Source organism: Lepidothrix coronata, unplaced genomic scaffold, assembly GCF_001604755.1.
Source record: "Lepidothrix coronata isolate B3197 unplaced genomic scaffold, Lepidothrix_coronata-1.0 Scaffold161, whole genome shotgun sequence".
In the NCBI taxonomy this organism is placed as follows: domain Eukaryota; kingdom Metazoa; phylum Chordata; class Aves; order Passeriformes; family Pipridae; genus Lepidothrix; species Lepidothrix coronata.
Window position 1 is genome coordinate 83,627 of NW_016690341.1, and position 72,089 is coordinate 155,715.

Here is a 72,089-nt window from a genome sequence, read left to right on the forward strand (position 1 = left end):
CATCAGGGAGAGGACTGAGGACTTGAGAGAAGGCAGAAAGGACTGTTAAATTAGCTCACATAATTATTCTTATTGGAAATCTTGTATATTATGTCTTCATAGGTTTCATGATGCAACTTGGGCACCCAAGTCTTCCAGACTTTGATTTCTTGTGTAGTAGTCATCTAGAAAGCCAGAGAGGCCCTGGCCATGTGTCTCACAGGCAAGACTAACAGACATATGGCAAAATTAATATTTCTAAATTTTAGAGATATGCAGTGGCTCAGAGGAATGAAAGAGGAACTTCTGTGCATGATTCACCCTAAAATAGATGTCTGAAGTATATTAGATGATTCACACTCTTTCCATCTTTGTGAAACGGAACCTAGATTGACTAGCACAGACGTAGGATAAAACCTAAAATCAAGCAAGTTTTATCTCGTCCATAATTACATCAGCAACGGCTATGGACATTAAATTAGCAATGAGTGCTGGTTATGTACTTGTATTATTTGGGAATAAAAATTGCTGATCACAACAAACAATAAGGTCTTTCAAACTTTTTTGAATCAGATGATGGGTAAGTGTGAAATTAAATGGGCCATAAATGGCAAATTTTTCTCTAAGTGTAAATTATATAATCTCTGCTGTGTAACCCTCGAATTTGAGACTGGAGGAAAGTTTGGTTTAAGAGCCAGGCCCTTCACCATAGAGTGGGATGTGAATACTTTTGATTTCAATAAATATAATAAAAAGACACTGCAGAGAGACTGTAGTGATCTGTGACTCATTTCTGCTTGGAATTAGGAAATAATTTCAGTTGATTTTATCTTTTTCCTTTGAGGAGAGGGAATGGAATAACAGTTGTACCCAGGATGTCAGCATTTGTCCCTTTAATTTAAGGCTGGTTTCTAATCTCAAAAAAGAAAATGTGTGTGTGTGAGCTTTAATGAAAATGGCTCTCACCTCTACACACAACATTCTGAATGCCTCAGACACTAGCAGGAAAAATAATCTCTGCCAGTAATCACCTTAATAATGATTTTTATTAATCCTTGTTCAGAGCCATTCTCTTTGATTGAGATGAAGAGGAACAGTAGGCAGTGTAAATTCAGAGCAGTGCCAGGTACATTCAGAAGATACTCTAAGGCTTTGCATTATAAAAGCCACTTCTGATCTGCTATGTGTACAGAGAAATTGGCATGGTCCCTCTTAATAAGAGAGTAACACAAAGAGCTTTTATCAGAATAAAGGCTATGTTCTTATTAGATATTGAAGCATGGCTTCCCTTACTATGAATTTTTTCCCTTTTAATTTTCCTTCTGAGTTTAGTGTTCCTGCAAGGTATAGGAAGAAAATACTCATGAACTGCATGACAGTTTTACCGGGATTTGAACTTCTGACTGCTTGAACATAAAGCCAGATACTTTCCACTGCTTTAGCGAGACCGTGAGACTAATGCTGCTGAAGAGGGAAGCCCAAGAACTTCAATCCGAAAAGGCAAGACCAGGGAGCTGAGGGCTAAGAGGGCTTGTTCTTTGCCTTTATGTCTGCTGGATTCTCTACCCCGATTTGGAATAAAGGCAACTCTTATTATAGGCACTGTGTGCTCAAGGTGTTCATCAGTTAGAAGAGGAGATCAAAACCACAGCTTTCAATCCAATTCATTCACCTCTCAGTAAAACTAAAGACAATCCCTGGGATGTGCGATTAGACAGTGCTTCTGGTTTCTAAACAGATGGCTGGTGCTTAATAATAATGGCCATACTATCGTAGATTAGACCCAAGCCATGCTAAACAAAATCTGTACAAAGTAAAGTTCAGTCGCATTTATATATTTGACCTTCCATAGTTTAATTTCCTTACATTGGCTAAAGCTAGCCAACAGGAAACACTGGGAGAAGCCCAGAAATACCAATGACATAAGCCTGCATATTCATTTTGTTTTTCTAATTTTTTTCCTTAAGACTTGAAGTCTTGTATTCATTCTGAAACTATATATAATACTCTCCCTCTCTTTTGTAGTTCAGGAGCCAGAATTCACATGATTCTCTTTAATGTCAGGTTGCAAAGGTGACATCCAAACTGCATTTGCCATTTTGCTTCAGGCTTTTCAGGAACTGTAATCTTACAACTATGGCCCGAAACAGCCACCATGGTAGTACCTTCTGGGCCCTGTCACCTGCTATTTATTCTGATGTAGTACAGAAAATAGAGAGGAAGTTGGTAATTACTATGCTGTGACACTGCTATCACTACTTGTGTTTATACCAGTAAATTAAACTTTGACAGAAAACATTCCTGTGCTCTGTAACTTAGGTTCCCACTATTAAACACCAAGACAGTTCTCAACATATTTTTGGCCTGCAGTAACTCATGTTAACTAGGGATATTGTTTGGAAAAATCAGCTTCTAAAGTCCATTTCCAAGAGGGAGTCCACACACAGATGTCCAGATTTGTAGGATAAGAAGATGGGCATAAACCAATTTATGCCAGTGAATTTCAGGACCAAGCGTATTTAATTTATTAGTATAGTTCTTTTTGTTCATCATTTTTTCCCTAACTGACTGTACTCCAAGTTATTATTTTTAATTATCTGTATTTTATTTGAAAAAGGTGCTTTCATCAGAACAAATAATTACTTGGTAGATCTATTAATTTCTAAAGAAAATTTAATTTATTAAGATTCATGCTTACATTTTTAGTACCTCCAGTTACCTAGTAATTACTATGAAATTAATTTTATCTATTCTTAAGCCATATTTGTTCTTCTTGTACATCTCCTTGCTATTATTTTATGTACTGTTTAGGTGAGTATGTATTTGCGTTAAGAAATGCAGTGCTGTATAAAAATATTACAAAACATCCTGGAAAATCCTGGAAGACCTTGAAGGCAATGTCAGCAACACATCTGTTCTTCTTGACAGATGTTTATCTGGCATGTGTTTGAGACCTTCAGTGATGGGGTCTTTTCAGTCTCCCCAAAGAAGTCTTTCTTGGGCTCTATGTACTTTACCTTTACAAAAGTTTTTTGCAGGTCTGACCTAGATCTCTCTGGTGGCTTAAAGCTGCTGCTTTCTGTCTCATCACAGCCCTAATACTTACTGTCTTTCCTCACAGATTAAGCAAGACCTCTGGTCCTTCCCATTGCTCTTTCTGATCATTCTCCATTTAAACCTCTTTGTTTCTTTTGATTGACTGAATTCTGTTGTTTTATGTTGTCCACTGTACCATCAGTCATGTGTGCTTAAAAATGTGTTGAACCTTTGTCACTCACCTTCATGAAACTGTCCACACAGATAAAATGTGACATAGCTCTCTGTAACTTGAATTATGGAGCTGTATGTTTCTGTGACACTATGCCTTCTTCCTTTACCGTATGACTGAGCTGAGCTAAGGAAATCAATGGCAAAACTCATGTGGTTTTCAAGAGGCCAAAGATGTCTTCTGTAAACTCTGAGGTACACAACAGTGAGTGAGTGAGTGAGTGAGTGAAAAAAACAAAGTGATTTGGATCGTTTTTTTGCACCATCCTGAAAGGCAGATACAGGTGTTGCCATTACCAAGAAAATACATATTCCATTGAATGTATGAGTCTGAGTAAGATAGATCAATATAACCAAGAAAACAAGCTGCAAGTACAACTTTAATGGTAAATTTCTCTGCAATGAAGATGTTTCTGCTCGGTCTTCTGATATTAGTCTGCTTCTGTGGGTGTCCTGTCTTTACCACTGTTTCAAGAGATAAAAAAATGTAAGTCTTAAATAATATTTCCAAACTAATATGTGGGAAAATCAATGTAATAAAGGAAAATCTTCTAAAAGTTTGTTTAATATTATTTCTTCATTTATATGCACCTATTGTTTTGTATTCATAAAGTATCTATCAGACTCCTGCAGAACAACCCCACTGCTGTGTACATTCTATGCCTTGACTTCCATCCTTTTAAACATTAATTACAATGATATTCTGAATGTGTCAGTCCTGTGAGGATGTGTCTCTGCTTGTATTATGCCAGTTAGCTATTTTAGTTTTGCAACTTTAAGATAAAACATTAGTCATTTAATTTCTTTGCCATACAATCAAACACATAAAGGCTTATCTGAAGTCCTGCTAATTGGCCCCTGTTAATTCATAAAAAGGTAAGTTTGATAACAGCTAGCATAAAGGCGAGAGAGTAAACTTTGAAGCTGTGACTCAAAACTCTTCTGCACTAAATGGCTCCTCAGATTAGGTGGTGTGTGCATGCAAGTGGAACCAGCTATACAGGAAATGGGATCAAAGATTTTACCCCTTTAGAAAATAACATAGTGGATAAACATATAACTCTGTGGACACTCTTCTACCCCTGAATATGAAAAATATTGTGGTCAACTGTGAGCACAGACTGTGCATTTGATCTTATGGAAATAAGGGATTTAGGATCAGAATATGAGCCTAAAACACAGCCACCTGTTTGAAAAGTACCTATACTGAACAGTGAAATAGATCTTTGTTTTACCAAAGTCCATCAAATTCTGCAGTTATTTTTTTCTACAGTTATGAGTAGAATTTCTCAAATCACACTGATCACTTCTGGGTTTTACAATTATTTTTTTCCTTGCCAATTTTCAGCACTTTGCAAGCACTGGCTGAAAATCAGTCCTCTTTTAAGCTATAATCCAGCACTTTGGCTGGTCCTCTTAAAACCATTGCCCTTGATTGCTTTCCATTAGGAGAAGAACATTAAGGTACAGCCAGTGACAGCCACCCATTAGAGATGAACCTACAGAAAATGCAACCTCTGAGCTGTGAGGAAGATACAGTTTAGATAGACAATATTGTGTCCTGAAGGTTATGCAAACTGCTGCCTGCTCTGCTTTCTCTGCAGCTAACAGAAACCATGAAAACATTACTGGGACTTGAGATTACTCACATTTTACTGAAGTGTAAGAAAAGTTAATAAGGGAAGCATTGTTTCCCCGGCTAAGTAAATGATGAGTATTTGTAAAGTGCAGCCTGAGCTGAGAATAGTATTCTAAAATATTATTCTTCAATTGGAACCACATGCAGCAGCAATTTATTAAACACTGTGCAAGCCACACACCAGCTTTTGAACAGGTTAAATGTAGCACGGCAGGTATAACATTAAGTATGTCAATTAAAACACCTCTGCATCCTATTCCTGATAAAAAAATGACTGTCACTATATATATACACAGCTGCCATTGATGTTTCTGCCCTTTAACTTGTAGTTTGCTATGTATGATGTCCTTCCAATCAAGTACAATTACACTTATGTTCCCTCATTTGGCGAGCTTTCTAATTTATGGTTTAGTAGATGGGGACAGGGTGGGGAATTGGACCACATTCCTCCTACTGATGAGGCTCTCAGGAAAAAAATGCCATGTGAAACAGATACATCTAGGCAAGTTCCTTAAGACAACAAGGGATGAATAGGAAAAATTCCAATATTTTTAGTAAAGTAAAGTGGGTCTTTCCCCCTCACATTTATAGAGGTCTTTTCAAATGCTTCTATCAAAGTTTTGCAAAATTTCAGGACATCCATGGGGCAAGAATTGTGAAAACACACCACCAGGACACAGAAAGGATAGGATGCTCTTAGCCTCATGTTTGTCTGTCTTTGATATCTCAATGTCAGGAGGGCAGGTATCCATTTTAAATTGAAGAGATTTACTTTTTCAATACTTTTAAAATAAACTAAATATATTTAAATATACTTCTTTGAATTTCCTTCGATAAATGCTCTTTTAGCCACACAGAAAACTGAGTATGGTGGATCATGTTAAAGGAGAAAGAAGAGTGGTTGTGAGACCCAGGGGAGGAATTGATAGCTCAAGTGTGAGGAAGAGGAGGAGGAAGGTGGCTTCTTCTGTGGAAGATGTGCAGGGCAAAGAAAAGCAGATGCTAATAATAATATAATAATGGCCAGTCTTCGCGAGCGAAGATTTGGGAAAGGTCATTAACCCTTCGAACCTGCGCAGTGGATTTTTTAGGTGAGACACAGCGTGCGCTGAACTGAGCCCACCCTTTAATCCTGAGGTTCATCTGCTGGGGCCAAGCAAGCTTGTACAGTGGCAGTGAGGGTCTCAGAACGTAGGTTTGTTTAGAGCGACCTTCTCTTAGATGGATGGCCTCACAGGGCTAACGAGCTCCATCTGCCCGGGGGGCTGGGAATCGAACCCGGGTCGCAGCGGTGAGAGTCCTGCACCCTAACCACTAGACCACTAGAGGCCCCAAAGCAGATGCTAATATGAGGATAAAGTGCTATTTTATGGTAGGATGATACTAAACATACATGTCTGTAATCTCCAGCAAACATATCACACACACTTCTGTGTGTGTAATCTCCAGCAGCAAGAGTCTCAAGGTCCAAATGTACCTGTTACAGGTGCCAAAACTGCCTCGTCTCAATGGCTAGGCAAGATTGTTTCAGAGAAGTTCTGACTTCCAAATCCTTTTAGGACACCAAAATATGTATGCTGCCTCAACCCAGTGATTTGCAGTGGGATGCATCTCACTTCACCTTAGGACATTATGTAACCCTCAGATCCCTGTATGAGTCTGAGAGTAGAACACTCTCCAGCTCTCTAGAGTCTGCAGCAGCCACCTAGAAAAGCTCATGTGTGTTCTGATTCATGAGTCCTTGCTTCCCTTTATTGAACTGAGAGGGGACTAAAGAGGACGTGTCTACTTGCTTGGATAGGTGAGGTGAATCCCTTTGTTAAGATCCAGTCTTGCTCTCCCAACATAGCATACCAGGAATAGCTCTATTTGAAATCTAAGGGTGCAATTCTAAGTATGATCAGTCAGGGCTGTTTTTCTTCAGGAACCTGTTTCACCAGATGGGCGATGATAAATAGGTTATCTTCCTTTACAAAGGTGTTTGGAAGGTATAAATACCTAGGGAGTTTTATCATATCTTCAAGTCTTATTTTAGTAATCCCCCAATTTTTTCTGCTTTTGACTGTTTTCAGGATTAAAGTTCTGCTTCTGTTGATGTTTCCAGGCTTGAAATCCCAAGCCTGAAAATCGCTGACTGCTTATCTCTTGTCCCTGCAACCAATAACTCAGCTTCTGCTATCCCTAGTAACACTTGCAGGGAAATGCCAAACAGGCTGTGCTACCGTAAGAAAAAAAAAGGGAAAAAATCCAGTTAAACTTGGGTCCTGGTGCTATAAACATCAAAACTTTTTCTGTTACAAGTTAAGGCCACAAATACGTGTTGGCAGGACGGATATCTTAGTCATAATATTTTTTTTATTATGAGAGCTTCTGTCAGCTGTAGTTTTTGTGTTATCAACATCTGTCACTGAGGGCTGGGATGTAATCTATAAGTGTTTCAAGCAAAAGGAAACAGATTTTCCTTCTAAAAATCAGAAACTGCCAAGCTGCTTTTTGGGGCAAACCCCTACATTTAAAGCAATCTTCTCCTGACGATTCAAGAGAGGTTTTTATTTTCTGCGTGTTTTTCTTAATTCCAAGCATCACCTGCAGTCTATCTGATAACCATTGTCTTGTCTGATAACCATGATTTCCTTCATGTCAGTCACTAGGACGTCAATACTGAGTATTAGGATCATATTAATTTTCTTTCCCAGAGTATAAAGTTTAGCATTGTCTGAGCATACAGTATTTTTTTTTAATGCATTGTAATATTTACTGCTTTGTATAACTAATGACTTGAAGAAAGAGCAGTACAGACTTACACCTTCCCTTTCCTTTGAGGAGCTGCTATATTATGCATGGTGGCACTGTATCTTACTTTCCAAGAAAGAAGCAATCAGTAGATCTGATGTCCAAAACAGTGAACACATTGTACCTGACAAACTCCTGAGCTGCCATTATCCTCCCCTGTTGGAAAAAATGTTATGGTTATTCAGCAGCCCACTCTGTTTCTGAAGAATCTGGGGGAAAGAATCCAGTTAATTGGAGTTAACAGCAGCATCAGGAGGAGGTTGATCCTCTTGGAGGTTTCTTGTTGGCACTTCTTATTTCTTTTCCTTTCAAATATTCTTTTAACTTCCACAGGTCATGTATAAACATTAATCATAATGATGGCTTGGGTCTGGCAGAATTGTTCAGATGCTATCTCTGTCTGCCAAGGGCTTACACTCCAGAAACTTCCAGAATGCATCTAAATCCTCACTTAGTTATTGTCATACTTCCAGGGGTATATTTACCTGGGGAACAGCCTAAGTGCACAGAGACAGATTCGTCATCAGAGCAGACTCTGAGAAAAATCAGAGTATGTGTTCATGAAGCCCACAGCTTCCATTTAAATAGGAATCTAAAAACTAGGAATTAAGGACAAATTGTATTTCCTTCACAGGATGCACCAGAACTTCCTATCAACAGATGATTCCTTTAGATAAAATGTGAAGGAAATTTTCTTAAATTTCTACTCATTCTTTCACTGCAAAGTCTTCAATAACACATGGAAATTATTAATTTGTTGGATCACTGAAATGAAACCGTAAGAAACAGTTCGTAATAAGAGTACAATGGTAGAAAAAAAAAGAAGGAAAAAATGACTGTCCTGAGGGTTTGTTTCAACTGAGACAAGATATGCTTCAGTTGCCTGAATAGCTGCAAGTGAATGACTAGAGCACTTTTTCTCCATGTTACCAACTGATGTGACATCAAGCAGCTCTCGTTTAGATGTGGTATAACAATGGTGCTTATTAATTCATACTCAGTGTCATGCTAATCCAAGATGATTAATGTTCAGTTTGTGCCTTTTTATTCCTGTATACCAAGACTGTTGTGCATGCATTACATAGTTTCTACCTTATATACTGACATTTCTCACATTAGGAGAGTATATGGTATTTACTGATCAATTAACACTCTCAATGTGCAGGTTCTATATGCATAACCTTAATTTGTTAGTTATTATATGAGAAAATATAAACAATGGATTTGTACAGACAGCAGCAGAGCAGAAATCCTATAATTTCAGTGATATTTATATATGCAGCTGTTATAAAGAATGGAAGACTATACTTGGAAGTCTACAATAAATTCAAATTTCCATGCAAATATACCCCTTCTCAGAGCATATAACAGCCAAGTAGGTGTTTTTGATAAAGGACAAGAGATGGAGTGCAAGAGCACTAAATTTGGGTGTAAGACCAACTTCTGGCCTGCGGCTACCTCCAAGAACACATAGAACTTGGGGCCCTAAACCACTCATCTCTCAGGCTTGACAGGGATTACGGTTGTCTGACTTCAGGAGTCTAAAAGTAAGGCATCTGTTCTGAACTAGCTGTCTCATTTCCCTTTATGATCAATGGGGATAGATCAGCAAGGTGATGATTCATTCCTCTTATCTTGGGCTGATATGAATCATTCTTTCTACTTCTCCTTATAAATTATTTTCTCTATACTATGCGTACATTCTGTTCTTTCAATTGCAAAACACTTCCAGCTCTTATTCTCCAAGCCAGGAAAAAGTCAGGGATTGCTACCAATGAAGAAATCATGAATTTATACAAAGCCCTCACTCTGCTGCAGGTGCAGCTTCATATGCTTTATTGAGAAGGCAGAGAGGGCTGTCCCCGCACGATGCTGTGCCTGATACAATGTGGTGCCACACAGAGGTCTAGATGAAGGTGACTCAAAATGGATGTTCAGTGAGGAGTAGACATCAAGGCTTCACCTACTTCCAGAGAAAGCTGTAAGATTAGGGCACTTGACACAGTAATTTGTAAATGAAAGGCAATTAGAAAAGGAAAAGAAGTGGTTAAGTCTACAATCTGTGCCCTGCTTTTGGGTCTTCCTTCGGACCTTCCAGATAAGTCAGAAAGAGATTTCTATACAAACAACATATGCTGTTGTCCTAGCCGTTTTCACACAATTCCCATTTCTTGGCTCTCTTTCTCCTCTCTGGTGTCTCGCTCCCACAGTGTAGTAATTTTTCTCCCCAGCACATGCAAGAAATAAAAATCATACTTACAGTATTCACATCTTGTGATACCTATAGTGATTCACATCAACTAAAGGACAAATTTTCTTTCTTAGTTCCAGTGACTTTTTGAAAGGCTTTTTTTTTTCCCCATATCAGCAATCAGAAAGTGTCCTGTCTTCTCTCTAATTAATGATCATTCCTTTCAGGCATTGCAGATGTCTTCACATATGGCTCATTACCCTTAAGACAGAAACGATGTAAGAGTTAAAGGTTTATTTCACAGGGTGCTTTGGGCAACCATGAAGGATGAAGTCATTAAAAATTCTTTTAAGTAAAGCTAGTGCTGCTGCACAGCCTCATATTTTCCTGCTTTAACAATATTATGTGGTGGTCATATCTTTCGGATCAAGGCTTATGAGCTCTTGATTGTGGAAAAGTTTGCCTGGAAAAGAAGAAAATTGGAACAATTGTAATAAAACATACATAATCTAGATTCTAAGGAATTTACTTATTTTTTTAAACTTCAAATCAAGAAAGTAAATGACTTAGAAACATGTCTACATGTGTATTGATAAGCTGGCTGATCTTATAGGAGAGTCAAGAATTCCGGGCTAGTGAAAGAACTACAGAAATCAAAAAACTGAATAAAGATTAGCATTCAATTATACCCTACTACTAGAGTTTGCAAATCTTACTAAGACTAGAATCTTATTTATTCCTTCCCTGCTCAGCTTGATGGCTAGTTCCTACTCGCCAAACATGTTTAACTGAATTAATTATGATAAGTAATGAAACTTTCTATAGGCAACCTGATCTAGTGGAAGGTGTCACTGCCCGTGGCAGAGGGGTTGGACTAGGTGACCTTTATAGAATCACAGAATATTTGAATCGCCACTAGGTTTCCCAAGATATCAACATGCTTTATCTAACGAGCACACTGGACAAAACTACAAAGACATTAACTCACAGCTAAAATGAATTTTTTATCTAATAAGTGCCCAATATATACCCTTCAAATGATTGAGGTGACAAATGCCAATGCAGTTAAACAAGCTAGATTCTGGTAGTAGCATGTTTTCTTTAACTTTAAGATCTCTTTCAATCCAAACTATTCTGGGATTCTATGATTCTTTTTACAGTGGAAACATAAAGAACAAGTTTCATATGTACTTCATCAATATATGTACTTACTTGAATATCTAAGTTGGATATTGCTTCCTTTGCTATCAAAAGTGGTGCCACTACAATAAGTTTACATGTGACATTGGTTGAGGGGATTGAGTGCACCATTAGCAAATTTGCGGATGACACCAAGTTAGGAGAGAGTGTTGATCTGCTGGAAGGCAGAAGAGCTCTCTAGAGGGACCTGGACAAGCTGAAGGGATGGTCTGGTTCCAGTGGGATGAGGTTCAACAAGGCCAAGTGCCAGGTCCTGCACTTTGGCCATAACAACCCCATGCAGCGCTACAGGCTGGGCACAGAGTGGATGGAGAGCATCCAGGCAGAAAGGGACCTGGGAATTTGGATTGACAGGAAGCTGAACATGAGCCAGCAGTGTGCCCAGGTGGCCAAGAAGGCCAATGGCATCCTGGCCTGGATCAGGAACAGTGCGGCCAACAGGTCCAGGGCAGTGATTCTTCCCCAGTACTCAGCACTGCTGAGGCCACACCTTGAGTACTGTGTCCAGTTCTGGGCCCCTCAGTTCAGGAAGGATATTGAGGTGCTGGAGCAGGTTCAGAGAAGAGCAATGAGGCTGGTGAAAGGACTCAAGCACAAGTCATGTGATGAGAGACTGAGGGAGCTGGGGTTGTTCAGCTTGGAGAAGAGGAGGCTCAGAGGAGACCTCATCACTCTCTACAACTCCCTGAAAGGAGGTTGTAGCCGGATGGGGGTTGGTCTCTTCTCCCAGGCAACCATCAGTAGGACAAGGGAGCACAGTCTTAAGCTCTGTCAGGGGAGGTTTAGGTTGGATATTAGGAAGAAATTTTTTACAGGGAGAGTAATCAGACATTGAAATGGTTTGCCCAGGGAGGTGGTGGATTCAGCATCCCTGGAGGTTTTTAAGATAGACTGGATGTGGCACTTAGTGCCATGGTCTAGTAACCACGGTAGCATTGGATCAAGAGTTGGACTTGATGATTTCAGAGGTCCTTTCCAACCTAGTTGATTCTATGATTCTATGATTGTATGACTGTATGATTTATTCTAAGGACTGCTGTGTGACAGTTTCATCATCTTGGTAAGTTTGTTCGTTGTGTTTGCAGAGTTGTACCTGTTAATAGAATGAATACTTTAAATCTTACCTTCTTATTTGTACATCTGAGCTCTGCAGGCCTCATACAATGATGGTTGCTCAAGATGACTTAAGTCAGCCTACTTTTGCAATTTTTGCAGTGTTTTCCAACCAGTGTCCATCAAAAATGTGACTATGCCTTCTGCCACAGTGTTTGTCAGTCTTTCTCAAGTGGCATTATTCTCAAATGTGATACTTTTCTTTTTGAAAATTTGTATATTTTTCTATATGAAATATAGATAATATTGAAGATAAGTTTATTGTTCCCAGGCAGATGGTTGCAATGCTTGTGATGGCCTTAGTTCTGGATGTTTAAATACAGGTCTCAGAAAGTGTCATCTTCCTCTTTGGAGAACTCAGTTGAGCCAGCAAAGCTTGGTGGTCACTGTAAAACTCTTAACTCCTCTGTGTTTCTATGGTCTCTGTCCTGAGAGGATTTAAAAAATAAATTTTGAGACCTTAAATTTGATCTAATGTTATTGAAGAACAAAGATAGATTTGATATATCCACAGAAATGGTGATGATCTATCAGATGCTTTTCAGAGTATGAATCCAGTTTATATTGGGGTTTATACAGAATTGACTAGTTGGAGTGAGTACATTCATGATGCAGACAATATTATAACAGAAGGGAAAAGAAGGTTTCTGATCTAAATGAGCCACTAACTGCTTTGACCAGACATATACTACTGAGAAGTTGAATGCTAACTAAAGCTCTAGAAATGCTGAAGGTTTCATGTCCAGTTATATCACATCAGTGCAATACCACCAAAAAAGCATTATAGTATAAATAATGATTGTCTCATCATACAGCAGGATCAGACAGAATGTTCTAGGTGAACAAATCTGATAAAAATAGGTAGATGCAGTTTTATAGCACTAATAGTATCAGTCAGGTATCCAGGAGTGCTACGAGCTTATGAATAAATTTGATGATTTTCAGGTATGTATTTTCAATTCCACAGGCTGTGTTATGGCCTTAGATGCTCACCTATATCAAACATCTCAGTGAGATTTAGCTTCAATCAAATATGCATTCCCATTAGCTGATTTCACCTAGCCAGTGGTCTTTTTCAGAAATTATTGTCTAGCTTGTGACTGTGAAGTATAGGAGCTATATCTCTTTACACAGTTCCTGTACTTAATCTATACATGAATATCGTTTGAGCTAAAATTTCTCAGTAATAACTTGATGCTTCCATGTGCACATTAAAAAGTATCCAAGAGAAAACTGGACCTTATGTAACCACTGATGGAGGACTTGGCTCTTGCAGGAAAGGACCTAATCAGAAATGACAGGAAGATTATGAATATTTTTAGGCATTTTAGCAGATTTCTGCCTATCACCTCTTTCAGTCTAGTTTGAAGTATCGAAAGTTCCAGAGGTGCCAAGGGAAATGCATTTATGTATTGAAATTATAAAGTCTTCCATCTGTGGCTTTAGTTCCTAGTCCTAGTTTGAATCCAAATCATATCAAGCTTGGAACTGAATGTCAATTGGCTATGAATATGGTTATGAATAAATATAACATGACTGGATATCTTGAGGTTTTTTGATTATATTATGTTTTAAGGTTTTTTTTGTCTTCAAATGCTGACCTAATTCTTTCAGTTGAGGTTGGCATTAATTGTCCATAGCTCTTTTGTTAAGTGTGAAACAATAAGCTAGAGTTTGTTTTACTAGTCCCTCTGGGTATTCAGGGTTCCTGACTGTACCGAAGCCTGGGCATGGAGATGTGTTGTGGCCTGATGGACATAAGCAGTGTTCATAAGCAAAGTCATTCTGTGTGGAAAAGCTTTCCAGAAGCCAATTTTCTTTTTAGTGAAGGATCATAATTCACTTCAGGAGCTCTCCTGTGCTCTGCAGAGGGTTGTAGGCGCTCAGAATTGATGAAGCAGTTTAACACCATAGATACCTCCTTAGAGACTCATTTGGCAGCTTCAGCAGAGGCTGACAGGAAGGTTGTAGGCCAGTAATGGAGCCTTACTGTTGCAACTTTAAAGAATATATTAAATTTCATCTGATTTCATGTAATATGGCTAACATTGCTGTCTTTAAGCAAAGGACTTCAGGAAAATAGTTGAAAATAAGGACTTTGTTTGAGAATCAGCATTGGGCAAAGATAATGATTTGTTGTCGTGTAGTGAGAACAGTATTAGCTTTCTGTATGTTGTTGGAATCCATTTCCAGTGAACCAGAATAATTCATGTCCCAGAAACTGAAAAGTCTCCTGTTGGTGTTTGACAGCATTTTATGATGTCCTCATGTGAAGGCAGGGACACGAGGAGTAGATGACTGTTCTATTAAAGCAAACCTATTTGGGTAATTTGAATGTCTGTAGCCTTACTGAACTATACATTGAAACCTCTCAGGCTGACTAGACTGGAGTGTGCCATCACTCTGATGAAAAAGACATCAGTGGGGTTTTTTTAATATATCATTAATCATAAGCAATTGGTAAATAAGGGAAATATTAGTGTTATTTTTAATAACTGGACTATCTGAAATTGAACAAAATATTCTTACATAGGACACTTCTTCACTGAATATCTGAAGAGTTTTCTTACTGTCTGACAGCCTTGCATGCTGCAGGTATATGGAAGAAAATAATTCACAGCCTGCTTTTTCTGATGAGGTGTTAGTGGTGAAGACTATACTCACTGCCTTATCACTGCCATAGTCCTAATTTTTATAGCAGCTCATCCTACACCTATGACCTATAGCTTTATGTGGCATGTACCTGGCTTGGATGCAAGCTATGGTCTTGTGCAGAGGTGAGGTGTTAGATGCCTGTAACCAAGTTACCTTTATCCATTTACCTCAGACTAAGCTGTGTTAGATAAGGAACGAATAAGGCAACTGAAGTTTTTTTTTTAATAGATGACCTAATATCCAACACAGATGTCATGGCAGAGCCAGTCTAGTTGCCGGGTTTGTACATTTTCTGAATCTGAGGAGTGAGGAGAGTTAGAATAATGGATTTCTGGAATACCATTGGGTATACTGCAGACATAATGGTATGAAAACAATGAAATCAATTAAACCTATCACAATAGGTAGTGTTAAGCTCTGCAGGCGGTACCAGTCAGTACAGGCAGTGTCGTGGTTTGATAAAGCCCCCCCCCTTGGGGCTGAAATATGGTAGCTCCAAGTAGATTTCCAATGCAAAGCCAATCGAAAGCTTGGTAACGCCTCTGCAAAATGACATATTTAATAGACCGGAAGAGAAGCAGTGACTGCACAGAAAAAATTAGGAGCCACAAGGGTGGCCAAGGGGCCCCCAAGCCCGGGGGCCTGGCCCGGCAGCACGGTGCTGTGGCCAGGGCTGGGGCAGTTCCCCATTGCTCCCTCCCCAGCCAGCGGGGGCAGCGGCATGGCCCCGAGCGGCCAGCTGGGGCTGGAGATGGACCCCCAGTGGACAGGCACGGCACTGGAGTGAGAGACAAACTCCCCAGGAGTTCTCTAGCCAGCCTCACCGCCTTCCCCCACTGCAGAGGAGGGGTGGTGAGGAGCTGGCTGAGCCCTGTGGCAGCCAGGGAGTAGCCCGGGATGGGCTAGAGCGGCAGTCATGATGCCAGTGTGGCGTTGGAGCAGCCAGGACCAAGATGGGCCCCTGGCTGGAATACTCAGCAGCCAGAGAGCAAGAGAGAAAGTCCTCCAGGAGTTTCCTGGCTGGCCTTGCTGCCTCCCTGCACCATGGGGGGAGGCGCGGTAAGCAGGCTGGCTGGGCCTTGTGAAGAAGCAGCGGCAGCCACAGCAGCTTGGAGTGAGCAGAGAGGCCCTGCTGAGGAGCGGAGCGGGCTTGAAGCAGCAGCAATGGATGGCAGGGAGCAGAGCACGCCTGGAGTGGCCCAGACGGTACCAGCGGCCAGCTGGAGCCAGACCGAGAGATGCGGGGATGCCCTGCAGGGAGAACTTGCAATGGAGAGAGAGAGAGAAAAGCTACACTGGAACATCATGGGGTAGGACTGAGCTGAACCCCAAGAAACCAGCAACCCGGGGAGGGGTGGATCCTGCTTGGAGAGAGGTTCCCTCGAGAGCTTGCTTCCCTGGGAAAGGACCCTACACATAGCAGGGAAAAAGACTCAGAGTTTTAATTCCCTGTAACATGTGGTGAAGACACGAGTGTCCCCTTGAAGCCCATGGATGAACCCTTGGTAGCGTAGTCGAGTGGTTGGAGGTGGAGTCAGAAACCCCGCACCCCACAGAAGAGAGAGAGAGAGAGAAATTTTCCAGCTACGGTGAATTGGAGCTGTAGCCCTGAGAGTGAAGAAGAAAATTCTTTCCCCCTGGACTGATACGGGGGGAAGGAGGGGTGGTTTTGTAAATACATAGGTTTGTCATCATAGGAAAAACTAGTTAGAATTGCTGTATATATTACTTTTTAGTTTATGTTCTGTTAGCAATCAATTTTGATATTATTTCCCCATGCTGAGTCTGTTTTGCCTGTGTGAAACTTCTCTCAACTTGTAGCAAACTTTTGGGAGTTTGAAAAATTGGGCTTCAGTCAAACCACGATTCACAATAGGTAGTGTTAAGCTCTGCAATCAGTACCAGTCAGTACCGACAGTAGTGTCTATCTTGGTTGTCATGGCATCTGCTTGTTTTGAAAGGGTGGTGGAGAGAAAAGACAACATATTTAGCCCTGTCTGAGATATCAAAAGTCTTTTTTATCCAGTAGCTGGTAGGAAAGTTGGAAGACCATAATTGGAATTTAGAAAATTAGCAGGAAGGATGTCACTTGGTTGGAAGAGCTTTTATTTTTGAATGTGAGGTATAGAGAAAATGAATCTAGGTAGTTCTTAGTTGTGCATTAGTCTCCCTCTAGGGAAGGCTACTAGAGATGAAGGAGGAGACTGGGAAAATGATCACTGAGTGCTTGTAAACTTAGTGTATGGGTTTTTTCCAGGGATGAATTACACTTTAATTCCCAATGGATTAAGATTTCTATTTGATGATTGCCAGAGCTTTTAATATGCCAAAATATGCTCAGAAGCAAGAAATAACAGTGAAGTTAAACATGCTGGGATGGGATGTACTCTAGCCTGGTATCTGTCAGAGTTTTGCAAGAATGTTTACATGACTTGAATGCTCGTTAACACTTGCACCTAGACATTGAAAGGGAACAATTTGGTTCTAAGAGAGTTAGTGGGATTATGCACTACCAAAGTAAGGTCTCCAAGTGACCACTGGTTTTAGTTGATGTTGAGAGTTGGACTGTGAAAACCTGAAATACAAGGAATAATCAGAAAATATCACACTGTTCAAACAAGACTGCAGCAGTGTCCAGCAATAATATTGGTGTGTGACCTAGCTGAAGTTTCCTAGAAGACGGCTTAAAGTATCATGTAGAGGCTCTGTTGACAGCAAGTTGATCCACTTCTCATAGTAGGATAATTCATGTCATCGTTCAGTTCAAGAGACATGTTTGAGTTGAGTGGCAGTGAGAAATCAGTGCTTCCTCTCTTAAACCTAGAGTGTATATTGTTTTCAGAAAGAGCTTTGAAGTCTGAGCAGAATGATCAGACTGGCCAGTTGCAAAGCACTATATAGCCAGTTAAAGAGCAATTTTTCACACTGGAAATAAAGTCTGAGCAATATGGTACATTTGATCTCATGTACTTTAGAACTCCTTTACATCCAGACAACAAAGAGCATGAGGAGGAGAGTCAAGATCTATCTGCCCCTGTTTCTACAGATATACCCATTAGCCAATTCTACCCGGCAAAAACTGTGAAGGGAAAGGGGAATGGAAATACCTTGTCAAACCACCTTCAAAAACAGATTCAATAAGGCTGTAAGAATAAACTGAGCATACTTTGCTTTGATGGCATTCTTGAACTAGAGAACTGGAGGTGAGGTGTCCATCTTGTAGCAATGAACAAACTCAGAAGTAGTTGAGCTGAATGCAAAGTAAAGGCTAGATTATGAATGGGGTTTTGTGGTTGATTTGTTTGTGTTTCTTTCTTCTGATTTTTTTTTCTTTTTTTCAGAGAGGGGGTTGAGTGGAAGAGAAGAATATTATTATGAAATGAGTTTCCTGTTTGGAAAAAGCAATAAGCTCTCAAAAGACTATACACGGAAGTAAACTCAGAATAGGTTTTCTTCTAATTGAGTGTTAATAAGAAGTGCACCATTCTATTGAGCAGGTGAAGACAGAGAAACAGTCTGTTCTAATAGATGCACTATAGTTGTGATAATGAGAAGCTATTAGTATTTTTCTTGATAACAATTAGTCTGTTGATTGGTTTGTATTCCCTTTGCACCATCAGCACTTTTATATATCAATACGATGTTGATTTAACTTTTAGTGTTCCTACATATCCCTTTCAGTTGCTTAGCTGAAAAACAATTGTATTGACTTAGTAATGCTGTGCTTAGCAAGCAGGCTGCACTTCTATATTTTATGCCTCTTCCCATTTTATTCCTCCAAAGTAATAGGTTTGAAGGCTGCAGAACAAACTGTTAAGAAAATGAAAAGCAAAATTTAACTTTTGAGAATTAATTCTGCTTGTCAGAACATGTAATGATAGAGCAAAGTATAACAGAGATCATACAGAAGATCTGTATCTATAGGAAAAAAAACAGGCTTCCACATAGGCTGCAGCTAGACTCTGTCTTATTGTTTACTAGGGGTGCTGCTGGGATCTTCCCATAGCACAGAGTGTCACCTAGTGGCTGTAAATAAGGTAAAAATAGTATTTTAGTACAGTTCATGTCCTCTGAGCCATTAATTTTCTTTAAATGCACGATCACAGTTCTGTATAGTCCTTAATTAATCAATGGTTGGACTTGATGATCCTAGACTTCTTTCCCAACCTTAAGGATTCCTTGATTCTACAATTCTAACTTTTGATCCCTACGTTACACAGCACCTAAAATGCAGAGGAGAAAACTGCTCTCTGCCTCACTGGCTGATTCATAGGGCTTATTCACTGCTTATTTTCCTTCAAACTTCCTAAAAATACACCCTATCTTGAAAAGAAACTAGATCTTGGGCAATTTTCACCCAAATATTAATATCTGGAAAACTTGAAAAGCTAATATAAAATTAGAGTAGCAAGAACACTACTAAGCATCATTGTTGTTATTGGAAACAAGCCAAAAGTAACTGAAGAAAACTCAGGTGCTGGCATTGCCTTTGTGCATATCTTTCTGGTGATGTTGACTTTGATGGGCCTCATCTCCTCCATACACGAATAAAGCAAGTCTTACAGTATTCAACTGTCTTCACTAATACATCTGATGCCATAGTACAAACACAGAAACATTTTGGGAAAGCACTATCATTTGGGAGTCAAATTAATCTAAAACTTAGAAATATATTTCTCCTCATGCACAAGATTAGTTGTCCAAGTTGGTGTTAAGAGCTGTTTGTGATCTTTAGAATTAAATATTCAGCTCCTTGTGTTCTATAGCATGGTATTACATGATACTTACAGAACTTTCATCGCTGCAGGGTTAGAACGTGTCTTTCAGAAATAAAGAATAAAAGTAATACCCATCTTAAGTTAAAATTTTCCTTCACCAAACACTCCTGGTTCAGTTCTGCATCAGAGAGCAGCACTGTTTGCAGGGTGATCAGCACTGGAGTGGACTGAGCAAGAATCACTCTTTGTACTCACCTGCATCACATTTTGTTATTTTATTTCTTTCCTGTGACTTACTAAAGAGAAATTTATCTGTCATTCGGTTGGATTTGCTGAATGGTTTAACCCTTCCTGACTGCTCCTATTGCTCAATGTGAACTCAAGACAGGTAAGCAAAAGAAGCAGCAGTCCATTCCACTGCAAATGTCCCCACTACAGAAAAGTGACCTGGCAGGATGGACATTTTTTACAGCCCTAACAACCTGCTCTGTACGGGTACCCAGGTAGTAACCAACTCTGACATTTACAGCCTTTGCACAATATTCCTACTGCTTCTCTACCATTTCTGCAGCTTAGCTTAGGAAAAGGACACCATCTGCTGTGACAACTGTTTCCCTGGAACCACTTAACACAGGTTGGGCACAACCACTGTGTTTTGTTTTAAAAAGACACTGAAACTCATTATGTTGCATTTTGAATGACTTAAAGGGCACTGTGTGAATGAAGGCAGATGAGAAACATGGTACTATATTGACGCACAGTTCCAGTATGGGATTTCCTGTTGGCTCACAGTCTCATGGGTGGGAATTCCCACTGGCTGGCAACCAACGGTACCTTCCTTTTCCAAGCACTGGTGTGAAGTCAGCAATGAATTTAGTCTGTTTCCTAAACATGCAACAGACTCGGACAATTGGAAGACCCTAGTGTGGCTAGAGATGTCTGACTCCTGATCATCTGCATATGATTATCTAAGACAGACAGGAGGATTATTTATTTATTTATTTGGTTGGTTGCTTATTTATTTATTTGTTTATTAATGAAAAACTCACACCATTCACAAAACAGAAAGTACATCATCAGATGGAATAACTGTCCTCATCACATCTATTTCAAGTTCTTCTGCTGATTTTGGGATTTTTCTCAGAACAGTTAAGCACATGCTTTAATTTACATTTGATTTTAAATCAAGGAGATGTAAAGGTGCAACACTATGAGGATATAAGACAACAACTGGTTCTGCTTTGTACTTTCTACTATAACATAGAGGTGTAGGCTTCATCATACAGCCAAAAATTTGATATATTTCATTGTTATCTGTAGCATGGATGAAATTTGCTGCAAAGCTTGATCATTGGGTTTGTTTCGTTATAAATTCATTTGAGTAGCAGAAACTTTTGCATTTTGGAAAATATTTGAAACTCTGCTCCAGAGCTCCAGATAATTAAACAGAGAAGACGCTGTATCTAGCATAGAAATAGTATAGAGATGCAATATGCTGTAGTAAATAGCCACCACTGTTCAATGTGAAGCATGCCCAGCCTTTGTTGTTTGTGCTACCTTTTGTCTTACATGATCTGTGTGTTACCTTTCGAAATTGACTCCTCTGGATAAGCTCTGCTAAGATGTGCACATCCCAATTATGCAGCTTAGTATTGTCATCTTAATTTTTAAAAAGCTTAAATGTTCGAGCAATTAAAATACATATAAACAGAATCTGTAGATTTTTTGTTGTTATTATTTTTTTTTTTAAATAAGAAGTCTTCAAATCAACTGACAGCTCTTCTGTTCTACTTTATTAGTATGGTTCTAATGTATAAGTACCTTGTTGTGCCAAAACACTTAAATTTGTTACTCTGTCCAGGTTCAATTCTTCTTTCGCAGAAAAGAAATTAAGAACTTCTGGGAAACTTAGTTTAAAATTCTGTCGATTATTTCTTTCTCTAAACAAGTGTAATTTCATTGTAGGTTATTCCTGATCTCCCTTTGTGTATTCAGATTATCCATTAATAGTTTTTAATCTTTCCTAGATATATGGACCTTTTTGGTGTTACTTCAGTCAGCCTTTGTGCACTGGTTGTATTATCAGGTGTGCTTTCCATAAGTCTAGTATGTCTTCTGACAGGCCAATTTAAAATGGACAAACACATAATCCTATAAGGAGTTTGTTGTTGTAGATATTTTTGGCAGTCTAAAAGGTTCTCTGTGAAAGGTCCATCTCACTTACAAAGTAATTACTTGGGCAAAATGCAATTGCATTGATGTGAGTAATTTGATGGAAAGAGGAGGGACAGTTTGTGGGGTTTTATCATTAGCTGTTTGCTCCTATGTAGCAACTTTCATAACCCCTCTTCTGTTCTCCAGAAAGACCAAATACTAGGAAATGGGTGAATCTCTTCCTGTAAAAATCTGATTGAGTAGTTCAGTAATGGTTATGGGTTGTTACTAAGTGGTGCTTGAAATACATTAGCCTGCCTGGTGTTAATCTTTCTTCATATCTGTGGAAGGTTTGAGACCGACTCCCTGAGCCTGTACCCACTTGTGCCTGGTGCCTCTCTGAGCCACTGGATGAATTTTCCTTTGTTAATCCTTACAGGAGTCATCAAAAAGGTGATATATTTTACTTCATTAAACAGGCTAAGGAAAATGTCATGTTGCAGTGCTGAGCCAAAACCTCAGCGCAGAGAGAAAGCCCTGGGAAGATCTAGCTGCAGGAAGATTAAATCAGCAGATAGATGCTGCAAAGTAATGCGTTGGGCTGTCCGGTTATGGGCTAGTCACTGAAATGGATGGAAGTGTAGCTGTTGCTTTTTGCTGCTGATGGGCATCATATTAGCTCCAGCATAAATTCCAACTACAAGTAATCTTCAAAAAACATCTCTAAATGCACATGGGGACATGATTCGCCAGTTATCTATTTATGACGATGCACAGGTCTGTAAGCAGTTCTGTTTCAAGACGTGAGCCCACAGGCGTCAGCTGATAAGACTTCAATCCATCAGTGAAGAACAGAGATTTCAGAAAGTCTCTGTATGGGCTTTTCTTTAGCAGATTACAAATTCTCAGCCTGTTTTAAAGAGGATACTGGGCACATCTTTTCTCAGACCAATCAGCTGCTTTTCTGGGGAGTATTCCAACTGTCAAAAAAGCAGTTACTTTGCATAGAAAGATAGTAGCTGCAGTACAAGATATCAGACCTCCCAGTACAGCTTGATGACATGTCACGTGCTGAAAGGCCACTTGAACTTTCTACTCTATGGGACCTGGAGACCTGCTCTTTCATTTGTGAGTTTTCCCTCTGGACCTGAAGAAACTCTGAAGACTGATGATAGCTCAAAACATCTTTGCTTCTTCTTGCCTTCAGAACAATCTGTCCTGTAAGCAACTGATTGGAAAGGGTTTCCTCTCTAGATGGGAGTGCTTTGTTAACTCCCACATCCCTCTTACATTAATGCAGGGAGAGAGGCATTTTGGAGCCCTTTAAGATGTAAAGGGCTATGACCTGACACAAATACTTCGATTGACTATGTCGTCATCACAGAATTAAGTCTCAGTGAAGGTGGTAAGCTCAGTAACACCGCGTTTAGGATATCTGAATGCATCTCCTTGCTGCTTAAGTAATGAATCACTTTGTAAAATAGTTAATACATAAGAATCCTCTTACTCCCTTTGAGGAGCATGTGTCCACACAGACCAATAAGGTTATTGATGAAAAAATATTCACTGAAACCAGTAAAAGGCTGTCAGTTGGGCACTAAATGTTCAGAACTGAGTTTTGAAAGAAAAGGATCATGAAGACATCTTTGCTATAAAAACAGAATAAATTTTATCATGAACAGTGAAACTACACACTAGACCTAATCAAAGTAAATAGATAGCAGTGAGAAAGACAAAAACCAATTCTGAATACTTATTTTACTCTGAAAGCAAAGATGTCTCCTTGCTATGTTGTGGCGAGATCATTATGCTATGTCAGGAAAACGGCAACTCCTGTAAATTTTTATGAGCTTCCAAGATCATTAAAAGGAAGTGGTAGAAAATGAAACTCAAATATGAGGAACAGACTTTGGATGACTTTACACAAAGGTATCCACTTGTAAATTAAAATCAAATGCCACCAAATAAGAAGGTTGTAAAAATACTCGTGCTCTATAAACCTTTGAAAGGTATTTTCTAACTGCTGAGACTGAAACCATATTTCTTTTGCAAAGAGTAAGGCAATTACCTGCCTATTCAGCTGTCTTTGTCAAGAGGATGGAAGCAGGCTTTTCTTGGCTAAGCAATAGGATGAGAGGGAATGGGCAGCAACTGATGTATAGCAAATTCCATCTGAACATGAGGAAGAACTTTTTTACTGTGAGGGTGACAGGAACAGGCAGTAGTGTCCTTATCTGGAAATACTCAAAAGTTGACTGAAAACAATCCTGAGTAACATCCTCTAAGGGCCCCTGTCTGAGCAGGGAGCTTAGACTAGATGAACTCCAGTGGTCCCTTCCAACCCTAAGCATTCTGTGATTCTGTCATTTTGGCTTGCAGAAGAAAAGTGAGCCTCCGAGGAAGCTGCTGAAGTTTGGGAGAAGCAAAGCAGGGACACCAGCGGAGATATTCCAGTAAAATTTCGGAAGTGTAAAGGATAAGTAGAGGTTATTGTCTTTATCTAGAATGAACGGCCCAGGGTTACAGGCCAGGAATGTGATGCAAAGAACAGAACGGTGCCCCTAATTCAGTCCTTAACCTTGCCCAGCTTCAGTGCTCAGGGATTTTGAGTGTTCTGGCATCAGGTCATCCTGCATCTGTAAAACTGATAGCTGTGCCACTGGTCCATGAGCACTCAGTCATCTGTAACCTAAAGAACTCATTTCCCACAGCCTAAATGTGGATTTCTTCAGTGCTTAACCTCAAACAGCCAATTTTAAAAACACTTTAGTCTGATCTTTTTTACCTATGGGCTGCTCCATTTGCTATTTTGGTTATACTCTCTGACAGTATTTATTTCATTCTGAGGAGATATTTACTACACGGACAGCTGCAGACAAATCTCTTTGGCTGTGACTCTCAGGTGAATCTTAACTGTGGCGTGTAATCACAGATGTGAATATCAGCTATCTTATTTTCCTTCTTGGAAAAATATAATGTAGTTGAAAAGTGTGTAATGTATGCCTATACATGCCTATTGAAAGGCAAGAATAAGTCTAAAGGTGAATGAAATGTTTATGACAGATTCTAAAAGAACCAATATTGTGCAATTATTATTATATGTAGAAAAGTATAAATATAATTTTGCATTTTCATCTTCACCTAATTATTCCTAACTTTTAGATGGACATATGAAACAATCACTAAAGAAGAATGTGCAGGATGTAAGTACAAAAAGTTTGTTTTGTTTTGAACCTTTGCAGTAATCCAAGTGTTCCATATTTTTTAATCATGTTTCTTTTTAATGTTTCTTTACAGTCAAACAACTAACATGCTGTAGTTGCAGAAACAGATAATATATTTTTATTAGTAATTATTTAGTATGCTGTTCTGCATTATTTTGAAACAGCAGGAAGCTTTTTCGAGAAACTTTTTTGAAAAATGAATCAGAGAACAGAAACATTGTTCATCAGCTTCTTTTCTCATTGCTCATCAAAGAAAAACATTTTTTTTTTGTGGGAAAAAAAGAAGTCATCACTTTCCAGGCAAGAACGATATTCTGTCTTATCCTTTTTTTTTTTATCTAGATTTTTCCAATTAATTTTGCAGTAATATTCTTGGATAACAGTTACCTACTGAGATGGGAAGAAATAGGGTTCCTTGAAATACCACCTACATAAGAGTAATATTTGAACACAATTTTATGGTAGTCTTGATATCTCCATAATAGAGAAATAAATCAGTTATAATCTCCTATCTTCTATTGCTGAGAGACCTTCCACATTCATAGAGAAAGGAAAAGAATCTTCCCTCTTCCCTTCCAACATATTCAAAATCTTTCTGTAATTTAAGTGTAAATAATGTTTGTACTGTGAATGACCCTTCCAACAAGATCATAGAAAAAGATTGTGTATTAATAAATTAAAAGATTAAGAAAAGATTAAAAAAAGAGAAAAGAGCATAACCAGTCTGGTTTCCCCAACATAACTTTGTTTTTCAGAGAAACCTCGAGAGATTGATTACTGCTCAGTTTTCTATTTATTGCTGATTATATTATTTTAAATAGGATACACACAACACTTCCTGATGCCCAGTGCAGCCACCATTAAATCTGGCAAAGTTTTATCAATGCTAGCATTAAAGACAGCCATGCAACTTTCTTTAGGTGTCCTACCAATATTATAACATTGCTATAAAAATATTATACAGTAAAGAAATACAAATGGAAACAGACTTAAGAAAAAGATTCCATATTATGATTTGCAAGATGACTAGCACAGAAGCAGATACTAGTTTTGAGGAGTTGGAAGACAAATTTTGACTGTAAAGAGAACCCATTGGCTTGGTAACAAATGACAACTTCTGTAGAGTAAAACAACACAAATGGATCTACTAAAATGTAGAAATGTGATGAAGCACTAGAAAGCCCCAAACATTACAAATATTTAAAACATATGAACTGCTAGAAATGAGAATATCTAAGTGGTTTGCACTTCTTGCTGTTCTGTGAGATGACAAAAGCAACCCTATGTTGGGTGTGTGTAGTCAAGCTATAAATTCTGTTCTGACAAAAATTATAGCTGGCCTGTTTTATCCCCTGAAACTGGGCAAAGGGTAAAAGACGAAAATGAGGAAACATGGCTTCTGTGCATTCATTAGCATATTGCAAATTGAGAATTTCCACCCTGTAAGCAGCCATGTAACCTGCCAGACCCAATTCCCCAAGTACTAATTAAATCAACCATGGGCAACATGATCTTTTAAATCTGATGTGTATAATAATGAGAAGTGCAAAACTAAATATACGTAGTTAGCCAAAGTATCTGCTGTAAGATTTTTTAAACTATACTCAGAACAAAATTTTCCAAGTACTGGGAAGAAAATCCAGCCTCTTCTGGAAAGAACCGCTCGGTACTTCTGGCCACTTGGCTCCATTGACATTGCAAAGTGGAAGGTGAACAAGATGTTGTGCAGTTCCTTTGGTACCAGAAGGTTCATAGAAGCATTTTGTGGGATAACCATCCTTTCTGTGAAGGATATTAAAGGACCTTCCAAGGTGTTTTAGATTCATGTCCTTATGTCACCTCCATGTTCTCCATCTGCCACTTTTTTTATTCCAGCCACCACTGCTGTTGATGAACTTGAAGCATCCTTTGTGCATGAGTTTTCTTTTCCAGACTTTCACATCATGAACAGTTTCTAAGGGACTGCTGAGCTGAGGGGTGACTGATGGAACTTAAAATAAGGCTTGGATTTCTTTCCATAATTTTGATGGGTTTTTTGGCTCTTTCTGTTATTTTTCTAAAGCATAGAAATACAGAATATTAGAAGCAACTCGAAGATGTAGAATTAACTCTTTAATATTTGTTTATTTTTAGTAGATATGTTTATTAGAGATCTAGCTATATGCTTCTAGCACCTACCTATACAAAGAGAGAAAAAACCCAACAAAACAAACCACAGAATCAATAAGTGTAGGTTTCATTCCTCATGTCACTGAATTTATTTGATCTTGGTTTTGGATAACAGAATCACAGAATCACAGAATGGCCTGGGTTGGAAGGAACCTTAAAGATCATCTAGTTTCAACTCCGCTGCCATTGGCAAAGACAGCCCTCACTAGACCAGGTTGCTCAGAGCTTCATCCAACCTGGCCTTAAATAGTTCCCAGGATGAGGCAACCACAACTTCTCTGTGCAACCTGTTCCAGTGTCTCACCATCCCCAGAGTAAAGAATTTTTTCTAGTATCTAATCTAAACCTACTCTCTTTTAGTTTGAAGCCATTCTCCCTTGCCTGTCACTATATGCTTTTGTAAATAGCCTCTCTCTGTCTTTCTTGTAGACTCCCTTCAGGTACTGTCTGTAATTAGGTCATGCTGAAGCCTTCTTTTTTCCAGGCTGAACAAACCCAATTCTCTTAGACTTTCACACAATTCTCTCAGACTTTTAACCAAGCTGACTTATCCAATGGAGATGACAATAGTTTCCTTACAACGTATCAAGGTGGGTTTCACTCAGGATAGTTTTGCTTTGCATTTTAAAAATATTTTGCTCTGTAACAAGTGGGTTTGAACCTGAGTGTCACTGGTAGTTTTAATAACCACTGTTTTTCCTTGTTGGTTGTGAAAAAAAGCATTTTAAGACTGAATGGTCTGAGCTTTGCTTTATCGATGATCACTGGAAAGCTATTTCTCTACTGTGATGAATTAAATTGTTGTTTTTACTGGCTTGAAACAACAAAACAAAAATTTTACATAAAGACTACCTAACACATACCTAGCACATTACAGATGTGAAATATCAAATGTACACTTAGAATGATAAAATGACAATTTAGTAATAAATAAACATAAAAGACTAACATCTATGTCCTGGAAAACAGTCCTTATTTATTTTACAACATGACTGATTCTCAGAGATTGAAAGAAAACTCTTAATCATGCTGCATGAAAAGACACTTCTAGGACTAGTTTTCAACATCTTCATATCAGTTCTGTTACTTTTAGTAACAGATCAACAGTCTTGTTGATCCAGTGAGTGCAGTCCCCATGTATTCAGTTAAAAGAGCTCAGAGACCAGTGAAATACTCTGCCAACTGTTTTTCCTTTCTGCTTTTCTAAATAGTATAGAATGGAAATGGGCATTTGGCTAACAGGGAATAATATTTCTGGTTCTTACTTGGTCGTTATGGAACTAGTGCAGCTTCCAGAAGGTTAATGGGGAGTGGCTTAAATCCTAGAAGAGGGTTAAGATGTGATCTGGCATACAAAGGATCAAGAATTTGAGAGAAAAAGGCAGACAGATTACTAAAACAGTTTATGTAATAACCAGTAGAGATTTGAATGCAAGTACGTTAGCAGAGCATAATCATGCATGGACAGCGGTGGACACACAGTAAAGAGGTAAGAATATGTAAGCAAGAAACAAAGGAAGATTTATGCTCACTGTAATGTTGGTCCTCTATAGTCATCATGTAACATTTTTTTAAAAAACTCAAGCTCAAAAAAGTCCAAAACATCAAACCCAAAATCTTAATGTAGCATCCAAACCACATAGATATTCGTTGACGTTACAGGTGAATATATCAGGAAGAACTCAAAAAAATAAACATGTCGAGATTAGTTTATTGCTCTACAAAATTTGGGAAGAAGACAGAAAGTAAGCTGTTTTTATGTCTACCATGACAATAACAGTTTTCTATCTCAAAAAGCTACTTTTTATGCTAAAGCAACCTAGAGAAAATGAAGGTGGAGAGCTGTATTTAAACAGTATGTATTGGTCTCTAGGATTCTCAGAGATGGTCACTGTGGGAAACCAGACACTCCATAAGGTTTATAATTTACATTATCAACAAGAAGGTAAAATGCCATACCCTATACAATGAGGTACATAACAAGGCCATTTTATTTTCCAGAAGCTGTACAGTACTTTGAAGAGGGGTAGCATTTCTGTATTTTTTTGCTACAGCACAGAGTAATTTTCATTTGTACAAGTAAGATGAAGGTAGAACAGAAAATGATTTCATAACCACCTTCTGCAGTCTATTTCACTGCTGTGGCTCTGGAGAGATGAGCAAGACCCTAGAGGCACTAACCTCATTAACTGATTGTAGCTCAATCTTACACCAGATTCTGAAATGACACCAGGTTTCAATTACAGGTAGCCAATCACACAGCCCTTCACAGTTGATACATAAAGAGGCAGCACAATTTTGGTTTTAGAATAAGGAGGAATTTGGTATAGAAGTCAGAGTGTCTTGAGGATGTAATTTAGAAGTTTGTAAGTAAAAGCATATTGCTGCAGCAGGGCCAACACTAAGAATCAATATGCAAGTGATGACCAGAAGGAACTAACAGAGTTTATAATAGAACATATAAAAGCTATATTAGTGTGTGGCCAAAGAGCACAGCAGCCTCAGGAGTCTTGTTGCACTGCATCCAGATGACTGTGGAGAGGACAAGCAATAGAGGGAAGAAAACGGTATTTTCTCTTCATTCCCCTTTCTGCTCTTGGAGAAAAAATGACTGTAAATTGTATTAAACAACTGAATTGCTGCTGAAATCCTTTCCCAAATAAATGAAGAAATTCAAACAGCCTTCATCTCCCAAATGGCCAAATATGCCTTTTTTAAATCTTTGTGAATATATTGTGCATATGCTTCTGCCCCAATTTTTCGTTTGTTTCTCTGTCTGTCTGCATGCATTTATTTTTATAAGAAAGAATGTAGGTGGTTGAATAAGAGCAAATTTTTGTTTGCTAGTCTTTAGTGTTTTCCACCTACAGCCTATCCTTCATGTCCTTCAAAAAAGAAGGTTGCATATTTATGTGTAGCACTTAATGAGAAAATACATCCTTGCATATGATATGGTCTGCTTCCTGTCATGTACTCGTTATTCTCTTTGAGTTTACCAGTGTTCTTTGCTTTATAGATTCATGATTAATTTATTCTCAATCTACAAGAAAGCCTTTTTAATTCCAAGAAGTGGGTTAGATGAATTGCTAGACACTACTTTATTTGGCTTGCTTGTCTATTGGACTGATTTGCAATTATCATTCCTGGCCTTTCCTGAGTGGAACAGAAATCAACTGTTGATGAATTAAGTTAGTGAGAGACAGGGAGAGTTTTGCAGATTTGGGAATTTCTGGTAGAATGTAGTCCCAGCAAGGAATGGTGTCAGGAGGGAAACTGCTCTCAATGGGCACTGCCGCAACTTTGAGTAGAGCAAATGGAAGAGGGCAGTGCCTCTGCTCCCACTAAAACCATGCAAGGACACCATCCAAGGCCAAGCTCACGTAGTCTCCATTGCCCCAAGGTGCCCATGGCTAAAGAGAATCCCACCTGTGAATATGCTAGACATGTAGGTTTTTGGCATACAGCCAGTGGAAACCTCAGCTGCCTTCAGGAACTGCTTTTACTCATCTGCTTCTTCAGCTGAAAGAAGCTTTCACATTGAATGATTTTTGACTGTCTTGGTGCTTACTCTCAATGTACTCATGAACCTTTATGTATGTTGGATGGAACTTCAGATGCTGTGTGGGTGCTGATTGAACGAGTTGCAAAGTTGAAATCTGAGGAAAAGGGATCAGTGTGTTTTGTGCCATTTGGAGGCTGAAGCTGTCGAGCAGTTTTTCCAAACATGTTTTGGTGGCTTCAGATATAAATGTTACAACAACTGTGAATCAATAATTTATGAGACAGAACAGCAAAAAGGGCACTGAGTGAGAATTTGAGACACCTGTCCTACATCTGCCTCTTCTCAGCTCTGAACTTTTATCTGCAGAGTTTGTCATTTTTTTCTACATCTTTATACAACATCTGGAAAAGGCAGTTCTAATTTTGAGTGGTGCCTTCCAGTGCTTCTGTAAAAAATCTTGCCAGATTATGAGTTTGCAGTGCAGAGGAGTGTGGATTTAAGAACACTTATGAAGGGTAGAACAGGAAACAAGTGTGAAGACTACATATCCAGTATACTGTTGCATATGGGTGAGTAGAAAACATACTCTGTCTTCCTTTGTGCTTCCAAAACCCAATGCTGTCATCTGAAGGGAAAAATGGCATTGTAGTTAGTGTAATTGGCCGCTAAATGTTTTTCTGAGTCTTACATACAGAGGAAGAATTGTGTGACATATGCTTGAGCACATGTTTCCTTTGGGAAATTTCAGTCTTAGTAAAAATTTTGAGGTCACGTAATGTTACAGCTGTGTTAAGAATTCATAGTTGGATGAAAGAAAATAGATGTCTTGCCTGGATATGTAATACCTTAAAAAACAAGGGATATTTTATTCATTCATCTCTACGAAAATAAAAACAAACCTGTCTCTTTTTTATCATGAAGATAAATCAACAGTGTCTTCAAACTACTAACTGCAAGAACAAGGGGGAATACTAGGAACAGGTATAAAAATTTAAATACTGAGAAAAGCAGTTAACAATCACACTCATCTGCTTGAGGCAGGTGTAGCTAATAAGGAGGAAAGGAAGGAACAGCTGTATCTTGGATAAAGGCTCCTTGGCCATACAAAGATAAATAGCTAACTGCTGTTTTCCCACAAGGGGTATCTTTTCTGTAATGTCCCTGTTTCTGCTCCCTTGCTTAGATGAATCTTCTATTAGGCCAAAGGGGAAGACATGTTTATACATCATGGAGACAGATGCTGTCATCCTTGAAGATAATAATTTGCCCTGGCTGTGGAAAATTAGCTCTCATTGGTCACTGTGGGAGTGGACACAGATGTTTTGTATTATGGTGTTTGAAGTCACACTAGTTATTAGGGTAGCAATGCGGCACAGCTTTTCTAGACGTGAAAAATGGCAGGTGGGGAATGTGCTTCTTCATGCAGTTAAATTCTGGGTTTTAGTAAAATTTATGAAGATTTGCAAGATATTTTTTTAAGAGAGTATGAGAAAGAGAGAGAGTTTCACTGGATTCTTTACCATCCTTTCCAATTTTGCAGCTGATATCCGACATGAACACAAAATTAATCACAATAGGACTGCAATTACAAAATGTAAGATATTTCAGCTAAATGTAAAGGGCAGTCTCGCTCCTAAGGTATTGATGAGGGCCTCAAAGGCAGTGATAAGCTGTGTATAGGTCTCATCTTCTTGTCTTATCTTCTCTACCTGTTGGATGGTGAGGTGCTTGTACCCTGTGACGGTGCATATCCAAGAGCAACTGCGTCTTGTTTTGCTGACTTCTTTGGCAAGTGGTAGGTTTTGTGACCAAGCTTGCAAGCAGCATCTAGTTTCTTTTTCAAGAAAATTGTCTGAATATGGATGTGTAGCAGAGCTTACGGGGCAGCATATTGATTTTTTTATGGAAAAATTTGGAATATTTGGATTGGACCTTCAAGCATTTTAACAGTTCTTTTTTTTTGCCCAGTATTTCTTGTTATTGGTACACAAATGAGCTTTTTTCTGTCTCTGGAGATGACCTGGAAAAAATTGTTCTTCTTTGTGCATTATTGACATATTCTACAGATTTCAGAACTGTTTCTAAGATTGATGCTTTTCTCTAAGGCTGTTTCAAATTAAACTCTGTCTTGTTGTTTTTCTTCCCCAGCATGAACTGTAAAACAACACACATCCTAAGAGCTCATGGGACTGCTTGATATATACTGAATTTTGAGACCTTTTCAGATTCTTAGTTTTGGATTTATTTCTATAATTATTACAATATTTTTTTTAAAATAGATGTATAGATGTGTGATGGTTTTAGCCTAAGCCTTGCTGGCAACCAGTTTGAAATCAAGAAAGTGGTCATGTTCCCAGTATTCCATCCAATTTTTTTGTAAGCCAGAATATAAATAAGAAGGAGAGAGAAGGCTCTGTCCTCTTCTCTTCTGGTGGACTTGAGAATGGCAGGTCCCTCTGGTTGGTCTCGCTCATCTGGGAGTTGAGGCCCTGCAAGGCCTGTTGTTTTCTGCTGATCCAGGAAGCGATCTGGGTGGCGTGGTCCTGTTTTTTCCAAGGGAAGTATTAAGATTCTTTTTGTTTTGCTAGCTCTCTATTAGCGGTGTATTTGACTATATCAGTTTTGATGTGTTTTTTTCTTTCCCTTTTTTTTTCCCCTCCTTTTCGTTTGGGGGGGGAGGGGGTTTTTCTTTTTTATTTTATATATGTACATAGTATTGTAACTGTATATAACTATAATATATGTAAATATATATTTTGCTATAGTTCTGCTATTTTGGCTTTTATATATATATATATATATATATTTAGCATTTTTTTCCCTCTCACTCTCTTGTTGAAGAAGGAGTGGGGTGAGGAAGGAGTTTTCCTTGGGGATTCAGGAACTTGGCAGGGAGCCAGATCCAAACCAACACAAGATGCTGACGTACAGGGTCACTTGTTATAGCACAAGGTTGCTCAGGTTATAATATCTATCCAAATACATTTTAAGTGAGTTTAATATTTATTTTCAATATTTAGCTGAAAACTGAACACTTGGATGCACTTTGTAGTTATGAAGTGATAGATACAGGCAAATCTAATAAAACATAAATTTTGTCAACTGAACTTTCCATGAGAAAGAGAAACATGTGAAAAAGCCCAAGAGATTTTCCAGTAAATCTTCTCTATGTAATTATTTTTCAGGAGTCCCGTGGCAGAGAAAATATATGCCTCCTCTTAGAGTATCATCTGAGGCTCACCAAGAAGAATTGGTAATTTTTATATAAAAAGTGTGATATAGAGGGAGTTTTCATTGCATCTGTCAATCAGAAATCTTTCAAACTCTTCTATTTTTATGGAAAATTCATATTTTTTTACTGCTTCTCAGATTTCATAAAAGTTTATTTAAGCCCAAATTTTACAATGAATTATAAATGTCAATTTCGAGTGTTTATTTTATAAGGTAATTTATCTTTAATGCTAACTTTTGATTTTATTAGCTTATTAACACACTACAAACAGAACTTACCAGAGATGTAACCCTTGAGACCCAAATAGTAGCGTTCTATTACCTATTCTGCTTTATCTTACATCCTGATCCTTCATATTCCTGAATTTACAGAATTCTGTGGGAGCAAAGAGCATCAGTGATACCAGCTTGGTCTGACAGAGATTCAGTGCAATGTGACTGTTCCTGGGTCAAAACATAATCTATGTAATAAAACTAATCTTAAGAAAAATCAATTTGAAAAGGAACATTTTAAATGAAAAATAATTTTCCAGCTTTTCCTGGACACAAGGGTTTTGTTTTTTTTCATAAGTATTGACTTACTTTTTTCTTTAAATACTTCTCTTGTTTGTGTGGTTTAACCTCAGCTTACAGCTCACGCCCATACAACTGCTTGTTCATTCTCCCCTGGTGGGATGGAGGAAAGAATTGGAAGGGTAAAAGCGGGAAAACTCATGGTTTGAGATAAAAACAGTTTAATAAAGAAAGCTAAAGCTGTGCAGGCAATCAAAACAATCTGAGGAATTAATTCATCACTTTCCATGGACAAGTAGGTGTTCAGCCATCTCCAGGACAAGGCTCCATCATGCATAACAGTGATCTAGGAAGGCAAACACCATTCCTTCAAACAACCTCCCTTCCTTCTTCTTCCCCTCACTTTATATGTTGAGCATGATACCACGTGGTCTGGGATATCCCTTGGGTCAGTTGGGATCAGCTGTCCTGACTGTGTCCCATCCCAACTGTTTGTGCACCCCTAGCCTCCTCACTGCTGGGATGGGGTGAGGAGCAGAAAAGGCCTTGGCTCTATGTAGCGCTGCTCAGCAACAACAACAAAATCCTTATATTATCAACCCTGTTTCCTACACAATTCCAAAACACAAACCAGTGTGAAGAACCTTAACTCTATCAGGGCCAAAACCGGCACTATTGTTGAAAGGGCATTTTCTGATGGAAAAATCTTTCAATTAAAATTTTCCAGAAAAGTTTGAAGTACAGACTTCACAGATTTTTAACTGTATTGTGAGATTCTTCTTACTTTTTTTCTTTTATCTCTTTTGAAGGTATGTATTTAAAGGTCAAACTCTTCAGAGTAACAGCAACATTAAACAGGACTTTTGTAAATCTATAACTTTTTCCAGGGAAAAAAATAAAAAGAAAAAAGAAACTAACTAAATCTTTTTATTAAAGTTTTGAGTTGTATTTGTTTGAGTTAATTAAATCTTATCACATTCATATGCACTTTCTAATTAACAATTAGCCATGTTTTCTTTGTAATAAATGAGAAATCTTTCAGGAACATGAGAATGGATAAAAGCGTGCAGCAGCTTAATGAATCTCTATTTAATCTCTGGAGAGCTAAGTTAAATTTAGCAATAGTGACAAGCAAAACTCTACACTGGTTTAGGGTCTCAGATGTGACAATTTCTTTATGAAATCAACTATATGCAATAACAAAATGTTCCAAAAATAGTATTGTTCAGTACACAGTCTGAATACTCCAAAAAAAAGTGAAGAAAGTAAACTTGTTTTAAACAATGGACTAAGAATATTAAGAAGAAATACTGCATTTATCGAGACAGTTTAATGTATAAGAAATGTATGTAGTTAATAACACCCACATTTGCCCTAAGGTTTTAAAAGGTCATACCTTCAAAGGATTTCATCTTTATTAGGGAAAAAAATGTGTTATTGCCTCAGTCCTCCTCGACCTAACGAAAAATTTTATGGTTTAAAAAGTTAACAAGTAAAGGTAAACTGCACATTTCCTCAAAGGTTATCACCCTGACCAGGTAGTTCAAGTTAAAAAGTAGAGCCTGCTTTCTCTATAGCAGATTTAGCAATGTGTGAACTGCTGTTTGTTTTGTCTAGCCTCTGTTAGAAATATCCTTTTTCTTCTTGTAAAGTCATAAGACCTTGATGATTTAAAAATACTTTCATGAAATGGCTTTTCATCACAAAACAGCATTGACTGTATCTAAAGCTAGGTCTCCTTCCAGGCAAGTAAGATACAGAAACCCTACATGTCATCTTAGCTCCTCTTCCAGGTTTGCCTAGTGTGGTTATTTCACTTTTTGCCAATCACACAGTCATGGTGCTAAAGACAGACCAACTCTGTAGTTCCTTTGGTCTTGTGCATTCAAGGAGACGGACAAAGTTTTCTAATTCCAAAACAGTGGCTTCTTCATAAGACTTGAACACTGTACAATGTCAATCTCATGATGGAAAAGTATCTTGTTGATTGATATTTATGTCATACCCCAAGGCCTCAGCTCTACTGAGTTAAGCGAGGTACAGAATTTTAACTGTGATTAATAATGTGCTTTGATGGAAAAAGTCAGAGGATAGCCACAGAAGAATGTGACTGTACAAGAGGTCAGGAGGAAAGGCACCTAACTGTAAACATTTTAAAGTATTCTTAGAATTAACTTATCTAGAGAAGCTGTTCTACCCAGAAGATTATTCCTTAGTACTCACGTCTTCTCGTATTTAATAGAAAAGTCAAAAAGTACAGGGAAAACGTGTGGGCAGTTGTGACCAGTGCTCTTAACTAGCTAAGGAATGAGAATGCACTAACATTTTGGTCATCTGACTTTTATTATCTCTCTTAACCTTCTTTTTATGCTTCTGCTATGATCTAAAAAGGGAAAGTGACCATGGAATGGTGGAGTTCGGGAGAGGACAGGGAAATAACAGGCTCACAGCCCTGGACTTTTGAAGAACAGACTTTGAACTGTTCAGAGAATTGCTTTGAAGAATTCCATGGCTTGCTGCCCTAGAGAGAGAGGAAGGTCAGACTCAGTTGATTTTCAAGGGTGACCTTGTCCAAGTTCAAGAGTGTTGATCCCTTTGAGCAGGAGGTTCTGTAGAGGTGCAGGGCTTCTTGCAATGAACAAGGAACACCAGCAAAACTGGAGTATAAAAAGGAGGCGTACAAGAGGTGGAAGCAAGCATAAGTGACTCAGGGCAAATATAGAGAATTTTTAAAAATGTGCTGGGATGGACTTAGGAGAGTCAACTTGGAGTTGAATCTGGGAAGGGACATAAGGGGAATTTCTGCAGCTATAGCAGCAGCAGCAGCACAAGGAAGATCAGAGAAAATGTGGCCCAGCTGCTGAATGGGGCAGAGGCCCTTGTGACCAAGGACATTCAATACCTTCTTTTCCTTGGTCTTTCCTAGTATGATTTGCATTCATGAATCCACAATTTCTGGAAGATTTGTATCCGGCATCAGTCTGTGAGTGGTGAGCAATAACACTGTATTGAATTTCCGATTTCTTCCATGGGAAAATCTGATGCAAGCACAGGAAGGAATCTTTGTGGTGACGGGACAAGAGTCTGGACACAAACTGAAATACAGGGAATGACATTTAAGCACAGGGAAAAATGTTTTTACAATCTGTGTGGTCAGACACTGAAACAGGCTGTCCAGGAGTCTCTATCAGTGGAGATATTCAAAACCTCACTGAACATAGTCCTCATTAACCTGCTCTAGATGACCCTGATGATCTCCAGAGGTCCTTTCAACCTTATTGTAACTCACTTATAAGCTGCGACTTACTGTTACATATGCTCCTCCATGTTCATGGTTATTTCTCATGGCTAACAGTTTTTTCTGGTGACTTGTTACCTGTAATAACCCTGAGAATTTGATGTCATTTTATGCAAAGTTCTGGACAAAGATCATAACTTCAACTTTTCATGGCCATGAAGAAAGTACAGCCTAAATATGAAGTTAAAACAGGTGTATATGAGACAGTGCAACAAAGTGTAATGGTGAGGACAATCTAAGAGTCACAAACACCTTCCTGTTAGTACCACAGGCATCAGAGCTGAGAAGACTTAGGGCTGCTGATTGAGAGGGCTTTGTAAATATTTATTTGTGCCCTTTCATATATGGAGAAGTGATGATGTCATAATCTGCATGAGTTGCTATTTTTTCTATAACTAATTTTTTTTAAAAGCAGTATGATTACTATTGCTCTCTTTCAATAGGATGTATATTTATTAGTTTTCAAAAGCATAACAAAATTCAGTTTTTAAACATCTGTTTATAGTACCTGGGGGAGCTGTGTAAATCTTTGATATTATACACTTGTTCTCAGGGTGTCTGTCATCATCCATAATTTAAAGCCACTAAGTCCTGGATTTAGAAAGGTTCATCATTTAGCTAGATCCGGAAATAAGACACAACTTGCCTGGTTTGTCCTGAGGGTGTTAAGAAAGGAGCTTGGAGCTTTGATGAAGTGATTAGATACAAGGATGTTTATAGAAATGTGGAAGGGCCACTAGATGCATCAAGCATAGCACCACAACCTTAGGCTCTCCTCTGCCGCCAGCAGCTGTGAACTTCAGCAGAGTGTTCAGTGGAGAGTAAAATTTAATTAGAACTGAATTGTGCCAGGGTCTTCTGCTTCCATTCTAGAGATGATAAGACTTGACAGCACCTCTGTCCACTCAGGTGAAATTTATTGAGACTTCACTATCATATATCAACTTTGTGGAATTAAAAGCAGTCAGGTAAAATGCTAGTAAAGAAAGCATCTAACGATTTAGGTTTAAAAATGTCAGCCTTCAATTCTTGCACCTTTACTAGAAGTACAATTTTGTAGAGTGGTCAAGAGTTATGTAAGCAATTGCAGTTTTGTACTGTGATTAAAAAGGGCCTGCTTCCTTAAATCACTTGCCCTTACTTAATAAAACCTTTTTTCTTTTTTAATTAGAATAGCAAACGACTGTATTAGGAGACAAATTTCTTTAATTAGGGATCTGTAACTTGTATTTGCTTTCTACTGAGTGTTTAAATCAAAGGCAGAAGAACAGAACACAGGACAACAATGTGTTATTTAAATCTACTTGGAAGTAAAATCTGTCTCAGTAAAAATTAGGAGGTTCTTCCAGGATTAAAATACTCAAGTACATTTCCTGAGATTGAAGATCTGATTAATGTTTATAATTTTTAAATATACAGAGAAAATATTTTTAGAAGGTCCTCAAATGTATCACAAAATATGACATCTAAGGGGCCCAGGTTTCTCCAGAAGAACAATGATAAAAAAAAAGAAAAATTGCAAGCTAAAAATTATTTTAAAACTCATTTAAAGTTTGAGTTAAAACTAAGCATAATTTTCTGACCAGAAAGGACTATCTGAGGTCCATATAAATTACATAAGGGCTGTAATTCAGAAAGATTTCCTTAGAAATCATGGTTATTGGTAGGTAGTTTCCTTCCAGCCTGATACTAATTGTTTCTACTTATATAATGTGATGGATGATGGTCCTGTCTGCACTGTGAGCACAGCCTGTATCAGTGTAGTTTTGGGGTATGTATGCAGACCTTCCAACCTTCCTGTATTCTTTACCAGATTACTCCACTTCTCCACTTCAAGCTGATCCGCTCATATCTTTTGTACTGTTGATTCTCATTGAATCACTTTCTTCACAGCTGTGATTCAGAGGTCATGGTGTACCTCAGTGGCTCATAAGTTATACAGAGCTGCAGTCTACTCTCCATTTGCTTCTGATGTGTAGGGTCTTGAAATGACAGAGAAATTACTCAGCCATGTTGTGGCTGAGGTCTCATGGCAGGACCATGTATATAGAGGGGGTGCCAATGTCCAAGCATGTAGTGGGAGGCCAATGCAGCCCTTTGGGAAAGAGGATTTGGGAAAGGGTCTATTGAGAAGTGGTGTGACCTTCTGACAGGTATAGTTATCATTTATAGGAACCTTGTAATGAGGGAAAAATTCTTATGAAGAATTCAGTTACCTGAAGGAGGGAGGTTAAACTATGCACACTAAAGTATGTGTGTGCATATATATATATATGTATGTATGTGTGTATATTTTCATCTGAAGAAATGGATAGCCAGTATGTGAATAGAGTTAACGTGTCGTCAAATGTCTACTGGCCAATGAAGCATTAATAATTACACCGATATTAATGCTATAACATTGACAGGGCACAAGGTTTGCATGACGTCCATATGTCTTGCTAGCCTGGCATGGCTTTGCTGAGGGTCAGGTCTCTCAAACAGTGCTTAGGCACAGTTTGGTGGTCAGCATAGGCTGTGGTCCACTTCCAGAGTCACTCTAGATTTTGGGTGTCTGTGCTGAAAACATAAGGAGGTTTATTTGTTTGATTGCTTGTTTTTGTGAAAGGTGTGCTGAAGCAGTTGGCCTATGCATAAGTCCTGATCCTTTTTGTATATTTGAGCATACATGACCAGTAATAGCAATATGGATATGTTCAGATAGGAAGCAGGATTGTGGGATGTGAGCTGGAGGACTGCCAGTTCTGCAGTAATTAACATGGTTTCCCATAAATCCTGGTGAGCGCAAACTCTAATGCAGAATGAATTTACTCCTGTTCAAAAATTGTTAAATACTGTAACATCAAGGCTGCAAATGATACTTCCATGGATTGAGCTGGTGTGCACATTTCAGGTATGATAAGCACACCAGCCCTGTAAAAAAATGCACTGATTATCCTCGTACCAGGTGGCCACCTTTCAGCTGTTCCACCTCAGAGATGCCTCTTAGTCAGGTCTGCTACTTCTTGACAGTCTCAAGCATGTAATTTCCCTGCAAACTGTGTGCAGGGAAATGGTTCCTAAATCCTGAGTTGTACAATGATCTCAGCTGAGTCTTCTAGTTACACCAATGATGGTATTGTTAGGTGTGATAACATAGAACACAGTTATCCCATCTCAGCTCTGGCTTTCCAATATATGTTTGAGAGCAGCCAGGGATATAGAACAAATGTAAAGCCTTGATTCCTCAACCAGTCTTTGTGGCTATGTTGAATGTAGGAAGTACATGTTTCCGTGTTTCTTGTTCTTCGTAGAAGGAGAAAAACAAGATGGATGAAGTATGATTATTTTAGTTGATGAAATGCATCTGAATTGCCCACTGGCTCATTCATTATCCTGTTTCATGCATTCTTACTAGCTATGTTTTACATGAATAAATTATATTTGCTCAGGACTTCTCTCTGGAATTGAACCTAACTGGTATGATGTGGTTTATTTATATTATTAAACATTCCTTTCCTTCAAAACTCTTTCCAATTAAGCTGCCTTTTGGGAGTGGGTCATGGCCCAGGCTAACTCCCACCTGTGGACAGGAATTGCTTGGCAGATTTCTGGCTGGCCACGTCAAATGTGTACTGGGGCCATTCAACCTCTTGGTATGACTGCTGCCATGAGTGCAAGAGTGTGTTGGGTTCAGCTCACTTCTTGCACTGTTAAAAATGTGCAGATACATATCCGACTCAGACTGCTAAACTATACTTGCAAGGCAAAACACCCTGCACAGGTCACTGGGTCTCTATTCCTGCTGTCACTCCCCTGTCTTGTTTAGAAGATGTCTTTTTTTTCAATATACTTCAGTTACCCAAATCTGTTTGTTTAACCAGACGTATTGGCTTTATGTGGCAAGGTTTGTGTAGTGGGGGGGTTTGCAGAAATTAAAGAAATGTCTTCTGTGAGGAGACACCAGGGGCTATCTCCATGTTGGACACAGCCAGTTTCAGCCAGCTACAAGGTGGACCCTTCGCTGCCCAAAGCTGAGTCCATCAAGCTGGTGATCCCTCTGTTGTAACATATTGAAGAAAGGTTAGAAAACACTGTGCAGCAGCTGTGTGAGAAAAGAATGAGAAAAAAATGTGAGAGAAAACAGCTCTGCAGAAACCAAGGTCAGTGAAGACAAAGAGGAGGAGATTCACCTTCAGCCTGTGGAGAAGACCATGAGGTAGCAGGTTGTTCCCTTGCTCCCCATGGAGTAACATGGTGAAGAGGATACCCACACTGCCGCCTGTGGAGGACCCCATGCTGGAGAAGGTGGAAGTGCCCTGAAGGAAGCTGCAGACTACAGAGAAAAACCCACACAGGAGCAGGTTTTTGGGCAGGAACTGTGAGACATGGAAGTCCCATGCTAGAGTAGTCCATTCCCAAAGGAGACTGTACCCCATGGAAAGGGCCCATGCTGCAGTGGTTTGTGGCAAACTGCAGTCTTTTGGAAGGACTGATGCTAGAGAAGTTTGAGAAGGGTGGTATCACTTGGGAGGGACCCCTTACTGGAGAAAAATAACAACGTGAGGAGGAATTACAGAATCACAGAATGTTCAGGGTTGGGATAGACCTTAAAGACCATCTAGTCCCAGCTCCCCCTGCCATGGGCAGAGTCATCTCCCACTCAAGGCCTTGTTCAACCTGGCCTTGAACACTGCAGGTTTGAGCCATCCATAACCTCCCTGGACAACCTGTTCTAGTATCTCACCACTCTCAAAGTAAAGAATTTCTTCCTAATATCCAGCCTAAATTTCCCCTCTTTCAATTTGTATCCATTACTCCTTGTCCTATCACTACAGTTCCTGAAAAAGGGTCCTTCTCCAGCTTCTCTGTAGTAGGCCCCCTTCAAATACTGGAAGGTGCTAAGAGGTCTGCATGCAACCTTCTCTTCTCCAAGCTGAACAGCCCCAAATTTCTCAGCCTATCTTTCTAAAGGAGGTACTCTTATCAATTTTATGTCCCTCTTCAGAATTTGCTCCAAGAACTGGAGGAAGGAAGGACTGAGAGAGGTATAGCATCACAAAATTACTGCAACCCCCATTTCCCGTGCTTTCTGTGCCACTTGGTGTAGAAGATTCCTGAAGGAAGATGAGGTGGGAACAGATGGTGGGAAGGCGTTTTTAGATTTGCGGTTTTTTTTCTTTGTGGTTTTTTTTTTTTTGTTTGTTTGTTTGTTTGGGTTTTCTTGTCATCCCTGTACTCTGTTTTTAATTGTCAATAAATTCATTCAATCTTTCTCAGTTTGATCCTGTTTTGCCTGTGACAGTACCTGGTAAGTAAATACCCTGTCTTTATCTTGTCCTATGAACTTTTACATCCTATTATCTTCTCCTGTCCTGCTGAGAAGGGGAGCCAGAGTGGCTGAGTGGAGGTCTGGCAGCAAGTGAAGGTCAACCCTCCACACCAAAATTAAAAATCAACACTAGATTACCTCCAACTCCAGCTCCTCTGTGTTCTGCAGTGGAGATATATATATAAGTGTTGTATCATATCCACTGCAATTTCAGATTAAAATAATAGAGGAAATAAGTGAGTGAAATAAATAATTAACCTTCTCAGAGCAGTTCTTAGCCTTTGGATCCCTTGTTTGCACTCTTTGCTCAGGGCTGTGCCTAAAGCCATAACCTAACTCTCCTTTGGTGAACTCTCTTTAATTGATCAGTTACTCCAGAAGAATAAAGCTGGCAGAATTTGGTCCTGTGTATTTGTATGCAGAAAATAGTATTTTTACTTGAATTTAACCTCCTTTTGCTCCCCTCCCAGCCCTGAAAACAAGAGGCACAAATAGTAAAACTCCTATTAAAGCTTGCATTTCAGTAGGCAGTGTACCTGTTCCTTTATCTACATTCTAGGCTTCAGCACTCTGTATAGTTGTGTATTGCTTCAGCTATCAAAATAACTTGCTCGGGGCAAAAAAAACAAAAACAAAAAAAAGCACAGATCCCAAGTATAAGTAAGCACCTGGAGGCATGCAAGTGAAACAAACCTCACTGACACAAATCAATTTGGCAGTTACAGCAAAGTCAGTGGAAAAGCAATACAGTGGATTAACCTGTTGTCCACATAACATGAATGAAATTGAATAAGTGAGCGGTAGGAAGCTCCTTGAAAGTCAGGATTGCAACTCTCAATATACTCAAAATTTTGCTGATGCTGACTTGCTGCTTATTTTTCCTAACTTCACAGCCTGTTTTAAGCACTTCCTTGAAATGTACTGTTTTCCATGGCTATTAGTATTAGTAGAAAATGCAGCATGTGCTTTCCACACTGGCTTTGCTCAAGTGTAGCTGTACGCTCCTGCAGGTATAGATGTCTCTGCTGTATTTAACACTCTGAACAGAATGTGTACCAGCATGCAGCCACTCCAAGATGCAGTGCACAAGAGAAGTGAAGCTGATGACCACTTGCAAGTATGCTATCCATTGTCAAGTCCGTGAACAGATTGCACCCAAAGCGAAAACCTGCTCCAAAGAAGACTAAAGGCTTTTGCTCCAGAGTACACTCTGGATTTCAGACACCAGCTTCAATATATGTTGGATTTGTTCTTTCTCTTCTCATATGCTTATGTTATGAACTCTTGATCATAGAACCATAGAATATCCTGAGTTGGAAAGGACCTGCTTGTATCATCAAAGTCTGACTCCTGATCCTAATGTGTTGAATTAATCCATTAGGACAACTTGAGACATCCTTGTACTCTCCATTTATTTTGTATATTGCACAACAGACATGACATACTGAGTTACAACAGCAAGGGACTGATTCAGAATCATCCAAGTGCTCACTGAATTGCTCAAGGTCCTTGCTGACTTTGGACTCCTATTCATTTGGTTTATGGAACTTTCAACATGCATATGTATAAGTTGATCCCTATGCAGTCTGTGGTGGAAGGTGGACACCTTGCTTAGGTATTTTCTTGAGAGGCACTCAGTTCTTTAATAAAGTACTGAAATGCATGGGTGTAAAGGAATTAGGATGAATTAATGGAAATGCATTTAGACATGAAAATGTATTTTTAATGAATCCTGGCCTAGGCTTTTTTAAGGTCTGAGTCTGTGTCAGACACCCATTTCTCAGGTGTTGCAATAGCAGTTAGCCACCTCAATTAGGAGGCATTAGGAGGAGCTTCTGTTGTGACGAGTGACAACCTGCATGCTCTAATCTTGCAGGAATTTGTCTTGCGCAAAAATCTGGCCTTTTTTATTGGAGCTAATCTCATCTTTTTTTAAATATTGGATAATGCTTGTGGTGAAGGAGTCTTCTCATCCTCTCTCCCTAGGCAAGGATTTGCTGGGAAAGTAGCATATAATTAATTATATTACTGAGCCACTAACAAACAAAATATGAGAGTGTTTTGATAATCTGATGCTGACTTACACATTCACTCGTATGGTGTTCAAGAAAACACTGGTTACCATCTATCCAAACCTTCTGCTTTTGTGATCCTTCCCCATGGAATGGAGGATGTGATCCATGCTGGCTCTCTGCCCATGTCACCTTCCTGTTGTCCACTTCCACGAGCTGAGCAAGGGCTTTGTAGTACATCAGCATTTAGATTTTGCCTTCTGAACAGTAGTAAAGATATAGACAGACCTACAATGACCAGTTTCAAAGAAAGCTTTCAGTGATCTATGTGGATAGAGAATTACTGCTAGCTTGGGGAAAAGACAAATCCAAAAAGGAACAGTTTGATGGAGACTCATCCCATGTCTTGAGAAGGCTTTTCCTCTGTAGGGGTCAATATTGAATAGATGTGTAATGCCAAATGAACATGCACTTCTAACTATTCATCTCTGTCCATTTTTTTCTCAAAGTCTATTTATGAGTTCAGTTTTACAACATTATGTTCCCAAACAGATTGTGTGAATTTTCCTGACCTTGGTGTTAAGTCCGATCCATAGCTGCATATATCACTGTAAAATTTATCTCTGGGACTGCTCATCTTGTTGTTGAGTGTTATCACAGCTGAAAAAAAGAGATTAATAAAATATCCCCCAAAGTGACAGGGCTTCTCAGAGTATGTCAAACTTTTTCACCAGTGAAACTTCTGTATGGATTTTAGATTTCAACAACAAGAAGACAGAGATAAATATGTAAAATGAGGGGTGTGGAAAGATTAACATGATGTGAAAGGACAAATATAAAGGGCAAATACTAAATACAAATTTCAATTTTAGATCTTGTGACAGAATTATGAAGTATTTGCAAAATTTTCAGATTAATTTACTTTTGATGAACTCTGAAAATCCATGAGGAGAAAAGAAATAGGTCAAAATTCAGAATATCACTTCTGTGTAAATAACAAATTTGATGAGGTTTGAGCCAAAGATGTTGTCTATAGTGCTCTCCAGGGTGTCAAGGTCATTTTTAGGCCCACATAAGTATTGTCCTCTTTGTCTATTCATGCAAGAGCCTTTGTTGTTCTTCTTCCTAGGAAGATCACTTAACTGTGCTCATTGAAGAGTGCCTCAATTTGCTATGAGCCTCCAGCAACTCTGTAAGGCCTTACATTGATAAGACCAGGCAGGAAGGTGATCAGAAATCTTTCTTCGAGGTAACCTGCAGTGAAGACAGATGGAATTCGTAGCTAATCTGAACTTGTAGGCTAGGGCAGGCTGCTTTCATGGGAAAATACAGATCCCAGATAGCAGGACTGACCTTGGATTTGAGACATAACCAGCTATCCTGTTGGACAGTTGAATTCAAAACAACCAACTGGACTTCACAAGATCCGCCTCTCTAAATTAGGGTGATATGGATTTGATGCTGTTACTACAGCACAGAAATCCTGCATTGATGATGTTAGAAAGAGGGAGTCAGAGCTTTGCTATGTATGCAAGAGTTCACTGAATCCTTTAGAGAAATGGTCAGTGTTAGATCTGGAGTCCAGACACTATCTTCAGTGATGTGTAGGAGTTTTATTCAATGTAACTTTAATGAAAAAAATAATCAAATCCCAGAAACAGAAAGGCCGTAGTTTCTTGTATCTTTGAGTCATGAATACATAGATTTTCTTATATAATCAAGATGTGTTTAACATTCAGATTCTCCCAGTTCAGCCAAAGAATGGATAGAGGTTTCTCAAAAGGGTTCTTATACAAGTTGCTAAGTACAGGAGTAATTTCCACATTTGTAGAATCAAACAAAAGTACAACATAAGAAAAATAAATGCTTAAACATCCTCAGATTACAGTATAAACAGTGGGCAAATTCTTTTTGCTACAGTGAAAACCTTTTAAATAATTTGGAGCTACTTTTCAATTTATGATTGTTACAACAATATTCCTGATATAAAAAAGTGGTGAGGAGAAGAATAGCTTAAAATAAGCCAGTCCTCAGCAAGCATTGAATTATTTAGAGGCTTTATTAGGACTACTGGTTTTAAACCTTGCCTCCTTCAGCTAATCTAAAATAATAGCCAAAAAAAAAAAATATGGGGGACTTGGCAGGCACAAGCGTGACCGATCACTGTACTCCTACTCATCCATCAGGTGACCCCACATCACTCCATCCTGACATATAAACCTTTAATACATAGTTACTGTGATTTATATCCTAATATAACAGAAAAAGACATTTACAATTTAACTTGAAAAGGTAGAAGTCCAAGGCCAGGCATTTCAGAAAGTGTACCTGGTGAATTTAGAGGACACAGAAATCTCAAAGCTGTGTAGTCACATTACACTTTTCCTTTCATACAGACCTCAGAAGCTTCTGGAAACACAATAACAAAATCTTCATTCAGGGATGAGTATTGTATTCCACATGACACCACAAGCAAAACATCCTAACTATTAACCCTTTCATAGAATGCTAGAATATCCTGATATTGGAAGGAACCCACAAGGATCATTGACACCCAGCTCCTGGCCTTGCTCAGAATAATCACAAGAATAACACCATGAGGCTGAGAGCACTGTCCAAACACTTCTTGAACTCTGTCAGGCTTGGTGCTGTGACCACTTCCTTGGGGAGCCTGTTGCAGTGCCCAACCACCCTCTGGATGAAGAACCTCTTTCTAATATCCAACCCAAACCTCTCCTGACACAGCTTCAGGCCATTCCCTCAGGTCTTGTCCCTGGTCACCACAGAGAAGAGATCAGTGCCTGCCCCTCCTCTTCCTCTCATGAGGAAGTTGTAGACTGCAATGAGGTCTCCCCTCAGTCTCCTCCAGGCTGAACAGATCAAGTGACCTCAGCTACTCTTCATAGACCCTTCATACCCTCTAGACTCTTCACCATCTTCTATGCCCTCCTTTGGACACTCTCTAGTAACTTTATATTCTTCATATATTGTGACACCCAAAACTTCACACAGTACTCGAGAGGAGTTGTTATTCCTGCATATAAGTTGTCTGAAAGTCCCTTTGCTCCATTTTGTGAAGAATCTGTTTTGTGTTCATAGATAGAAAAGCAAGTACCACATTCTTAATGACCTACTGCTTGAGGGTGATGCTTCAGTATGCAGTGCAACGCTTTTCTGGAAGAGATTTTTAAAGTGTTGCAGGTTCTTCCCTAGTGGAAATTTATTCAAATAAAATAAACATTTTTCATTAGTGGGCTTCTGCTCCCATTTCATCCCGCTAATGAATCCCTTCTACAAGGATTAGATGTTGATTAGATATAATGGCTGTTAATGATCTTATCTACTAAATTAAGGCAGATGTTAAGGGATTTATACTTAAAAATACCTCATGTGGTAAATCTCAAGAGTGTGCAGAAGGAAGGCAATACTGTCTACATTCACAGTGATAACAAATTAACTGTGACCTGAAGAGGTCAGGAAGTGTACATATTATTTGATTAGAAAAAGTACAAGCAAAATCCCTACTTACATATGAACATTTTTGAAGGCAATGGAATGAAAAAAATAATTTCAAAAAAGATTCTGAGCCTGAAAGTAATTTAAAAAATATTATTTATCTGTAAGCTACGAAAATGCTTCCTTCTAGAGGAACTAAGCCTTATCTGGGTTATATTGTGATGAAATTTCAGCTCATCTTGAAGGTACCTTATCTAGAATAAAACTTTGGTAAGAGACCTAGAAAAGTCTTCTGTCTAGAAAGAACATCTAGATACTACAAAGACATGACTTTCTGATTTCTTTGTCATTAGTCCTCCCTAAATGTCTCACCAGGGTGAACTATATGCCATATTTTGATTAAAAGGAATAATTTCTATCATTATCTTCACAGTCTGTTTTTGTAATACTGTCTGAGGATTTACCCTGACTACAGTTAAACTCGTATTTCAGAGAAGTGAGATCTGCAAAAAAAAAAAAAAAAAGACAAAAAGAGAAAAAGTTCTACCCTCTTTGTTGCGGTTGCTCATCTTGTTTATTGGGTTTTATCACAGCTGAAAAAAAAAGATATTAATAAAATATCCGCCAAATGGACAGGGCTTCTCAGAGTATGTCAAAACCCACATTAGTAAAAAATATAAATATCTAATACTGTAGTCTGCAGGGTATTTTTTTCTCTCACTCTTAGATGTTGGTAAGAAGTAATTTTTAGTGTAGCAGATCACAGTCGACTGGGTAGTAGCAAATTCCAGGAAGATTATACAAACAACTCCTTTGAGAATGAGAGCAGGGCTGTAAAACAAAAACTAAAGAATGAAGCTCACAGGCTGAACTTGTGAGCATACTTGAAGAATATAACCTGTGAAAGTCCCCCAGGAAAAAGATGAAAATATGCACCACTGCTAGATCTACTAGAGATGTTTTATGAAAGGTTGCTTATTTGAGTCTCTGTTTTTCATTTTTCTTTTAGTAATGCCAATGTTTATAGTATCATGAGGGATAAAGCTTTCTAAGGTCTTTGACTTCACGGAATGCTCAAGTTTGGCTATTTAGCAGAAGAATTACTGGACTATGGCCCTTTTAGTTGAATTTAATATTCTTTCAGTAGTTTTATAATAATTTGAGTATCAAAATCTCTCTTTGGGAGACCTTTCCATGATTGCCTTTTAATGACCAACGTCCTTTGAGTCCTCCATAAGGACAGCACAATATTGTATCATGCTCAGTATTGCAAGCAAGCTGGCATTCGTGCTCCTATTTTTTGGCTCACATGTTTAATTCTATAACGTCCTGATGTGATTATTAAGAGTAAGAGTCATTGATAAAATTACATTGATGGGTGAAATTTATCTTGTGCAGAATGGCAGCATGAGGCCAAAGTAAGATGTATGTGGGATATTAGCCTCTGATGGTTCTCTGCTAGGGAAGAATTTGATTAACAATAAATTTAATTATTTTATTTTGATATGCTGGGTTTGGCAAGCTTTCCTGAGTTGGTTGGCATAGCTAAGAATCTAGGGGATGAAATGAGGGTCATATTTTTAAAAGTAGCTAATAATTTTGGAGAGTATATTTTTTGAGGATTTTTTTGAAGGAAAAAGAGATTCTGATATAATATTTGAGACACCTTTAAAGGAATTCTGCTTTGAAAAACTTTGAGAAATTATTTATTGAAACTCAGTCCCCTAGGAAAAAGGTCTCTGGGTGAGTTCCCAAACATATTAGCACTTCTTGAATACCTAGGTGTGGACTCAAGTTTTGTGTTCAAAGTTCCGAGGATCCCTGCACTGGATTTTAAATATTGCATAGTGTCAAGGCCTTCTCTATTTCTCGTTCTTTTCTTCCACAGTGAGAATATTGGGGATACGCAAGAAGTTGGGAGATGATGCACCCAGTGTACTTGATCTAAACCTACCAAATACATAATATGGCATTTAATGCCATATTCAGCAATAAATCCAAATCTTCGCTCGCGAAGACTGGCCATACACAGCAATAAATACAGAGTATGAGGGTGGCAGTGTTTGGGTAGGTAGTCTTTGCATGGAGACTGTCTGAGCATCATTTTACTTGTAGGAGATAGTGAGCAATTGCCTTTGTATCACTTGCTTTGTTTTTATATTCTTTCTTCCTCTTTACTTATTAAACTGTCTTTATCTGAACCCATGATTTTTTTCTTGACTTTCCTCTTCCCATTCACTCCCCCCCTTCCCTTGGGCAAGAGTGAACAAGTGACTGGGTGGGGTTAAACTTCTGCTGGCCAGGTTCAACCCATCGTGCAAAATATACCTGTATTACTATTGAACACACAAACAATTTCCAAAATGATCACTTTTCTTTTCCAGTGCAGCTAGAAAACCACCTCTGCAGACAGTCAAATATCTCCTCATGTACTCAGCACTGATTCCAGAGCTGCCTCTGTTACTGTTAGGAGGAACAGGTTGTACCAGAGACATAACTGCACATAGGCTTGTGTTAGCTCCATCACAAAGCCAGAAGCTGTGGTCAATAAAATGGGTAAGGGACTGGAACAGCTGCCATACAAAAGGAGTCTGAGTAAGCTGGCATTATTTAGTATGGAGAAGGCTCAGGGAGATCTAAGCAGTGTATATAAGTACCTGATGAGACACACTAAGGAAGGTGGACCTAGGCTTTTTCACCTGTGGTCGGTGGAATGAAAGAAGCAGTAAGTGCAAATGGAAACACAGGAGATTCCATTTACTCGGTCTCTCAAAAAATCAGCTAAAAGTCCCATTTTCAGTGTTCTCCGAAGTACCTTTCTGACTAACATCTCATTCCTGCTCTACACGAGGCCTCTTTCCATGGGCCACAGATGTTTCTAGAAGCCTTCTCCTGCGCGGGCTCTCCACAGGCTGCAGATTCCTTCAGGGTATGTCCACCTGCTCTGGCATGAGGTCTTTCATGGGCTGCAGTCTGCATATCTGCTCCTACCAGTTCTTTGATGGGCTGCAGGGGAATAACCTACTTCCCATGGTCTCCTCCACAGGCTGCAGGGAAATCTCTTTGGCACCTGGAACTGGAAGGTGATATCCACTTTTGATCATAACCTTTTACAAGAGTATCAGAAAAAAAAGTTCAAGAGTGGAGCAACAAAGACAATTTATAATTGGGCAGTGCACCCTATAAGGGCTACTAGCTCATCATTACTGTGATGCCAGGTAAAATTTTGGAAAAGATTATTCTGGGTGTTATTGAAAAATTTATTAATTTTGTCCTTTTCTAATAAATTATTTCTTTCTGTAAACTGCTTCCAAAGAATTTAGCTCTACTGAACTTGCTTTGTATAAATATTATAAAAATATAAAAGTTATTGAAACTTTAAGTTATATAAAGAGCCAATTACAAAAAGACCTATAAAAATTATGCTGAACTGGTAAACTTGGTAAAAGGGAGATTACCAGAGAAGCTCTTTAAGGCTCTTTTTCTTTCTTTTTTTTTTTTNCACAGTTACAATAAGATTTGTAGTTGATGAAAAACTGACCTCACTGCCTTCTACAACTTCCTCCTGAGAGGGACTGGAGAGGCAGGTGCTAATCTTGGTAAAAGGGAGATTACCAGAGAAGCTTTAAGGCTCTTTTTCTTTCTTTTTTTTTTTTTTCTGGTGATATAAATATAATATGCCACAGTTACAATAAGATTTGTAGTTGATGAAAAACTGACCTCACTGCCTTCTACAACTTCCTCCTGAGAGGGACTGGAGAGGCAGGTGCTAATCTCTCTGGTAGACAGTGATAGGGCACATGGAAATGGTGAAGCTCCATGAGGGTGTGTTCAGACTGGATATTAGGAAAAAATTCTTCAGTGAGAGGGTAGTCAATTACTATAAGAAACTTCCCAGGGAAGTGGTCATGGCACCAAGTCTGTTGTTTTTCAGGAAGCATTTAGATAATGGTCTTAGATATGCGGTTTAACTCTTAGGTTGCACTGGGTAGAGTCAGAGGCTGGACTCAGTGATCCTCTTGGATCCTTTCCAACTCAGGATATTTTGTGATTCTACTGCTGTAGTACATTCTACCGTGTTTAGAGATAACTTTAGCAGCCTCTCAGTTCCAATGACTAGAAACTAGATCTGCAAACATTCACACTGGAAAAAAATACAACATAACTTATAGTAAATAGTTACAGGAAGGTGTTAACACAGGAAGCTGTCCAGTCATCATGATTTTGAATGCTTAAATAGATATTGGGTTTCTTTATATATAAATAAAAAAGTAATTGAATATTCATATTACATCAGGCATAAATTTGGTTATTGTTGGACTTAGCTGCCTAATATTTCTAGGAGGACTGGTGAGGACAGAAAATTCCATTAATGACGTTGCATGTTACATTTTTAATAAATATTCTTTCAGAAGAATGGCATCAATGTTTTATCACTCAAATTTTCATGACTGAAAATACAGAGTTTTAATAGCACACTTGTAAACAATAAATCAGTGTTTGATATACAATCAAAAGGAGAAAAATTCAAACTTAAAAGAGACACCATTTCAACTAAAGGGCTACATTCTCAGGTGCTTGTAATCTACAGTTGTTTAGACCAATTTTTCATCTCTGTCCAAACAGAAGTATTAAAGACCTATTAGATTACTAAACTCACCTATCTAGCAGACATTTAAGAGATGTATTGATTACTAAACCTGTTATGAGATTATACTTAAAAGTACCAGAAATAGTGACCTACAGAGTGCTCTGAACTTCAGTGGAAGTGTAGGATCACAAAATTTACCCTCCGTTAGATGTAAACTACCTTTTTTTATGTCAAGAAGTCATGTTCTTTAAGGAGAAATAGTGAAGAACATCTCGCATTTATGCCCAAATGAAGTCATAATCATTTCCATGACATCCACCTGTTTACAGTTCTGATTTCCATCAAACAATAATTAGTAGAAAATGAATGGTCACATGTTCTTCAAGCAAGTTCTCTACATGCTTACAAGATGAAAATTTTACTTTTAGGTCCCCATAGAACTCTTTGTCACTTCGTGCTTTCAACTCTTATTCTACTAGATTGTATAACTGTGAAAAGCAGAAAGTAATTGTCCAGTAAGGCAAAAGATGGGCACTGGAAATGTAGGTGTCAACTGGATGCTGATTTGTTATCTGACTAGGTCTGTCAGATAACTAGATTTTTCCTTTTCTATTGATTGTTCAACCCCAATTACCCCCAAAAGCCCAAACCAAATCGAAGTATGTTATGATGAAAAACTGTACAAAAGCTGGATCTTCCTGTACATCTAGATCAGTTTTTAACAGCCAGCTACTGATTCTGGCACAGGTGCTTTTCTGTGGAGAGGGACCATGTAAGGAAAATGCATCATGAAAGTAAGAGCAGGATGAACTAGAAACTGGTTTCAAACATACTAAAGGCAAGAACATGGTTGGGGGTAATCAGCGTGAATTTATAAAGGAGAAATCATTGCTCAAGCTGATAGCCTTCTATGATGAGATGACTAGCCCAGTGGATGTTGTTTGTCTTGACTTTAGTGAGGTTTTCCATTCTGAGTCCCACAACATTCTCATATACAAACCAAAGAAGTGTGGACTAGAGAAGTGGACTCTGAAGCAGCTCAAAAGCTGGTTGAACTGGCAAGCCTGAAGGATTGTGAACCGTAGCACATAGTTTGGCTGGAGGCCAGTCACTAGTGGTGTACAACAGGGTTCAGTGCTGGAACTGATCCTGTTTAGCACATTCTTTAATGACCTGACCTTTAATACACTCAGAAGGGAGCATACACTAGAAAGTTTGTGTATGATATGAAACTTAGAGTAGTGCTTGATAGATCAGATGGTTGTGTTGTTATTCAGAAGGACCTCAGCGGACTGAAGAAATGGTCTGACAGGAACCACCATTGTGGTATTCAACAAAAGGAAATGTCAAATTCTGTCCCCGGGGAAAGTCAGGCCCAGGCACCGGGACAGGCTGGGGAGTAAACAACTGGAAAGTATCCTTGTAGAGAAGGATCTTGGAGCCCCAGTGGACACCAAGCTTATCATGTGACAGCAAAGCTTACTTGCATTAAGGAAAGCCAAGAGTTTCCTGGCCTTTGTTAGAAAGAAGGTTGACAGCTGGCAGAGAGGTCTGATCCTTTCCCCTACGCTCAACCCTGTGTCCGTTTCGAAGCACCCAGTGCAAGGGAGACTGGATGAGTCCAGCAAAAGGCCACGAAGACAATTAGGAATTGGAGCATTTTTTATACACGAAGAAGCTGAGAGCTGAGACTGCTCAGTCTGAAGAAAAGAGGGCTTATGGAGAAGCTTATCACTGTGTATAAATAGCAGTAGAGAATAAAGAGGATGATGTCATGCTCCTCTCTGTGGCATCCAGTGGAAGTAAAAAAGGCAATGGGAATGAACTGAAATATAGTAAATTCCATTTAAAAAACCTAATTCTGTAATTCATTGAACTGCCTTCCTAAAGTGGTTATATATATCCAGTGACAACAGGAAATTTAAATAAACAAATTAGATGCCTAATTTTTGGACCACAGGATAAAATGCGCCCTGTATAAATGAGCATTCTTCCCCAAACTGATTTAATGATAACAAAACTATCTATCTACGTATCTGCCTCATGATCTTGCTTGTGCCTGTTTGCACATGTACAACATACACAAAAGTAGTCAAACCTCCCTAAGGCATTAACCACTAAGGTACTGCCTCTTTGCATCATAGAGAACATTTTTTTTATTAGAGAAACATTAGTTCAAGAAAAGTGAATTCGTGACTTCTCTTGCATAACTGCACTGTGAGCATGGCTGTTCCCTAGCTTTGAGAGCCTAGTCATTTTTCCATGCATGTCACAGGGAATTGCAGTCTTCTGAAATATAATTCTGAACAACTATGAGGTATAGTTATTCACTTTTTTTCCTAGTGATTCCTAAAGTCTGCCAACTCCTTAAATGACAGTTCTTTTCTGTAAATCTAGTTAATTTTCTGGATGTTGTCCAGGTCAGTATCAAACTATACAGAATTGGAATCAACTGGGAAATGCAAATAAGAAACAAGAACATTCCATCATAAACCAATAAAAACAATTCAGTATCTAACAGCCTGCTCTTAGCAGTAATTGCAGTGTTTCAAAATAAATACTGTGTAATAACGTGTAAAGACATTTCTTTAGGCCTCAGAAATATGATTCATTATTAGTTATCAAAATCACTAACAACTGTGCTGGTGTTGGTCAATAAAAATCATGTCAAAAGTCCCAAGGCGCTACTGACAATGTTATCCAATATAATATTTTTCTGCTCTTAGTGTGGAAGAGATTTCAAAGTATTTGTTTTCCCAACTGACAAGATACGTAAATATGAAACTGAAACTGGAAAGTAGGAAACAGCTGTTGACAGAAGGTAATATATGGTATGTGAATTGTGGTGCACACTTCAGTACAATTGTTTAAAATAAAACTGGCAGAATGAGAAGAAAATAAGATTTATAGTGCATGAGAGTTCAGAAATATTGCCTACACTGAAAGGAACAATTTATTGTCTGTGGAACAGTGTAGTGAAGATGTTACAAAGACAGTTTAACCATAAGTGAATAGTTTACATAAAAGAGCCTGATTTTGCTTATTAGGTTGCATTGAATTCCAAAGCATGTACAACAACTTACTGTATTTAAATATATTCTCCTATTAATTAGTTACTGAACCCTGAAAAAGACAACATTTTTGCTGTGAGCCTAAACGAAAGAGGATTATATACTTTCTTTGGTGTGTGTTTACAGTTCCATTAAATTTCTATCCAGGAATCATGATTTCTTAATCATGTATTGCTAAAGGATAAAAGGAGGCATATGCAGATTCATTGAGTAAGGAATATCTGTAACCTTGTCATTGGGAGAGGCTACTCTCACAAAGGAGAGTGTAGCACTAAATCTGATGAGAAACTTGTTTAAACATGTCTTAAAATGGCCTTTTGTGGTCTCTCTGCAAACACCTGTTTCTTCTTCCCAACACCCCCCACGACAACTGTTATCTCCCATGCAGGAATGTCCTGGGAAAGGTGTCCTGAGGTGTTTCATTGGACCTTGTTAACCCTTTCCTGTGATTGGGTGTTCCTGTAAGCCCCTTGAGACTTCTAATTGGTTACTCCGTGAATCCTCCTAAACCCCATAAATGTAACATCCCCAGCAATAAACCCTCTCTTGCCTCCTCTCCACGCCGGTGTGCTGTCTCTGTGCCTGCCATGGGACCATAGGTGTGGGGGGAGGGGGGGGGCACCTCTCCCCTCCAGGCTCGGGGCCTGAAAAACCCTGTTGCTGGAGTTCCCTTTCCCCATCCCTCAAGACGTCGGAATGGTTCTTCAGATGGAGATGGAACTAGAACTGGGCTCCCCCACGTTGTGGGTGGGGAAAGGGATCCAGAGGAGAGGACAAAATATTGTCCTCTCCAATATTTTGCACTTTGTTACTTTTAGAGATAAAGGATCTTTTTCATGGATCCAGACCTGAATTGACTAGACCAAAATTTTATCAGAAATAGAAACACAAATGTCAATGTCCCACTACAGATAAACAGGTGACATTTGTTGGAGGCCCTGAGCGTGTGTGGAGTCAATGGTTGAAGGTGTGCTAAAGTGTCTTAGGGGACTGGAATGGTCTAGTGAAAGGTGCCCTTGTACATGGGAAGGGGATTGGAACTAGATGATCTTTAAGGTCCCTTCCAACCCAAGCCATTCTGTGATTCTATGATTCTATGAATTTGACGAGGAACAGTTTATATGCTATGGGGAAGTCATGATAAGCAATCACACTAGTGTTGTTTACCTTCCTACTGGGCTCAAAACATCACAGATACATCTGAATTTGTGGAAATGGCTTTTACCCTTCCAGTGATCTTTAGGTGACCAATGAAGTTAGATCTGCTCCTTTTACAAGAAGACAAAAAGCAGTTCATACCAACCTTTGTACTAATAGAGAATATGAACACTGTATAGCAACTGGGAACAAGAAGAGTGCCAATTCTAGTTCAGTAACAAAATAAGAAGTAAAACTCCAAATATGACTTTGCACAAAATGCTACTGCTCACTATCCATTTTTTCCTGACTTAGAGATCAAAAGAATATAAAGTAGTACTCAGCTTTTCTACAGATACATGGATTAGCTGCTGGTAAATTGGCCTGAGGTGTTTCCTGTTGATATTGTTAGATTGAACAAGAACTTTTGGGGTGGGTGATGTGGTCTTTGGCAAGTAGGTGTGACTTCACGCTGTCTCAAACCACACCTCTGAAGTGGAAGCTACAAAACTGTAGCATAGGGATTTGTTGACTTGCTTCTGGAGTCTCACTGGCAGAAAAGAAGGCGTAAATGGAAGCACAAAGTGCCCATGCATGGATTTTGGCATCTCACAGAAATGCACTGTGCAGACCTTGTAGACTATAATCACTGCCTGGACTAGATGTTGTGACTCTCCCTTTGGAAACTTGCAGTTATGTCCACTGACTGTAGAAAGCTTAGACCCCTAATTTACAGACTATGAATTTACCCAGACACTTCCTACTTCACACTAGAGACAAACTAAAGGGAAATTTCACAGTAATTTAAAATGAGCAAACCCATCTTCCAGATCTGTGCAGTCCAAGACTCTGTTCCAAGTGTTTTTACTGACTTTTCCAAATGTTTTTAGGGCTACCATGACATTCGGGAAGAAGAGCTGTAGGCTAGTGATGAGACTCCAAAGGGGAAGGAGACAGTAATGAGGAGAGGAAATCCTTTCTCCAAAGTTTGTCACAGTATTTTTCTGGGGTTGCTTTATCCAATGTTAGAAAACATCGAGGATTGATCTATTGTTAGTAGGAGCTTCTTGTCTCAGGCGTATTCTAAAATTAGATGATGTTAACAACATTTCTACCTTCATGGCTAAAGAGAACATACTGGAAGAGTTATCAGGATGTGGCACTTGAGGTATACATGAGTTACCAGCCACTAAAATACATTTCCCATGGCAGGTTACATTATGCTGCCAGCTCTGTAGAATCTACCTGGGTATAGGAGAGTGTGTAAGGTTTTGAGTGAGGATGTTCAGAGATATTGGATGACCTACACATAAAGAACAGTGAAATTATCCAAGACTCAGCTGGGAACAGAAATAAATGAAGAGAAGGGTGTGGTAGAGAACTACAAATCATGAATGACAAAAAAACCCTCAAAAAATAGTATAGATATAAATTGATCATTCTCCCTTATAAGAAGAGAGGTGCCTCAAGGAACTTAGTGAACCAGGTTCACCACAAATAGAAAGAGGTGGTTCTTTGTGCAAACAGTACAAGAGCTTTTTTCTTTCTCTATGGATCTGGGCTTCCAGGCCACAAATATTCCCATACTCTTTTCCAGAGTCTTTCCTCAGTGCTTGCCAGGAATATAGTGAGCTTAAAAAATTTTTTTTTAGTGCTAGGGAAAACTGCACAAGTTCATGAAGGAGAAATCCTTTGAGCATTAGTAAATATGGGGACACTAAATTTGCTTGAAGAAGTTCCTAAGACGGTGAGAGGAATTTTAAAAAGTACAATACACATTCACTCTAGTCTTACTCATCCATAAGTATCTGCTATTGGTCAGATTTGAGAACATGACCCATTGACACTGTTCTTCTATTATATTATTACTAGTGGGCTATCAGAACTCCCTGTGCCCTGGAAGTATTCCCATCTGAAATTTATTCTGCAATGTAGTGGTGAGACCCTTGGGGTGGTTTTTCCATTTGTAAATGTTGTCCAGTTCTTTCTTACCTTCTTCAAGGCGTGTGCTATGTGTTTTAATGCATGAATCCAAGTTCTCCCTGATATTCATACAGAACCAAAGAAGGCTGTAGTCTGCAGGGTCAGTTGTCTCTGAAACTTAGGAATATTTTATTTCTTATTAGAATATATTCACCAGAGAGGAAGAAGCGTTAAAAAGCCTAAGAAAATCAATAGGGTGCTTTGACAGGAAAGTTATGTTATTTGAAGGATACACAATTTACAGACCTTAATCCTCTGTAAATATTTATTTAATTGATTTTTCTCCCACACCCTTTATAGTGTCTTTATGTATGCCTATCAGAAACCAGACTTAACAGGCATTTTTCTGCAAAAATGAAATAATGACTGAAAAGTTGGATGACTACAGAAATATTCTAATCAAAGGTATTGTGACTATATACTGTGTCATAATTAACATCAAACATAAATAAACTGAACTTATTCCCAGCCACAAGTAGGGCAAAAGTCTTTCTGAAATTATATTATTTTGTTTTAGGTGTTACAAAACCAGATATGCTCAGTATACCTATACATGATGTTAAAACATAATCAAATCTTGTACTCAGCCTCTATTACTGGAAAATAATGTGGCTTAACTGGGATGAAATATACATAGTTAATTGACCTCCACTTCACTTTAGTTTGTAGATTGAGGTACTATTGAATCAGAACCAGACATATATAAGAGATTTAACACAATGTCTGCAAAAAATAGTACTAAGATTGACACATCAAGCTCTCAGAAGTTATGAGACTGAATAAGGTTGCTTGACCAATTAATTTTGCCTTCTTTTCTCAATTCATTCCTGTACAAAAATGATATTTTTCTCCTAAAGATTATTCCTTTGTTCAGTACACAGGAATGAACAAGGCTCACTTGAAATATTGCAGTTCATTGAGAGAGCATCATGTAGCTCAACTATGAAAAGGCAACAGGACTAATGGGGAGCAAAGGAGCAGCAAAGCAAACTTTTTGTCTTCTTCTATACAAATGTACACATAAAGGTAGCTGTATAGGTAGAGAATACACAGACAGACTTTAAAAAGCAAGCTGAGGAGTCTTGATCTGTAGTGTCACTTTTGTACTACCCTAAAAAGAGAGCTTTCAAAAAATGCTGACTGTTTTTCTTCCTCTAGTGGTTCTCTTCAAGGCATCTCTTGATAGGTACACAGGGAATAATATACCTCAAATCATTAGTCACTAAAGAAAACATTGGTCATCACTCTTTTCTTAATAAAAGACCCAAAAATGCATTTTAGACCTCAAAGATTTCTCTGTGTCCTCTTAGTTGCTGAATTTATGTCAAAATAATATTATCAAACATTTTCCTGACAAAACAGGGTTTTGATCAATACACTGAATGTCAGATCTGCAATGCTAAGCTTAGGCAGATTTTTTTTTTCATGTAGTCTTTTCCTCCCCCCATAATATAAATGTATTTTTAATGAGTTTGTGTGGGGGTTTTTCTGTAAACTTTTCTGTGTTATTTACGTTCAGATTTCCCCTGAGTCAGGTTTTTTTTAGCACTGCCTATAAAGATCATTTCATTTTTGATTTATTCATGGCCACAGCAAAACCATCTCACTTATGGGAAATACACTTCTGAGGAAATAATTTACATTATAGAAATTAATGAATTCTACTATAGGGTTTAACTTCATAAATTGCTAAATCGGCAAATGGTCAAAAGTGCCAGGAAGTACAGTTCTGTGCTACCTGACTGGGGATGAATTTTACACTGCTTTTTACACATTCCCGTATAATTTCCTGTTAGTTCTACAAGACATTTTGCATCTGAGTTGTTGTTCTGCTACTTATTGGGTAGCTTTTGGGAAAAAAACACAGCTAAATGTAGCTGTGATAATTCCTATTATCTTTAGCTCAGAAAATTGGAATTGTGTCTCCTGGATTGTTTGACCTTTATATAGAGAGTGTGGAGAGGATTAATTACATGAGGAAGTTATTAACATTGGCCAATATACTGTCCATACACCTGAACTTAGCAGTTTAAAAGAAGATTTATCTTGAAACTCCCTTCTTTAGATCCAGGGCAACTCTCTGCATTCTCATTTTAATGTGTTTTACATAAAACAGTCACTAGACAAAAAGATACCCTTAGAAACAGGGATCAAACTATATGATCCTTCCTCTGCTCTGGAAGTATCTTTGTGCATGTGGGAAAATTAAGACTAAGTCTACCTATAGAGCAATTAGCTCTGAGTCAATACTAATTTTTTTTTTATTTTGCATTGTGCTACAGTAGTATTACCTAGATAAAATGCATCAGCTCTGACATTGACTATGCCATTAACCCTCTGCCTTGTTTGTTTTGGTCCTACCTCCAAAATGGCAAAATAGACCAAATAAAAGCATACTCAAAAAAAAAAAAGAAAAAAAAAGAAGTAAAGAACTTTCTGCTTAAAAAGAAAAATACACTGGAAATCTTCAGTCCTGAGATTTATGAAATTAGGAATAATGTGGAAAAAATATGTTTCATCATCTAGCGCTTCAATACTAGAAGACATGACACTAAAATATCAAGAAGCAGGCATTTTGTGTTTGTTTCTTTGTCTACTTGAGTTTTTGTTTGTTTCCAACTTATTTTTCACAGAGATGAAAAATAACTGAATTGTGTGATCATCACACAGTTCTGAACTTCTCCTAAAAGGGCAAGTTCTTGGTGAAGGAATAATAGTACTGGTGATAAGCAGGAAGATAGTATCTAGAATCACCTTGTACATGATTGATTTCTAATATTCTTCAATAGAAGGAATTCTGGAAGACACCAAGGTCAATGAAGAAGGAGGGAGAAGAGGTGCTTCAGGCCCTTAGAGCAAAGATTCCATGGAAAGGAACTACATTGGAGCAGCTTGTTAAGAACTGCAGCCTCTCAGAAGGATCCATGTTGGAAAAGTTTTTGAAGGAATGTATCCTGGAGGAGGGGAAGAGATTGAGGAGGAAGGAGTGGCAGAGATGAAGTGCTATGAACTGTCAACAAATCCCATTACGTCTCACCATGCACCACTTGGTGAGAGGAGGTAGAGAATTTAGGAGTGATGTTGAGGCTAAAAAGAAGGGCAGGATGGAGCAAAGGTGTTTTTAGATTTGTCCTTATTTCTTATTATCCTCTCTCTTATTAATTGCCAATATGTTGAATTAATTTCCCCAATTTGAGCCTGTTTTGCCAATGACAGTAACTGATAAGTGATCTCCCTGTCCTTACCTTAACCCACATGTTTTTGTTGTATTTCTCCACCTGTCCTGTAAAGCGGGCGACTGATAGAGTGGTTTGGTGGGCAGCTGGCAGCCAGCTAAGGTCAACCCACCAAAGAAATAAAGGACAATATCTCAGGGAAATCCTAGGTGATTACCACAAAAGGTCTCTACCAGTGGTTTTAAGTTCAAGCCAATTTTGTTGAACAAACTAATTCCAGAATGCGGATGTTCTTTGTCTTATAACTGCAGTGATATGTGAGTGCATGTATAAGCAAATCAATTCTAGGAAGGGAAAAGCTATTAAGAAGTAGGTGACTGAGATCTGTGGTATGGTCACAGAAAGATTCTGTGAGACCATTTAATTGAGTTCTAAAAAGCCCAAGTATTTTCCTATTGCATATTCTATTCATTTTATAATTTAGTTCATTTTTCTTGATCAAATTGGTGCAATGTTGCAGATTTGGCATATAATGACAATAGTTGTGTGTGTTATAAATGTACTGTACTGGAATAGCTTAGAAAATCAATGGTAATATTATATTAGCATGCTACTAGGTGCTGACTCGTGATGACAGCACAATGCAGCATATTTTTGTGTACATTAGGGTATTCTGTTTGGAACTGACTGCTACTTAGACGTCAAGACTGAAAGATGGGGAGGCACGTTATTGATATAAGAAATTAAATGCAGTAACATCAAATAGAGAAGTTTTTAAATGGACCCAGAATAAGAATTTTGTCTTACCAGTGCCCCCCTACACTAGGTAATACTTCAGGATGAGAGAAAAGACAGTATTAGTAAGAAGAGATTCCAAAACAAAATGTGGCTGAAGGCTCCATGTTTCAGTTTCACAGTAATTTTTAACAGCAGCTTTCAAATTCTCTGAGTCCGTGTTTCTGACTGCGAAGTCCTTCCTTTCGGCTGTCATTCTGCTAAGTCTAGGTTCCCTTCCAACCAGCTGAATACTGGTTCTAGCAAAATATGATGGGGACCCAAAGAGGGTACATTAAACGTAGCCCTCAACCTTACAGTTTTTACTGCCAGACCCCAACTGGGATTCTTTACATCTCAGGTAGTGCACCTTAACGCCTCTAGCTCCTTGATGGATATTGACCTTCAAGTCTTGTCTAGATCTTAACAAAACCGAGGTAAAGATGTTCCCTGATGTCTGTGAGAACTGTTTTCACCTGAACCAATGTATGACAGAAGACATTAAAAAATATAGTGAGGTGCAGTAAACCTTGCATTTTTACAGACACCTCCCACACCTTTTCGACTTCTCTTCTGCACTTTCCCTGGTTCTCCTCTGCACAGAGAGGAGAATTTATTTTAGTGAACTAATACAAGCTTAAATTAAACGTTTTTTTAATTTAAGTTATTGAATCTGGGTTCTGATTCTCTGTTGTTGCCATCAATGCAATCTCCCTACTAAATGCAGCCCTTTAAAAAAACAACCAACCAAGTGGATTATTATTTGTGCCTGCAGTATTACATCATGACAAATTGCATGTTTTATGCAATTTAAAATGGAGTTGGGTGTAGTTCTGTTATGGCAAACACCAACATGTAACATTGTGCAGGTTTTAAAGAAATGTTAGTACAATGTAAGTACAATGAAATTGTACTCAGCATGAGTAACATATTAGAGATTATTGCTTATTACTGTCAGTAACATTCAGAGAAGTATCAGATCAAAGTGTATTCTGGCCTGCAATTTAGACGTTGTAATACGTGTTTATAATGATTCAGAAGAAGTCTTTATTAGCATAAGAACTATAAGGTGGCAACATTTTGCTTTTGGAAAAAAAGATGTTTTCTGTTAATTGGTGGTATTACATGTATGCTTGTTCACTTTTATGTATGATTGATTTTGGAAGATCAGAGCAAGATTAAGAGATATCTTGTAAAGACATAGTGGCATTACAGTGAAATTTTTTTTTTTTTTGTAATGGTATATTGTCTCTGAAGTGATCATTTTAAAAGGGAACTGACTCTTTCATACATTTGTAGAATATTCTGAAGATTCCTGAATATTTGAAAGCCACAAGTGAATGACTTTCTGTTGATAAACATCTGTTTCATAAGTAAGACTCAAAGAAGAAAGTATATTTATTCTTTTTAAAGGCATATATATATTGACACTTCAGTCCATATTTATGTGTACAAATGAAAGAAGCTTTGCTTTCAGTCTTGGTTCTTTTTAATATTATTGTCCACCAAGTACTCTAGCTTCCCAAGGACTGAGCAGAAAATATACATTAAATCTGGATTTCTCAGATTTCTTCTGCTGATCCTTTGGGTCAGTTTTCCAAAGACTTACATTCATAGATCATGTTTTGTGATTGCTGACTTTCCAAAACCATTGCAAAATTGATCTTTTGTGTTTCAGTTGTGCCACAAAAGTCTGGATATCTATTAAAAAACAAATGACGCCTTAACACTCATTTTAGCATCTAAATATAGTTTTGAATACAGAAGTTATTCTGACTGACACATAGAAGAGTTGTTCTATTTCCATTTCGATTTCCATCATGGTTAACATTTTACATTTGTATTAATGCAAAGCATTCTTGTGTAAAGGATATTAAATTTTATTTTGTCAATGATCTTCAAAAATATTTTCATTTTATATTTGCAAATGGATAGAACAATGAACACATAAATGGCATACCTAAAAAAAAATTAAACTGATCAGGTAGATCTTTTTACAAGAGGATTTTACAGGAGAATTTTGTATTATCAAAAAATAAAAATGGGAAAAAAACCCTAAGATGGATTCATATCTGTAGCCTTTGGAAGAAAAAGAAAGAATCTCATACAATTCCTGCATGAAACTTTTGAGGTACGACCTATTTTTGAAAGCTTTCAAATATATAGAATTCTTTATGACTTATGACAAAGTTAGGGGGTTTTTTGTTGGTTTGGTTGGGTTGGGTTGGGGTTTTTTGTTTGTTACTTGTTTGTTTCGGGTTTTTTAAAATATTTAATTCTATTGATTGTTTCAAAATCACATCTTCTTTGTAGTCTGAGATTTTCTATCTTTCAGCCTCTGGGTTTATTTAGACGTTTTATCTTCTAGATAAAGGAGACGTAATCAAAGAGAGCTCTCCTGCATGACAGATACAGGCCTTAAACAGGCCATCTCTTACACACTTCTTGTGGAAACAGCTTCTTTTATCTTTCCCTATATATCATGACTTCTAGGCCACAAAAATTTCCATCCTCTCTTTTCCGGAGTCTTTCCAATTAGCGATACTCAGTTCACTTGGGATTCTGATCCTCTGGTATAATTGAAAAGTCACCTATTATTTCAATCCTTCTTTTCTCTATAAGTTCCTTCGGTGATGTCTTCCTTCTTATCTGGCTATACTCAAATTTTCTCAGACAAGTTATTTATTGCTCACAGTAACTTTCGGAAAGAGAGTTTCCTTGCGTAATTTTATTGTTCCATAGATAAGTCATAGACTATGAAAATTTATTAGTAATAAAATGTAGTTTGAATTTATAATATAAATAAAATTTCAGACAGTTACTCTTTTAACTCTAAAAATTAATTTATCAATTTAAGTATTTCATTTATTACTTTGTACTTTTATAATATAGCAATGTATTATACATTCCAGTGATATTCTTTTTTAGAATTAATTGCTTAGATACTATTATGGTAAGCACAATAAATGAAGTGACTGATTTTTAAATAATTAGGTAGTATGTTTATCAAACTAACATTTCAGATACTTTAAAACTAGAGTAAAGAGGTCACTGAATATTTTTATATGTAATTTCTAGCCCTGTTTCAAGGACCATAACTCAAAAAAATAGTTATGCAGAATTCTGAGTAATAAGAACAGGTTCTAAGAAACTCAGATTCAGTCCCGTCTTTATCAGGAGATAGTTAAACACCTCACTTCTCAGAACATTGGTATAATACTATTTCTGTTTCTCCTCTTTGAGACATTTTCAGTTTTTGTGGAAAAAAATTATCAATCACTACTGTAGAGATCTTACCTTGACTTTGGTATGTTTTAAAATGCAGTTTTGGTTTAAAATCCACTCTTCTTTTTATTGTCTTTATCAACAGTGTAAACACAAGAGAAGATTCTGTACGTATTGGTAACTCATGAGTTTCAAAAAAAATGTTTTTTAATTTAAAAATTATCTTAAAAACCCATTTACGATATGTTTGAAGCATAGGGAAAACTAGACTTGATGCAGATAAAGCTAGATAATTTATTTACATCCTTAAATATAATAAAAAGTTAAATTGGTTGAGGACTGTTACACGTGTTACTCTTGGGGATGGTCCTGTGAAGGGCTAAGGGTTGGACTCGATGATCCTTGTGGGTCCCTTCCAACTCAGCATATTCTGTGATTTTTAACTCAAAATGTTGACTTCAACTATAATGAGATTAAAACTCACAGCAAATCTTCCATTCAGAGTCAGAACAGATCAACACTCTATGTATGGTTTTGTGGACTGTGGGGACAGAAATAGAGCACTCAATCTGCTGTCCTCTATAACTCCAGTTGTAGCATTTATTTTTGTTTAATTCTCTATGGAGACCAAATATTTTTATCTTATTAAGTTTATAAAATCATCCATAGTCTTGATCTGAAAGACAAAGTGATGAAGATGACACCATAGCCCCTGGCAGTTCATTCTAATGACTGATTACTCTTACACTTACATTAGAAATGAACCACACATCTTTGCATTTAAACAGTTTCGTCTTTGAGCTATTTGTCCTTATTAAGAATTCCTAAGGCACTTTAAGTAACCTATGGCCTATGGGGGTTTCTCCCATAGGTACACCAACCTCACAATTGAACCACTTCCTTGTTTTTAAGTGCAAAAAAGAATGTCATCAGCATTATGAATTTGTACTGAAACAGGTAACATATGAAGTTTATTGTTCTAAATGGGAAGGTAATTTTTTTAGACTTGTGCAGGAGATTGTGGTAAAATTAAGAGCATGGATTATTACATTGCTAAACAGAAGGCAACTAATAGCAGCTCAGGAATAAAGAGGGAACACCATCCACATGTACTTCATCATGAGAAGTCTGATTCATTAGCTGTGCAAAGAAGGTTCTTGCTTTGAAATGATCTTTGAGGCATTTATGCTTAGTCCAATATACATAAACACGGCTAAGAATAGGACAACTATTGAGCTGTTGAACTATTTCACATTTCCATCTATAAAAATATTTAAAAGTATGTCTATAAATAGAGCAGATAAATTTAAAAACATATTTTGCTCTTCCACTATGGCTATTTGCAAAAATAAGATGTTATTTAATGAGAAAATTAGCATGCCACGTTGTTAGTTTGCTTCGGTTTTTTTAAACAAAACAGACCTACTGCTGGCTTTTATGAAGAGCCTGTTCCTAGGAGTACGGGATTCATAACGTTTAGATGGATCCTTTCAAAAAAGCTACAATACAATAATTTTTGCTTTCTAATCCTTAATTTATGTATGAAGAGACGAGTGGTACAAGCCAATATGAGCAAGAGTGAAGGACTTCTGAGTATGTGTGTTGATAAAATGTTAAATGCAGTTTGGATTCATCTGTGCTTACACAGTGCTTAGAAGAGATTTTCAGCCTTAGAATTTTGACCTTATTCTGAATTCAGGACTTTATGTTTCACTCTAAGAAACCAAAGTCTTTCCTAGGTCTTTAAATTTCTTATTACAGTCAGAAAATGAAAACATGAACTTATTCCACTGCTGAGGATAGTGATATCTATTTATAAATAAAGAAAAAAACCTGATCCTCTCAGAAGGAAAACCTTAAAAAAATATGGAATTGTGTGAGGCTCAATTCATTAACTCATTGAATTTACTTTCATTTTTTGAGGGTTATTTGGAGGGGGAAAGAAAAGAAAATGTTTACTAAGAAGGACATTCTGAAGAGCAAACAAGCCACTAAGTGTGAGAAAAATTCAGAACATGGAATTAATTTGCTTTTTCTGTTTGCTAGAACTTTGTGTCCTGCAGAAAACATTTAGGCTTTAGAGCGTAACACATTTTAGTCAATAAAGCAATGCATCACTGAGTGAAGAACAAGATTAATTTTAAAAAGGGCTTTGTACTATGTTTCTTAGCCAGGGTATTTAATTTGTCAACAAACCTAATTAATGGACAAAGCTAATGCTGGAAATCACGGTAGTGCATTAATTTAGCACATCTATATCTTTGATGTATAACGCATACCCTTGAGACAAAAGTAGGCACAATTCACTGAGACACTCCATTTTGGAATACTGGAGTGCGGGGCTTTTAAGCTCAAGGAAGTGCATCCTTGGTTCTAATGTAAGTACAACTCTGAATAAGACATGAACAGTGCATAGCTGGAAAATTAGGTGTCTTCACTAGAGGAAGTAGGTGTGGATACTAGAGAATGTAGCCATGGATATGGATTGTCTGTTGAATAAACACACAGATAAGAATGGATTCTTAGTTGTACCTTTTTCACCTGAAAAACATGGAAAGTTTGCTGCATTATTTTGGCAGTGTTGGTATCAAGGGAAGAAGGAGGATATAAAATTAAGTCCATATCTAGTCCCAAATGGACTCATGCTTCACAGAAGACTGTAAAAATGAAAAAAAAAAAAATTATCCTCAAAGAACAATGAGAAATAAAAAATCAGGAATTATGACTTTTGATTTTAGTTCTGTGAAATATGTCACCTGTTTATAACAAACTTTCAAATATTCCATTTGGTGTTGCAAGGTTCTGTCTCTTCTTTTTTTTTTGCTCTGCTCCTAGTTATGTTTTCTACTGACAAATTGGTTTGGGCTATTAACCCGTTTTTATTTTAGTATCTTACAGTCATTCCTTGAATTGCTTTTCTCTCTTGCTTATTGTTTTCAGATAGAGTTAAGATAAAATTTAGAAAATACAGTTTATCTTCTAAAGTTCAAGTGTTTAAAATGTTCTTACGGAATATATGGAACTCTAAATAGTTGTCTTTAAACATAATTTGTGGGTCTACCACTGTACATATGTGGAGAACAGAACTGCCTTTATACTGGCACTGGTGGTGTGAGTAGAAGATGTTTTATTGAGTTTTGCCCATTTACACTGTTGTCCACCAGTGACTGCTTTTAGTGATAGAGCATTTATTCACTCTTTGTTCTTTGACACGTCCATTCAATAACACCTTGAATAGATTAACTGGTGGACATGGGTAATAAATATTTTTCTCCAGATGATCCATTCTGATGAACTCTACCAGTCGTATTGCGCTCTAATCTATTCATATATTCATTATACATTGTAGAGAAGTTAATATTTAGGCTTTTAAAAGTACAATTATTGCTCAGACTGTTTCAATGAGGTATTATAATGAGTATTTTTTTTCTTTTCTGAGGTATAGCACTTTCAGCCTATATCCAACAACTTTTCTTCCATTTCTACAGAACTACATCAACAGTTTTAAGTCAGACCAGTTCAACCTGCTAAAGTGTGAATAACCTCTTGTTTGAAGTGAGTGTGATGCTCATGTAATTTCTTTCTTGTTACTAATTTAATATGTATGTTAATAGTAAGGGAAGCTGAGACTTCAAAGAGAAAGGATAAGGCTCTGGCTTAAGTTGAGCTTGAGGAAGGAAAAAAGTTTAATTACTTATGTTTTCTTTTTCTCCATACCAAATCAATAATTAAATATTTTTGCTAAAAAAATTAAGTGAAAACACCCTGAGTTCAGACTATTTTGACCACAATAGTCACAAAATGAACAGTAAACAAAATGAAATCTACACAAAGTGGTTCTATCTGGTTATATTCATATATCTGAAGAAAGAATTATTTCCTTATACCTTATTGGTGTATTAGAAAAAAAACTAATTACAGTTCTCCGAATGACACTTAACAATGGATGTCATTCCACCATTCTGGGATGCAGGGGAAGGATGTCTCTGTAATGAGGACAGGAATGTTGCATGGTGAGTGCCCTGCTAGAAGTTACACACTACATGTGAATTTGTAATATCAGAGGTGCTACGGACCACTAGATACCATCCTTCATAATAAATCTACCCTGGAAGCTAAATTCTAGTATCTAGTTACCTGTTCTGAGGACAGTCACAATCTTCAAGTTATTTTATGTTTTTGGTCCACCTGCTTTCTGATTTCTTCTCCCAGCCCTTCTGCAAGGTAGAAAATTCCTATTTTTTCATTCTATGCTGTGCACCACTGCAACAGGCCAGGCTACTTTATTTCTAGAGTGCAAATTAGCTCCTACTAGATTCCCAGCCTCTGTTCTTTGTTTATTCAAGCTTCTATCACTGATATATCTAGGCAAAGAGATATGTATAATTCTGTCTTTGAGCAAGGCTCAGTAGTCACAGAATTCCCTGGATGCACTCAGCTCTGCTCTAGGGTTACGTGTATTTCGTTCAAGCTCTTATTCCCTTGTATATACTTTATCAACCTGATTTCTCTGTTTGCATATACTTTATGACATTTTGTATAAGTAGTAATAAAAGAAAAAACATCCTCAGTCCTGAAGATTCTTTAGAAGTACAGCCAGACTTTCATTTGGAAATCTCCAGTGGGCTGTGTTTCCACATGAGATATCCAATGAACTTGGCTTTCAGCTGCATTTGAAAGATTTTGAGAATGATTTGTTGTGCTTCATTCAGTATTGGTCTTCCTGCTTGTATTGGTTTCCTTCAGATCATTTGCAGCAAAGGTGAACTGTGTGATATAAGACAAGCCAACCAGACTGAAGCGACTATGTCAAATCCTATGCCACTCTTATGACAGTGCACTATTTACGTGTATATGAATATAATGCATTTCTCCCCGGTAGAACAGAGGAAATGTCTAGATAACATGAATCACGTGTCCTATGTGTCTATGTCATGAGCAGTATGACATATATCACATATAGAATCAGACATTCAGAGAATCGTAGAATATCTGGAGTTGGAAGGGACCAAGAAGGTTCACTGACATCCAGCTCCTGGTCCTGCACAAAACTACCCCAAAAATCACACCATATGCCTGACACCATTGTCCAAATGCTTCTTGAACTCCGGCAGACTTGGTGCTATGACCACTTTCCTGGGGAGCTTGTCTGGTACCAATCACCCTCTGGCTGAAGAACCATATGCAATCTAAACCTGTCCTGAGTCAGCTTCATGCCATTCCCTCAGGTCCTGTCACTGATCACCACAGAGAAGAGATCAGTGCCTGTCCCTCCGTTTCCCCTCATGACAATGTTGAAGACTCCAATGAGTCTCTCTCCTCAGTCTCTTCTCCAGGCTAAACAAGACCAGTGTCCTCAGCTGTTCTTCATAGGACTTCCGCTCATGAGCCTTCCACATCTTGGTAGCCTGAAGTTCATCTGATTCTGCAACTTCATTAAGGTATCACTGCTGATGGGACTGCAATGTTTTTGCAATAAATTCTAGTGTTCTGACATTTTTATCACAGGAAGGAAAATGTCAGTCCTCGCTTTTCAGACACTGCTATGTTTTTACTTTATCTGGGAATTTAAAAACAACAGTTTCTAATTAGAGTTATTTTTACTTTGGCATATTTTGCTGAAATTCCTAATTTTATTAGAATGTTTAGGCAGTTTAGTAGATCCAATAAAATTTCTGTTAACTAATCTTATTATCTGTTCAGCTAA